The sequence below is a fragment of the Lynx rufus genome, unplaced genomic scaffold, assembly GCF_022079265.1.
Source record: "Lynx rufus isolate CCGP_SWC_20201006 ecotype Redwood Valley unplaced genomic scaffold, mLynRuf1.p SCAF_6, whole genome shotgun sequence".
In the NCBI taxonomy this organism is placed as follows: domain Eukaryota; kingdom Metazoa; phylum Chordata; class Mammalia; order Carnivora; family Felidae; genus Lynx; species Lynx rufus.
In genome coordinates this window covers 52,378,535-52,450,623 of record NW_025814878.1, presented here as the reverse complement: position 1 = coordinate 52,450,623, position 72,089 = coordinate 52,378,535, and positions in this window count along the sequence as shown.

Below are 72,089 nucleotides of genomic sequence, written 5' to 3'. Positions count from 1 at the left end.
TCTTTTTGTTAATTCACAAGAAATCCTTTAGTAATTTGAATAACATTTAATAACTGAGCTAAATAACATTTAACATGATAGATTAACTTACCATTTAATATAAATAATATGACAACACTCAACTTTTTTATTAATTAAAAATAAAAAGGCAAACTCCTAGGTACTAAATGTGGTGACTCTTCTGATCAAATGGGGGCCCCCAATGTGGGGAGAGTGCAGGCCATGAAAGAATTCACCCAAGGCAGAACAAAGGAGAAGTTTATTGAATACACCATAAGGGAGTGGCTGGCAAGGACAGCAGAGGAGAGAGACTGCAAGGAGGTAGTTGGTGGGGGTTGTTTTCAAAAGAGGAAGGTGAGGTTTGGTGACATAGGGAATTTTCCCTTTTTTGGCAACTGTACCTGATGGTAAGTAGCCCACTGGTTAGCCGTGGCCCCAATATTTTGAGGTAGGTTGCCTGATGGGTCTGTCTGTATTCAGCCAAGTGGTCACTGTGAGCCCCTTTGACTTGAGCAAGTTACCATTTCTCAAGCTAGTTGTCTAAAAGTGGTCTCTACAGGTACAAAATGTAAACCATTGTCATGGAACTCAACCAAAGTCTAAATGTATGAACATTGACTTGATTTCATACAAGGAACTAGCTCAGAACATTTCTCAAGTTTTGACTCCCCCTTTTCTGCTTTCTTAGTCACTTATCCTCTACCTTACTCTATTATCAGCTACTTACTAGTCCTTAACTCTCCTGGTTTGTTTGTTTGTTTATTTGTTTTTGAATCTTTTATATATTTAATTTAGAACTTTTTTTAAGTAAAGGCCATACTTCACTGGATGTTTTTGAACATTCAGCCTCTGCGTATCTCCTAATTCTTGAGGGAAAAAAAAAGTACCTGAAAAAAACAATCACAACAAACAAAAATTGGCTTGGAAAATAACTGAATAATATCTGAAAAGTTCCAAAAACATCAATTTCACTTAAAAAAATGCTTTACTGTGCAATTTCAATACACCTGGGTTATGACTCATTTTCTTTCTAAAGCCATCCCCCTCATTGCTTTTCTGAATGGTGGAGCTAACCATGGAAAGCCTTCCCCTTCCTCCAAATGCTTATTCCAAATAAGTTCTTCTCTAGAGAAAAAAAAAAGAAAAAAGAAAAAAATATATATATATATAGGAAATGCACTTTTCCTTTGTTCCACAGTCTCTGATTTTCTCCAAAGCATTTGCTTTTCCTGTATAGATCACACCAGTGCCCAGCAAATACTTATATACAAAAACCTCATCACAGTTCTGCTTTTTCCTCTATTTTAGATTCCCCAATTCAGTGCCACCAGCATAGCTGAATTGGGCCCTGGGGACCCATGATTTAGTGACTTTGCATGCCTTCTCTTGCAAGTGCGCCTGGAATTTCTCTCTTGGTAGAATCTTTCACTCCTTAAAGGGATTGCAAAATGTTATCAAATGTTTATTTCTCTCTTCTGATTCAAGCAGAGGCAGGAATTGACCACATAAAGTCTGTCCTCAGAACTGCCTAGAAAAAATCTTAGCTCATATGGAGGCACCTTTATGGTAAAATTAAACAGCTTATTGTTAGAGATGATGGAGAAGAAGTTTAATTACTCGTACTCTCCAGAGAGAAGAGGAGGTTTAGAAATGAGTCGCAGACAGAAAATCTGTATCTATAACATTGTTTGTGCTAAATCTCACTTTAAATCTGTGTTAAACCAACACAGATACACAAATATACACACTCTCAACTCTATTACAAGTAGATATAGGAGTCAGACATATGGAGATCAAAACAACAGCTTTTTCATAAATTTGAGTTGGAGAACACTATTTGAAACTGGCCCCCAAACAGACTTAGTAACATGTTCTCTATAAATCTAGACCTTAGGACACCATATCCAAGAGTGTTCAAAAGACAGACACATCAGACACATATGTGAAAGTTATTCACTGTTTTGTACCCACTAGCCCTGATGTTCTGACCTTGCTACCAAGTGTTGCCTGTGGTTCAACAGCATGGTCATCACCTAGGAGCTTGTTGGAAACACAGAATTTCAGGCTCCTGCTGAGACCCACTGATTCAGAGCCTGGATGTTACAAAGATCTCTAGAGGATATGAACACATGGTTAAGTTTGAAAAGTGCTATTCTACACCGTAAGAGATGGGCTTCCAGTGTTTCCCATATTTCTCCGGAATTCCCCCTTAAAGATTCGGAAGCAGCAGGATAGATCTTGAGAATCTACATTTAAAAAAATTCACCCCATATAATAATTATTGTCTTGGAAGTTTGGGAAAATAAATCAGCACTTCTGAAATATTAATGATATATGAGCCATCTAAGAGTTTTGTTAAAACATAAGTTCTGATTCAATAGGTGTAGGGTAAGGCCCAAGATTCTGAAATATGAGGTCTAGGATAACAAGGCCAACTCTCCAATCCATTTCCCATTTAAATTACACCCAGTTAACTTTTAAATATCATTCACCCAAGATAATTCGTTGAGTCCATATATCATCATAAAGATACAACAATAACAATAATTGAGAAAAACAATAATAGCAAAATTTTCCAAATTTCAATGTTAATGCCTCTACACTTTGTCAGGGAGAAACTGAAATCTAAAGATTATCTCATCCTCCCCTCATAAAGATGAAAGTAAATTCAAAAGTGTATAGTTAATGTTAAAACCAAAATCACTTCCCCCAATTTTTGAACCCCGCTCTTGACCCACTAACTCAGAACCTCTTAAAACAGAACCAGAGAATTTGCATTTCAAACAAGTCTCCAGAAGATGCTTATGATCTTGGTCTGGGAAGCACACTATGAGAAACACTGCATTGCAATGTGGTTCACCTACCAAAACCTAGAGCCTTATTATTATTATTTTTTTTAATGGAAGTGTGACTTTATTGAGGCAAGTCTTTACTGGAACTAAGAGCCTTTTGGTGATCTGATTCCTTTAACCATGCTGCTTTGTTCAAAATCAGCAGCAAAGCCTTGTTCCTGGCATTCAGGCCTGTGCCAATTGAAAAATAAATCTGTCACTGGTGAACAACAGATGGCTTCCACTCTGTAACTGGAAAAAACTGAATAAATCTAATAAATTAAACTTGTTAGTTTGTTTCCAAAATGAATGTTTGGGTCCATTTCAAAGGGTTTTCTGGCTTATGCACTTTAGTTTGGGGTTTATCAAAGCTAATAAATCAGACCTCTATTCAGATATGATTTAAGATCAAGTGGAAAAATAGTTTTCATACTGATACAACTGAAACAGAAAATTCAACCTGGACCTATAAGAAAATACAGTTTTCAAAATATACACACTTCTTCCCCAAATCTACTCAAGGGAGAATCTATTTCACATCTATTGAGCTCCAAGAGCAGAAAGAAAACCACACTCCTACCCTGTTTCTTAGATGGCCCCACACCATTCTCCTAGGGCCACTGACTGGAAGGCAGAAGCAGGAGAAGGCTACTGCCACGAACACACTTAGAAACATCAGAGAGCGGTCCTCCCTCCCCATATCATTAATCAAGTTAGCAAGTTACTCCTTTGCCCTAAAAAGAATGAAAGACCAAGTGAAAGGGTCCTATTGTCTTCCCAGTAGTTCCTCTCCTATAAAGTACAGTGAAAATTTCTTTATAAAAATGAGAAGAAAAAATAAGAGTCCTAACACTTCTTAAGGGCCAAGAGGGTTGAAAGAGTGTGCATTTTTAAATCTGAGCAACATTTAGTCCCAGTGGTTTGATTCAAATTCAGGACTCATATGGTTTTTTTTATTGCTTTAACACTTAAGAATGGCATAATATTTATTTATCCAGATTAAAAAAAATACTTTATATGATTAATGATAATGAGCCAGTCTTTCATCCACATTCCCCAAAGGTTGTTTGTAGCAGCAGTGTCTTCCTTCTAGAAATTCTACATGTTAGGGTAGGAGGAGCCATCCCTGAACCAAAAGTGACCCACTCTGTACTCCTCGACGTAACTGGTCCAGGGGTCACCATCTTGTTCAAGCTGGGCCAAATTTCCTCCCCTTAAATTTTAAAATTAAAACTTAATGATGCAGTCTTAATCTAGCTATTATCTTGAATGAGATGTACTAGTCACCATATTACAACAGAGAAAACTGACCTGCAGTAAGAAAAAATAAAAGTAGACATACAAAAATGAGTACAGGTGATAGAAGCAAAAAGTGTTCCAGACCTTTTCGAATTTTTCTGAGAGCCAGGTGGATTTTAGCTTTTAGTTTCCATGAGATACCTCTAAGTTTTCACTTCAATAAGCAGGTAAATTTTACTTGAAATTGTAAGATCCCAACTGAGTTACCTCTTTCCTCATGTTTCCTCCTCTACATCCTCCTATTTCTTAAAGTTCCCAAGGCACATGTGCATCAGCTGCTCAATATCATTATGTGATTAGGACAAATCTGACAGTTAATGTCCCTTTCTTGTTCCTTGTCTGTGTTCTATTATGTTTTTAATGAGGCAAAGGTTATAATAAAATATGTATTTCTTAAAGGATTCATTTTTCCCATCATAATTCTTTTTAAGACAATGAGTAATGCAGAACAAATGTTAAGCAAAAATCCACAATGCTTTCTTTTACTTAATTCACACAGCTCTTAATGATCACATACTATATGACAAGTAGGCCCTCTGATACAAAATGGGAAGTCAAAGAACTACATATAATCCATACTCTTAACAAAATTGCAAGCTGGTTGTAGGACAGGTAGAATCAAATAAGAAAACTAACAAGCTTATTACAATAGAATGACTTAGAAACAAACTTCAAGCAAGGTGCTATCATAAAGGAGAAGATGAAATGCTAACTTTTGCTTTGGAATTTGAGGAAGACATCACAGAAAGGATTAAATGTGAACTGTTGCTTGAAGGAGAGGTAACTGCATAAATACAGTTACAAATCATGAAAAGTGCATATTTGTTAAAGAAATGCTGGCTGCATTTAAGGCTAACGAGTTGGACTGAGGCCCACTTGTTGAGATCCCTGCTAAGGTGATGGTTCAGCATCCCTGAATCAAAGAGGAGACTGCAAAGGTTTTTAAAGAGAGAATACCACCAAAGCTATGTTTTAGAAAAATAATGCTCAGAAATGTGAAATGTGATGATATAGGTGGGCTGCTCAAACCAGGAATTTATTTAAAAGGCTATTGCAGTAATCTTGGTGAGAGAGAATAAGTTTCCCCTCAGTTTAGAGGAATAAATGTATAATATGGAATCAAAAAATATTTTGGAGGTAGACTTGGAGATTTAATTACAAGACTCACTGATCAGAATGACACCAGTGTCTAGAGAAGAGGACTCAAAGGTATGGAGTGGTCTCATCAGGACAAACAAGATCACATTCCCCCATATGAAGTTATAACATTAGCTATTCTTCCATTGCTGGCAGGAGAGATGAACAGTAGACATAGACAGAGATGGACAGAGACGATATACATACAGGTGTGGATGTAAGTACACACATAAAGAAAGATAAAGATACATCTGCTATTGCATAATCCCTCTTATGAAGCACTGAACATTCCTAAAAATGGCTTAAGTACCAACATTTTTTGCCAACTACAGAATATTCTATCTAAACCAAGCAATTCACTCCTACAACTAGATTTATATGTAACTGCTTGAAAGCTTATATAAAGTAATGTAGTATGAAAAATAAGAATATATATATACATATATATATGTATATATATGCACATACATACATATACATATAGGGCAAATCTATATACAACTGACAAATCTATATATGTATATACATGTCAACAATCTAATGCAAGTACAAACTTGTAACACTTGTATCTCAAGAAATAATACTATAATTATAGGGGGAAAGAAGCCTTGACTTCCCTAGAGAACAATTTAACAGGAATGCATTGCTTCAGTCATCTGTGGCTACCGAAATGTTATTTCTGAAATTTCCATGAAAAAAAAAGTTATTTCTTCATCATATTTATGTTAAGTGGAAAAATAGACAAATGTATGGAAAATATGTGATACACTAAATACACCATTGATCAGAACAAATTTATAGACCACCGATAATCTGTGGAATTTACGCTGATTTCTCCTTCATTAAAATTAATGGAGCAATCTCTCTCTTCTGTGTGGGAAACAAAGATATATCATATTTTCTGACCTTAAAAGTAGCATGTAAGTTTGGTGAGTCTCTTAGGAACGTGAGTACAGGCCTTGTGCCCTTCGGCTGCTCAGGATTAATTGTGTCAGGTGATTACTTCAAAGTAACATTATAAAAAGGAAAAGCTGCATTTTTATCTTCCTGTCCCATACAGAGATAAGATGGCAAAAATTTCTTATATCTTCATAAATAAAATATATATCTTCTTCTTGGGGTAATTTTTTTTTAAGTGATGGAAAAATCTAGTTTGGAACTAATACAGTGGTAATATAAAGTATTATGAAACCTTACATTATACTTTGGTATACAAAAAAAAAAATAAAGATAGAACACAGTGTATTTTAGTTGGTTGTTAAAAATGTCTATGGGCATCAGCTATAACTCAGGGATAATAATGCCTTCTAAGGGCTGTTTTGAGGATTAAATAAAAGAAAGCATGTGAGAGTCCTTTTTAAACTATAAAACACTTTGTACTGTAATTCAGAGGCTATAGGTCCTATAGAAAATTAAATGGGTAAGTCTTTCAGGAAGCAGGGACCACCCAAGAATGTTAGCCCCAGTAATAACTGTCTATGGAGCCTCCAAGTTTGGAAAATACTTGACATGAAACATGAGAATACAGAGAAGTATTTTTCTCATGGGTATAAAATTAAAGATTTTTTAGGTACTTATAAATAGAAGAGTATCTAAAGGACAAAGCTAAGTGTAATTCTGGGTTCATGTGTACTGTTCAAAAATCACGAACGTGGGAAGGTTAGAGTTCTATAAATGGGAGCATATACCTAATACCCCTCTAACTCCAAAATCTAGTGACAACAAGGTGCTATAGTTTGTCCATTATGTACAAAGTCATTGAAGTTAGTCAACCTGAATTCAGATCTTGGTTTCCATAACATCATAAATGCATGACATTGAACCAATTATATAATCTTATTGACACTTTAAAAATTTATTGATATATTCAACTTTATTGAGTGCCTGCTATGGGTTAGGCTAAAGGACACAGTCAGGTATCACAAAACTTATCACAGCTGATGGAGACAGCCAATTGAAGAATCAGTTACACTGCAGCTCAATAAATACTAGTATAAGATAAATAGTGAGTGCTATAGGAAGGCACATAACCTGTGCTAAGAAAGTAAAAGTCGGGATATGTTTCCTGGAGCTGAACATATAGGGTGCAAAAGTTAGCTTCATGGAAAAGAGACAGAACAAAGCAATGATACTGGTAGAAGAAACAGATTTTACAAAATCCAGGAGGGGGCACCTGGGTGGCTCAGTCGGTAAAGCATCTGACTCTTCATATCGGTTCAGGTCATGTTCTTGTGGTTGTGAGACAGTGGTTGTGAGCTTGTGAGATGGTGAGACAGTTGTGAAATTGAGCCCCTTGGGCTCCAAACTGGGCATGGAGCCTGCTTGGGTTTCTCTCTCTGCCCCTCCCCCACTCACAGCCTCTTTTTCTCAAAGTAAATAAACTTAAAACAAAAAAGCCAGGAGGCAAGAGAGGGCAGGACACGATAGAGGAATTGAAAAGAAGGCATCATTTTGGCTGCAGCAGTGTGTGTGACAACAAAGTGATGAAAGATAAGGTGGGAGGTAGAAAGGGCACTTTTGAAACTTGTATAGGTGTTGGTACTTTATCCTTAGGCAAGAGGAAATCATGAAGTTGTGTTAAACAAGAAGTCACATCATCGGATTTGAGGTTGTTAAAGATGATTGCCAAAGGTTGTTGAAATGACAGGCTATGGCTTGGTATCTGAAAGAAGAACATGAAGACAGGAAAAGGCAAATTTTGGGAGAAAATGAAAGATTTAAAGGACTGAAGGATTTGACAGGGTGAAAGACAAGTGTGCAGAGAAACCGAGGGAAACAATGGAATGAATGTAGAGAAGGTTGTCTTCAGAGAGCAGGTCTGTGAAAACAACACTGTGGTGAAGTCATTGCAAGTGCTCAGAGGCTCTCAGTTATAGCCCAGAGGAGCAAATAGTTGAACATGCATTGAGGTAATCATGGTAAATCTGCCTGGAGTTACTAGAGCATCTTGGTATTTTTTCTCTTGGACCATTTTCCTCATGTAGGTGTTCTGTTTTTGGAATTTTTGTGGGTTTTTTTTTTTTGGTTGATTGTAGTTTTGTTCTTTACCATGGTAAGTTCCCAAATTCAGATCTATGCATAAAGGAGAGAAACCACTTAGTCACCTAGCCTAATCAACATAAGCTTTTCCTATGGCCTATCCCATTTATTGGGGTTCTACATGGTAAGGTGGGCAAAGAACCCTAGTTATCAATAAAGTGCAACTGTTCCCAGTTTATGTGGTTTCCTTGAGAAGTGTGGAAGATGTTCCTGCAGAAAGCAAAATGAGAGTATTCCTAAGTCCCCTGTACTCATGCCATCATTTTATTTTAAAAGCTTCCCATTCCAGGGGTGTGTGGATGGCTTAGTTGGTTAACCCTCTGACTCTTGACTTTGGCTCAGGTCATGATCTCACAGTTTGTGAGACTGAGCCTGCTTGGGATTCTCCCTTTCTGTCCCTCCACCGCTTGTATTCTCTCTCTCTCTCTCCCCCTCCCTCCATCTCCCATCCTCTAAATAAATAAATAAATAAACAAACAAACAAACAAACAGACAAACAACAATTTCTGTTGGCTCAACTGAAATATATCCTAGATTGCTCTATAGGGGCAGCATTATTTAAAATCTAAAACAAAAGGCCTAATTTATTATTTGTCTTTTTTCAAGGAAAAAAAAGATCTAAATGGTAAATTTAAATGACTAGATTGAATAAAATGTTATAAAGAGCATAAAAGTCAATGTTATCCAACTTTATAAAGATTAAATCCATATCCATATCCACATTTATTAAGATTAAATATAATAGAGTAAGTCCTAAGTTAATTATGGAATGTTACAAATTAAAGAAAATGTGGAATGTCTGCTGGAAAAGGGTAAAGAACATGAGTGACTATAGTCTATAAATTCTAATCAAAATGACTTTTATAGCTTTGCTCCTTGATGTGTAACTACATTCTGGTATGCAATATCTCTGAGTATATATGTCAGGAAGTCATCGTATTTCTGTAGGTGAGAAGATGACCCATGCTATGTGTTGGAGTTAAAAGGTCATATGTTTTTGTTACATAGTGTGCACCATGTAAAAAATATTTCTCCTTTATAAAGAAATTTTAATCTGATCAACAAGTATGTTGGATAATATGCACTGTGATAGATACTTTTCTAGAAACTGGCCGTGAGTGAGGGTTGTGAATGGTGGTAAACTCTGTGTGGACACAACTTTAAAGCCAATCCCAGATGAAATGGCCAAAAAATTGAGTGCTAGTCACAGAAAAAAACAAACACTGGACGTATTATCTAAAGCGTTCTTTGCCAAATAAGGAAGCTAAGCCAAGCAGATGTACAAAATTTAAAACAATTCAGACAAAATCTTAAGTGCTACACCTAGCACAAACCTGGGCATTCAGCAGTGGTTATCTACATTTTATTAAAAATTGTGCCAATCAGGATGAATCAGTCAATGGAAAACTGCCAACCTGAACTCCCTCCTAAATTTAGGACATCATGGCTGTTTATTACATTTTTAGAGAGATATCAGTTATCTTCACATCTTCTATTGCTTTTCTTCCTACCTAGAACATTCAAGAAATCAGGCAAATAGGAGTAAATGAGGATCTTCCTCAGACAAGTGTGGTCACACCAGGGAAACCAGTGCAGTACTTTTGTGCTTTCCACCCCCTAGTGGGGAATTGAAAACACTTTACTTGAGCAAGCTGCTCACACAAGGCAGTATTCAAGCCATGAAGATTAGATTATTGTAACTCCCTGTTGGCTGACTTGCTCCATAAGGCCTTACATAAACTCCAGCTGGTGAAGGACAATGCTGCCAGGTTCCCTCTGAAAAGGGCAAAATTAATCAAAATATATTTCTCCCTATCTGAAATCCCTATGTAAGCCATTGGTTAAAAAATATAAAATAGTGTCCTGATTTGTAAATTACTCTTTTAACTCAGAGGGTAAGGCTGGCCCAACTCCAATGTGCTTTTTATAATCTCTCCACAGTTTATGTTTCCTGGCCAGCTTCTGAACTCTGCTGAAACAAATCTGCTTCATGTCCCAAGACCATTTCAGGGTTTTATGAAACAAGGGTATTTCTATAATCTTTACCATGTATAATTCTGCTTTAATTACAATGCATTAGCTTTGGGATATATTAACTTAGATAAAACTTTGTAGCAAGTATCCCTCTGAATAACAGAATGATGTAATTTTATTTCTTGTTACCCAAGGGTAATTAGGCATTTCCTTCAGGCCACTTCTAAGTGGACTTAGAGCTGAAACTAAAGACTGGAATGTAATGATCAAATATTCTTTAAAAAGGTATCAGCTAACACACACGAACATATACACAGGCACACATGCACCCACAGATTATTTGTATTGCTAAGCTCAAAATCGAACATAGATATATAGGGACTTTTGCAATAGAATTTGTTCCCTTGTTAAGTAGCCAAATCAATCCTACTTTATTGACTGAAAACAAAACAAACTAAAAACACCATGAATCTTTTGGGTATTCAAACAACACAACCAAGTGTAGGAGGTTTATTAATCAAAGCTGAGGATGCAGGTTAAACAACCAGAAATATGGACAGGCCAATGAAAAGCTTCCTTTATCTGCACTGAGAGTTCTAGTAAAGTTCAAAGAATGTTATAGAATTAGAGGCCTGTTGAGACTCTTCAGTGACATAGTTTCAGCCCAAAATCCTCCCCAGGAGGCCATCACTCCGGAAGAAATTTGAATCAACTTTCCCTAACAGTCATCCCTTCATATTCCAATGTCAGTGGATCCAACAATATTATCTGTCTTGGATTTATAAAACAAAACGAGTAAGTAGTGATTTTCTTCAAATCAACTTAGGGCCAAAGATAAGGATCTATCACCAGTTGAATACCTATTTTATACCTGACATTCTGACTTTATATATATTATTTATGCTTATAACAAATTTACAAGGTACATATTATTATTATGCTGCTACTTTATTTCCTTACTTTATTAAATCAAATACTATAAAAATATTTATACATAATTAAAAAATCAGCATAATTATTTTTTCTGTGATACATAAAAGTTAATTATGTATGTGTAATATCATTGGCTGAGATACCAATTAAACAAAGCAGGCATATTTTGGAAACAAGTCAAAATGTGGAGAATGCACCCAGCAAAGGCTAAGTTTTCAACTTTATGGTTTTGCTCTGAGGACAGCAACAGTTGCAGGGTGTACAGGGTGGCTAAAACCTCAGTAGAAATTCAAATATATTTCTTGGTGAGCCAACCTAGAGGAAAAGCCTGCAGCATCTAGAGTTGCAAGAGAGTAGGGTGGGGAATGAGGGGAATCTCAGAAAGGAATGAGCTGGTCATGGACACATAAACGAACGATTCCATAAAACTTGATCCACATCTTTGACCTTTCAACCACTCATTTAAAGGTTAGACCTCTCACAGTCTGAAGTGAGAATTCAATTGTCACCCACCTTAAATTAAGAAAAAGTTGTGGCGCCTGGGTGGCGCAGTCGGTTAAGCGTCTGACTTCAGCCAGGTCACGATCTCGCGGTCCGTGAGTTCGAGCCCCGCGTCGGGCTCTGGGCTGATGGCTCAGAGCCTGGAGCCTGTTTCCGATTCTGTGTTTCCCTCTCTCTCTGCCCCTCCCCTGTTCATGCTCTGTCTCTCTCTGTCTCAAAATAAATAAACGTTGAAAAAAAAATTAAAAAAAAATTAAGAAAAAGTTAGTTGAGTCTAACTAAGATAATTGCCCACTAAACCCAAAATATTAATACTCTTCAAAGTATAACAGAATCCAGAGTTCCCAAAAAGAAATATTCACAATGTATAAGAAAAATCCAAAATTAACACATGAAACACTAGGAAAACTGGACTCATTCTCAAGAAGAAAATCAGCAGAGGCTAATCCTACAATGACAATAATATTGAAGTTTCCAGAGAAAAACTTTAGGTTGCATATTATAATATGCTAATCAGGCAAAATAAACTACACTAATAGTGAATGGAGACTGAATAAATTTCAGGGAAATAGAAAATATTGAAAAGAACCAAATGCAAATTTAGAATTGAAAAATGCATCCCTGGGTCGGGGGAAGTAAGGAAGAAAAGAAGGAGAAGAAGGAGAAGCAGAAGGAAGAGAGAAAGAGGGAGAAGAGCAACAAGAGAAGGAAGAAGGAGGGGGAGAAGAGAAAGGGGAGGGAGAGGAGAAGGGGAAGGGAGAGAAGAAGAGGGAGGAGAAAGAGGAGGAGGAGGAAAAGGAAGAGGAGGAGAAGGATAAACCAAAACAGTGGATAGGCTTAATAACAGAATAATGAAATGGCAATAAGAGAGAAAAGAGTCAATGAACTTGATGCTAAATCAGTGAAATTCATTCACCTGAATAAGATTTTTACAACTGGGGGGGGGGGGGGGAAATGGACAGAGCTTTAGGTAACTGTGGCACAAAATCAAAAGGCCTAACATTTGTGTAATTGGAAAGTCCAGAAGAAGAGGAGAAAGAATAAAGAAAAAAAAATTAAAATCTAACAAAGGATTATTACCCAAAATAGTCAAAGAACTCTTAAAAATCAACAGTAAGAAAACAAAATTAAAAAATGGGCTAAAGATCTTAACAGACACATCATTAAAGAGGATATACAGATGGCAGATAAGCATATGAAAAGATGCCCCGCATCATTTCTCACCAGGGAAATGTAAAATGAAACAAGATACCTCTACATACTTATCAGAATGGCCAAAATCCAGAACACTGACAACACCAAATGCTGATAAGGTTGTGAAGCAACATAAACTTTCATTCATTTCTGGTAGAAATACAAAATAGTGAAGCTACTTTGGAAGACAGTTGGTGGTCTTATCATATGATACAGCGATCACATTTCTCAGTATCTTCCTGAAGGAAGTGACAAGTTATTTCCACATAAAAACCTTCAATCATGTTTACTCATATTTGTCAAAACTTGGAAACAACCAAAATGTCCTTCAGTAGGTAAGTGCATAAACTGCTATATCCAGACAATGGGACATCTATTATTCAGTGCTACAAAGAAATTAGCTATGAAGTCCTCAAAAAACATGGAGGAACCTTAAATGCATATGCAATATTGTGATTTATAAGAAATATACATTTGGTCATTTAGATAACCATAATATATTTTTCATATATATTTGATCTTCATTTACAGTTCCTGGCTCATAGCTCCCAAAAGTCCTTAGAATTTCCTAGGCACTGAGAAAGATAAAAGTGCCTTTTGTTGGTGAATGGAGTAACTTTTGGAAGCACTTAAGGATGGGACCAGTTGCAAGGAGAACCAAGCATGTGATTAGAAGGTTGGAACTTTTAGTCCTGCCTCCCCACCTCTGGGAAAGGGAGAGGAGCTGGAGGTTGAATCAATCACCAGTGGGCTATCATTTTTTTTAATGTTTTTCAATCATTATTTATTTTTGAGAGAGAAAGAGAAGCAGAGTGTGTCGGGGGGAGGAACAGAGAGAGAGCGAGACACAGAATCTGAAGCAGGCTTCAGGCTCTGAGCTGTCAGCACAGAGCCCTATTCGGGGCTCAAACTCACGAACCTTGAGTTCATGACCTGAGCCAAAGTTGGACGTTTAACTGACGAGTCACCCAGACGCCCCACCAATGGGTTATGATTTAATCACTCACAGCCATGTGATGAATCCTCCATAGAAAATCCAAAAGGACGGGGATCAGAGAGCTTCTGGGCTGGTGAAATGATTGAGATGTGAAGAGAACAGGACACCTGGAAAAGGCATGGAAGCTCTGGCTCTTTTCTCATACTTTGCTTGTTGTATGCTTCTCTTCTGTCTGGCTGTTCCTGAGTTATATCTTTTTATAATCAACTGGTGATCTAGTAAGTAAAATATTTCTCTGAGTTCTGAGAGCATTCTAGCAAATTAATTGAAATCAAGGAGGGGGTCATGGGAACTTCTGATTTATAACCAGTTGGTCAGAAGTACCGGTAACAACCCAGATTTGTGATTGGTATCTAAGGTGAGGATGGTAGGTCATATCGTAGGACTGAACACTTAACCTGTGGAATCCGATGCTATATCCAGGTTGGTAGTGTCAAAATGCAGTTTGATTGTAGGACACCCAGTTGGTGTCCTGAGAATTGCTTGTTAGTGTAGGGTACTTCCTCTCAACCTCTTACATTGGAATTGGTAACAGAACCTATTTAGCATATTACTAAGTGAAAGAAGCCAATCTGAAAGGGCTACGTATCACGTGAATTCACCCATTGAACATTCTGGAAAAGTTAAAACTGTGGAGACAATAAAAAGACTGATGGTTGCCAGAGGTTGTGATGGTGGGAAGGGATGAATAGGCAAAGCACAAGGGATTTTTTAGGCTAGAGAGGATACTCTGTATGATGCTAACTTGTCTTTATACATTTGTCCAAATCCATAGAATGTACAACACCAGAGTGGACCTTAAGTAAGCTATGGACTTTGGATGATTATGATGCATTAATGAAGGGTTCATGAGTTGTAATAAATATACCCATAATGGTGGGGGCTGCTGATATTGGGGGAGGGTCTGCATATGAGGGCTCAGGAGATATATAGGAAAGCTCTGTACCTGCCTTTCAATTTTGCTATGAACATAAATCTGCTCTAAAAATGTAAATAAAGTCTTTATAAAAATTTAAAATCATATATTTGAAGAAATAACAGCTGACCATTTCTCAAAATTGGCTGTGATACACAAATATATGAATTCAAAAAGCTCATCACATTCCAAGCAGAATAAATAAGAAGACATCTAGACATATCTAAATTAAGTTACTGAAAATCAAAGATAAAGAAAAAAATCTTAAAAATAGAAAACAATGAAATATTGCATAAAGGACACATATATTTAAATGACTACATATTTCTTGGGGCGTCTGGGTGGCTCAGTGGGTTAAGCGTCCAACTTTGGCTCAGGTCATGATCTCACAGTCTGTGAGTTCGAGCCCCATGTCAGGCTCTGTGCTGACAGCTCAGAGCCTGGAGCCTGTTTCAGATTCTTGTGTCTCCCTCTCTCTCTGACACTCCCCCATTCATGCTCTCTCTCTCTGTCTCAAAAATAAATAAATGTTAAAATAAAATAAAAATAAATAAATAAATGACTACATATTTCTCAAAAACCACCAAAGACAGTATCCAGTGGAAAACAACTTAAAAGTACTGGTTGGAAAAAGAAAAACGTAAATCTGAAATTATATATCCAACTAAACATTTTATCCTTTAAGAATAAAGGGAAATAAAAACATTTCAAATATAGAAAACTAAGAGAATTTGTCCCCATTATACTATATTATAGGAAAACTAAAACAACAAAAAAAGTCTTCATCTGAAAAGAGTAAAAAAAGGGAAATTCAGGCTTTCAAACACTAATAAGGCATATTAGAAAATTTTATTATTGAGTAAATATAAGCGACAATTTTCTACAGGTAAATTATTAACTTTGAAGTTAAAATATTAATGAATTACAGTGTAAAAATCAAATTAAAATTAAATTTAAAAAATTATTCAAATATTCCAGAGGAAGGAAGGAAAATTAAATGGAAGAAATAAAAAACAGAATGTGACAGATCTTAAATCCTCCTCTCACCAGGTGATAGAACAACGAACAACAATGCCACAACAATAATTAGCAAAGATAGAGATAATCTGAATATCATAAATCATTTTAACCAAATTTAAACCCATGGAAGACTGCACCCAACAAGTAAAGAATACACGTTTTTTTTTTCAAAATGTACATTCACCATGGTAGACAATATGTTGGATCATTAAATAAGTCTTAATAAATTTTAAAGGATTGAAATCATTTTTGACCCCAAGATCATTAAATTAAAAATAATTAATAATTAAAATAAAACATGAGATGGCTAGATAAATTAATACTGGAAAATTTTCAAAACTTAAGTCTCAAATCCTCAACAGGTCCACAACAAATTCCCAAGAAAAATTATAAAATATATTGCACTAAGGGATAATTAATCTGTAACAGTTTAGAATTATGAGAAAAAATTAAGACAGTGCTTGAAGACAAAATTATGACCTAATTTTAGTCTTTAATGATCTAAGATTCCATCTCAACAACAAAGTAGAAAAGGACTAAAAAAAATAATAATAATAATAATAATAATAGCAAAAAGTTGAGGATGAGGAAGGAAAGGGAGAGTAAAAAAAGAACAAAAGAACAGAAATAAATGAAACAAAAAACAAACAGCAGAGAGAGCTGGTGTCTTGAGAACATTCACAAAACCAGTTAGTCCCTAGACTAATCAAGGTAAAAACTAACATGGCATAAATCATTGTAATAAATCCTAGAGATATTACATCTTAATAAGAGATTATTATAAATAATTTTATGCCAACAATGTTGACAGCCTCAATTAAGTGGAAAAAACTCTTAAATCATACAATTTACTAAACTTGACCCAAGATGAAACAAAAATTTAAAAACACTATCTTTATTTAAAACACTAAATCCCTCAAAAAAGCATGCCTACCAGAAAATTCCAGGCCCACATGGGTTCCCTGATGAGTTCCATTAAAGTTCAAAGAAAAAAATATGAAACCTATAAAACTTGTTCAAAAAATAAAGAAGTTGAAAATACTCCCCAACTTATCTTGTGAGGCAAGTATTACCTTTAGATCAAACCCAAAAGCATCACAAGACAATTTCAGAATAACATAGCCACAAAAATCTTACTATGTATGCTAGTAATAGTCACAAAAACCTTAATAAAATCTAGCAAATCAAATTCAACAATATATAAAAAAGGTAATAAGGCATGACTGAGTGGGGTTTTTCTAGGATATAAAGATTAGTTCGCTGTCAGAAAATCAGTGTAATTCACCATATGTATTGTATTAATTTTCTATTGCTCCATAAACAATTAACAAATTTAGCACTTTAAGACAATATTCAGCCATTAATTAACATTTCTGTTTGCCAGTAGCCCAGGAATGGGTTGGCTGAGTTTTCATCCCCCCCCCTTCTTTCCTTCCTTTCTCCCTTCCTTTCCCTTCCTTTCTTTCTTTTTACTCCTAGGTTTCTAATTTGGGCAACCAAGCAGCAGGCACTAGCACTACTTTAATTCCTAGCACATATTAAGCCCTGAGTCAATGTTATTGAATGAATGAATGAATGGTGGCACCATAACTAAGGTAAAGACTTTAGGAACTATGTTTATTAACATACATACATAATATATATCATATGTAGAATAATCTCAAGGATATTTTAATAAACATTTGGAGGTGGACTGTTTCCAATCTTCCCCCTGCCTTCTGGACTTCTTCTTATGTGAAAAAATTAAACATACATAAAAATAGAGAAACTAGTATAATGAAAATCCATGTGTTCATTAACTAGATAGATAACTAGATTTAACAGATGTTAGCAATTCTGCCACATTAACTTCATCATATGTAACATATTAATATTATGTCATATGTATATTTAGAATATATGTTCTAAAGTAAAATTTAAACATCATGAGAGGATTCACCTATAAATACTTCAAATTGCACCTCTAAAAGATATGGGCATTTCTTATATAACCCTAAAGTCATTATCTACTCAAATAGATCAACAATAATTCCTTACAGTTAGTTTCTTCCTCAATTTTATCCAATATATTTCATATCTGGTTTGTTCAAATGAGGAACTATCTCATTGTGGCTTTGAGTTACATTTCCCTAATGTAACTAATGATGTTGAGCATCTGTTCTTGTATTTATTGGCCATTTGTATATCTTCTTTGGAGACATATCCAAATCCTTTAGACCATTTTTAAATTTGATTATTTGTTTTTTTATTATTGAGTTTAGTTAGAGTTCTGTATATATTCTGGGTATAAGTCCCTTATCAGATAAATGGTTTGCAAACATTTTTCCCCATTATGTGCATTGTTTTTTCACATTTTTTTTGCCATCTTCATATTATTTGACTTTAATATGCATAGAAATATATGCTTTGGATAATGCACTATGAAGATGCAGACTGGAATTACCTTTTGTATCTTAATTTGGCCAGATATTTCAGTATCAGCTTCTGCTATAGAATACTTTTACTTCAAATATACCCCCACATTTTCATATATATTTCATTAAAGGAAAACATGAATAATACTTCAGTTTCATTTCATTTATATGAAGGCAGAGAAAGCTTTGTCATCTTATGTGAAGATATGTTATCCCAAATTCCAAATAGAGTTTATTCATCTCTTCCTTAAAGGTTAGATCAAATTCTGCTGTAAACTCATGAATGGTAAATTTCTGATTTCCCTTTAATCTCTTAGTTGGAAATTAGCCTGGTCAAATTTTCTTTTTATTTTGCTAAGGAATTGTCCATTTACTTGACTTTCAAACTTGCTGCCACAGATTTACATTATTATTTTAATCTCTTCTGGGTTTTCAGTTGTGTTCCTTTTTTATTCCAAGTCCTACATATTTTTACTCCATCTCATTTTTTTTTGGTTTGGATTTTATCTAACTTATTGATAAAAGAGCTATCTTTGGATTTATTTATCCTTTCTATTATGTTTTGACTTTTTTGTTTTTTGAGATATAATTGATACATAACATTATATTAGTTTCAGGTGTGCAACATAATGATTTGCTATACACATGTTGTGAAATAATCATCACAATAAGTCTTGCTAATATCCATCACCACACATAGTTACAATATTTTTTCTTATGATGAGAACTTTTAAGAGCTACTTTATCAGCAACTTCCTAAAATACAGTACAGAGCAGAGGATCTGAATACATATTTTTCCAAAGAGGACATACAGATAGTCAACAGGTACCTGAAAAGGTTCTCAACGTCACTAATCAGTAGGGAAATTAAGACCACAGTGAGATATCACTTCACCCCTGTTAAAAAAGGTATCCTGAAAAAAGACAAGAGCTAACCAACGCTGGCTAGGATGTGGAGACTCTTATGCACAGTTGGTGAAAATGTAAGCTGTGCAGCCACTGTGGAAAAGAGCATGGAGGTTTCTGCACTTCCACGTCCATTGAAGCATTATTTACCACAGCCAAGACATGGAAGCAAACTGTCTATGGATAGATGAATGGTGTTCAAAAGAGGAGACGGCTTCCTAATGGAGGGACTTGTGTGAAGGCACCAGGTCCCCCATCACTGTGCTGGCTGTTGGGCTGGTTCAGAAAGACAGCTATGCTCTGAGGCCGTTCTTCAGAGGAAAGACATGAGAAACACGCAGTGGTGGTCTCTTAGGACAAATTCTGGACACCTCACAGCTGTTGGCAGGAACTGGCCCCAGGGATAATGTGGGGTGTTGGGGTTGCTGCGGCCTTAGACTTTGGCAGACATAAGATCGAGGGCCCAGCATTGGGAGTCAGAAGCCTTGAGTACCTGTAGCTGTGGGGCTTTCTGCGACCAGGAAGGCTAGAGACAGGCGGCCTGGGCATACGCAATTCATTATTCATTCCCCATACCGGCCTCAGGCAGGCTCCTCCCCTCCCAGTACAGCCTTTCTGCTGCAGCCTGGCATAGGTGCCTCCTCCCTGTGTCTCTGATGAGGGGGGAGAAGGGCTTTGACAAGGTTCAGAATTTGTTCCATAGGTGTTAGAAGCCAGACTCCTAATGGAGGAGTCTAGGATGAGGGTGTTCTGGCACCCGGACACCCAGGTGTTTTTCATCTCAGGACTCCCTCAAGACTCGCCTTCCTCTGGGAGTGGGTCCAGCAGAGGCCCTTCTGGCTAGATTCTGTGATTCCCTCAGCCACTCCTGACTCTCAGTGCATCCCAGCCTCTCCCTGATGTTCTTCCATCAGGACCACTGCTCTCCCCCACACACCTGAAGCCACACAGAGAGGAAAAAAATTGTTTTAAGTTTCAAAAATATGTCAGCTGAGACTTTTTATAGATGAAACCTACTTCCGAGAAGTCAATTGGCCAAACATATGTACAGCTAGTGACAACAGACTGTGAAAATAGGCCCAGCTGCAAAATATTTCGGGTACCCAATTAGATCCCGTTATTCTGTGGATTTAAAATAACCACCATCTACTGTGGAAAAGATATGTCTCTGGTTGCTAAGAAAATCCACAGCTTGCTTGATTGATGCTGCAGTCATGTGGTGAAGCTAGTTCTTGAGAACTAGGGTCTTGGGCAAGCATTAATTAAATTCAGCACCTGATTTTAGGCCACAGTGAAGCCACTTCCTCACATGAAGCTATTGCCACCAAAGTTCCCTGCTTCCCCCATTCCTGAATTGCTGATGGGGTGTTTGGGGCCTCAAAGTCCAACATCAGGTGTTGGCCAGACTTGAGCTGTGATCTGGAGACTCTGGGGAAGAATCTCCTTCCAAGCTCATTCAGGTTGCTGACAGAATTTAGTTCTTTTCAGTTGTAGGATTCGCATCCCCTTTCCTTGCATGTTGGCAGCCATGGGCTGTTCTCAGCAGCTAGAGACTGCCCACATTACTTGCTATATGGCCCCAACCTTCTTCACATCAGACTGAGAATTTCTCTCTGGTCAGTTCCCACTCATACTTTGAATTGCTCTGAATTCCTTGGTCTCTGACCTTTAGACCCAAATTTAAAGGGTTTATTTGATTAGGTCAGGCCTGCCTAGATAATCTCCCTGTTTTATGGTCAGCTGAGTTGAGGCTTTAATTATACCTGCAGAATCCCTTCATGGCAACATCTAAATTAGTGTTTAATTGGATAATTGGTAGAAGGTGTATATACACTAGAGGCTTGGAAATGTGGGTGCCATCTTAGAATTGTACCTAACATACCACATTAATAGACTAACTAGGCCATTTCAGTAGATGCAGAAAAGCATTTCAATTTAACACCGATTCACAATTAAAATATATTGAGAATTCAATTTCAATTTCAATTCAAAATTCATTCACAATTAAAAACCTCTCATCACATGATGGAATAAAAGGAAACCTCTTTTGGGGCGCCTGGGTGGCGCAGTCGGTTAAGCGTCCGACTTCAGCCAGGTCACGATCTCGCGGTCCGGGAGTTCGAGCCCCGCGTCAGGCTCTGGGCTGATGGCTCAGAGCCTGGAGCCTGTTTCCGATTCTGTGTCTCCCTCTCTCTCTGCCCCTCCCCCGTTCATGCTCTGTCTCTCTCTGTCCCAAAAATAAATAAACGTTGAAAAAAAAAAAAAAAACTTTAAAAAAAAAAAAAAAAAAAAAAAAGGAAACCTCTTTTGATAAAGTAAATCTACAAAAACCCTATAGCTACTATCATACTTAGTTGTGAAAAACTGACCACGTTTCTCCTAAAATCAAGAACATGGGAAGGATATCTAATCTCACAATTTATATTAATGTTAAACTAGAGGCCCTAATGATTAAAATAAGGCAATAAAAAAGAAGGTAGAAAAAAGAGAAAGAAAAGAAGAAAAAGAAGGGAAGAATAAAAGTAAAACTATTTCCATTTTTTAGGAGATATGATTATGATTATTTAAAAAAGGTAAAAAAAGGATCTACCAATTACTACAACAAGTAATAATTTAGCAAGGTCACAAATTACAAATGTAATATATATAAAAATTTTATTTTTTAAATAGTAGCAAATAATTGGAAAATGTAATTTTAATAGAGTCTATATATAATTAAAGAAACATAAAATATACTAGTGTCTCATTGCACACATTAGACCCCTAAAATATAGGGAAAAGAGCATTCTTATCTTCAGGATCTCAGGAATACAAAAATCTCTGAAAATCTTTTAGTTTCACTTGGAATACTATTTATTCCATTTTTGTGTACTAATAAATGACAGTATCTTGTTAGAGATTGTTTTTCTAATCTCTTGTAAGAAGAATCCATGCATATATCCTAGTTTCTTATATCTTAGTTTCCATTTCTCTTTAAGCATTCTCAGCATGGAATGACCATGAAAAAATGTGTAAGTCAGTAACAATGTATAAACTAGTGACAAGAAAGTTAGGAAGGGACAAATTGATCCAGACAAATCATCACTTTCCATTCACAACTTTTCTGTCTATAAATTGAGTTCCAGTGACCCTACCCCCTGGGCACCAAGCCAGGGTTATAGGCCGTGAAAGAGCTTAAGAACTTCATGAAACCTTATAGCCCAGAATTTTGTAACTTGAATTACCATGTTTGGGCAAACAAAGGATAATGCTTGAGCCCACTGATAGCAGACATTTAGCCTCTGAGCTGACCATCCATGTATTCTATAAGGTAAGAATGGAAAAAGACATACAGCTTAACTCTTACTTCTGTGGTCTTGAACATCCCATAGTTATGTCAACATGAATTATCATCAACTGATATTTGTAGAAATAGTTCCTTTTCCTGATTTTGCCACAAGTATTATTAGTGTTATGACAAGGAAAGCCAGGAGGAAAAGTTAGTCTAACTCAATAAAAAATTATAAAGCCTTTCATAATGTCAGGGATGCCAAGGTTTGTGAGTGTGTGTGTGTGTGTGTGTGTGTGTGTGTGTGTGTGTACGCATGCACACGTGTGTTCATTCAATACCCTGATGACTGGGAATCTATTTACTCACTAGCATGTATATTAAAGTTGACATGACCTTCAAAGTAGGAATTTTTCCAATATACTAGTATCCTTTGAATTGCACTCCACAAGATTAAAAGAAAAAAAAAATGAAAGACCTAGTCCTAAGGATGCAATTCAAGTTGCTTTTTGTCTTGTTTTTCATTGTTTGCTATTTAACTTACACAATCAATGTTTTTTTATGCTTTAATGAATTATTGTATTACAGTTATAATTAAAATCATATAATTAAAGTTGCCATCCAATGTACAGAATTTTACCTTAAATTTTTTTCCAGGGATGCCACACTTTGAATATTGCAATGTACCAGAACATCTGTAAAGATTATGCTAATGTACATTATGAATACAAATTGATAATGTAGTATATGGCAAGATTATCCTAAATTGAGGACAGGGAGAATAAGAAGTTAATTAAAATTTGTTAAGTATCTACTGAGTTCCAAGAACTGTTCCAGGAATAAATCTTCCCACATTTTAATAAGGTGTTTACTTTTAATTGCAACCTATCTATAAATGGGATGAATTTACTTTATTAACAAATTTAAATGTGTCCAATGTGATGAATTTCTTTCTTAAACATTTAGCTGTGCCACCTACTTCCACTCCAACATCTGTAGGGAAAAAAAGGCCCTGATACGTGTTGAGGAAAGTATGTAATTATTAGAGAAAGAGCTACTATGGAACAACCTCCTGGGTGGCAGGGAGGTGTTGAGACTTTAGTGGAAGGGGAGAAGAGATAAATCTCTTTTTTATTTGGTAAATAATGCATTTCTTTAACAATTTTTTACTGACTACTTACTATGCACTTATCTCCATTTTAGTGCCACAGATAAAGCAGTGAATAAGACAATGTATAAGATTTCCAGCCAGACCTCATCAGCCAGACCTCATTCTCAAAGAAGAACATAGAAGGATCCAAAGTATAAAATCTAAGTAAACCTAGAAAGTACCCATTTAGCTAAAATATTACCTGTCACATATATCAGGAATCTGCCATTAATACCAAGGAGATTTTATTTGACAAAGGAGAATGAGAAAAGAGATGGAGATTAGCTAGTACAGAAAGAATCCTAAATACTAATTCTCATATGGACTGAGTTCTATGCCTTTGAACAAGTCATTTCATTTTGCTGAACTCCTTTTTCATGTGTATTATGGGAAAAATAATATTAACTCATTTACCTTCCTATTAAGAGCACCTTGAGACTTAGTACATAGTTCTGGATTCAGAGGAATAAAATTAGAATGATGATGGGAAAGGTTATGAGACTCAGGGGTCAGAGTTACTCACAAAATGGCTGTGTTTAGCCAAGTTTTATAATTTCATATTCCCCAAATATAAACATTTAAGATCCTATGCCTCTATGTAACAATAAATGGGAACCTGTGATATAAAGTTATTTTGAAAAGGAGAATTGCTATTATTTACTTATATCTAGGAACTGTTTTAAATGTATTTCAAAGAAAATTTGTGATGATTTTAGAGATCCATATTATGTCTATGCAATCAAAATGCAATTGTGAATAATTAAGCAATGAATGTAATCATCATGTGTTTGCTTAAAAATATGACTTTGCGGGCGCCTGGGTGGCGCAGTCGGTTAAGCGTCCGACTTCAGCCAGGTCACGATCTCGCGGTCCGTGAGTTCGGGCCCCGCGTCGGGCTCTGGGCTGATGGCTCGGAGCCTGGAGCCTGTTTCCGATTCTGTGTCTCCCTCTCTCTCTGCCCCTCCCCCATTCATGCTCTGTCTCTCTCTGTCCCAAAAATAAATAAAAAACGTTGAAAAAAATTAAAAAAAAAAATATGACTTTGCCATGCAGCCCATGTATCCCTCTGTGTGGGCGGGGGCGGGCAGGAACGACTTTCCTCAAGAGGCCAGTTAATTTATCTAGAGTTTTAAATAAGGATATATATTACAATAGTTATTAAAATTTACTAATATCATTCCATAGAGACCTTCTACTGCTTTTTTTTTTTTTTAAATTTTAGAGAGACAGAGCATGAGCAGGGAAGAGGGGCAGAGGGCTCCACACTCATTGCAGAACCCAACACGGGTCTCAGTTCTATGACCCTGGGATCATGACCTGAGCAGAAATCAAGAGTTGGATGCTCAACTGACTGAGCCATCCAGGTGCCCCATTCTTTTTTGCTTTGTATTATCTTTGCCATTAAACACAGGTATCAATATTTACATAATGTTACCTTGATATTGTACTCTAGAAATTTTTCATGTAACAAATACATCTTGAGCTCTGATCTCACAGGGTTGTTACAAGGATCAAATGAGAAAATACCTGTGAAAATGCCATAGAAACACTAACATGCTTCTGAAAGGTAGTTGTTAAATTATTATCACTTCCGATATCTCTGCTAGGTGCTGAGGCGAAAGTTTCAAGATGTTCTCTCAACCAATAAAATTATATGTGTTCTATACTTTCAGATAGATTTAAAATGCACTATCTTTTGCTGCTTCTATTATTCTTCTACCTACCTACTCATGCTTAATAAAATGTGGACAATTGTTTGCAACAAAAGTATACTAAAAGACTTGATTAATGAATATTTGTATAACTCATTATTAGATCATAATTTGCATTTGTGTTCTGTTCTACAAAGTACTCAAAATTTAAACATTATATGCCATAAATGGCGTAAAAAGAGCTATATTTAAGTACATAATTCCCACCAGGGGGTTAGTTTCACTCACCAACAAGTGAAGTGGCTTGTTATGCAGTTTTGCTTGAGGACTATTTTCTTGTAAGTCTCATGGTGATTCAAGGTACTTGAATATAGATGGAAAATGGACTACAATGGAAATCATCATTGAAAACCAGAATATGAATTATTAGAAAATTGTACAATAGTTTTATATTATAAGATAGAATGGAAAAGATTGAATTTATCCATAAATAAAGGTTAATCATCTAGTCAAATCACTATGATTTGACTGGGAAGAAATAATCTAGGGTAAATGCTTATAATAGGATTTTGAATACTTTAATTACTAATAAACTACAGAGAACCAAAGATCAATTAAATTTCTAAAGAAATTATATAAGAAAAGCTTAATAACTTTGGATATGCAAAGATATCTTGGCACATAAAAGAATTAATTTATGTTCATAGCAGCACTCTCAACAATAGCCAAATTATGGAAAGAGCCTAAATGTCCATCAACTGATGAATGGATAAAGAAATTGTGGTTTATATACACAATGGAATACTACGTGGCAATGAGAAAAAATGAAATATGGCCTTTTGTAGCAACGTGGATGGAACTGGAGAGTGTGATGCTAAGTGAAATAAGCCATACAGAGAAAGACAGATACCATATGGTTTCACTCTTAGGTGGATCCTGAGAAACTTAACAGGAACCCATGGGGGAGGGGAAGGTAAAAAAAAAAAAAAAGGACGTTAGAGTGGGAGAGAGCCAAAGCATAAGAGACTGTTAAAAACTGAGAACAAACTGAGGGTTGATGGGGGGTGGGAGGGAGGGGCGGGTGGGTGATGGGTATTGAGGAGGGCACCTTTTGGGATGAGCACTGGGTGTTGTATGGAAACCAATTTGTCAATAAACTTCATAAAAAAAAAAAAAGAATTAATTTAAAAATTGATAAATTAGACTTCATTAAAAATAAGAAAAATGGTCTTCAGAAGACATCATTGAAAAAAAGCAAGGAGATAATACTCTTAATACCACAATCTGACCGAGGATTTGTATGCAAAATATATAAAAACAATTCTAATAATTATAAGACAAATAACTCAATTTAAAAATGGACAAAATATGTGAATGGACACATAATAAAAAATACATGTATGGTCAATAAACACATAGAAAGATGCTCAACATCATTAGTCATCAATGAAATGCAAATTAAAACTACAATAAGACACCACTACAAAGTCACTAGCATGGCTAAAATTAAAGACTGGCAAATACCAAGTATTAACGAACATTCAGAACATCTAGAACTTTCATACGAAAGTGAGAATGTAGAATGATACATTCACTTTTCCAAAAGGGCAGTTTTCTTATAAAATTAACCACATACTTGCCTTTGACTTTGCAATTCCACTTCTAGCTATTTGCCAATGAGAAATGAAAACATATTTTCACAAAAGACTTGTACATCAATGCTCACAGCACATTTATTTTCATAGCTTAAAAATGAAAACCGCAAGATACTTCAATAATTAAATAGCTAAACAAAATAATGTTACTCAAAAAATGCAACATCATAGATAAATTTCAAGAAGATTTTGCTATGCAAACGAAGCCAAATACAAAAGAGGAGGATCAATAGTGCAGAGAAAAAGTTTACATCATCATCATCATCGTCGTCATCATCACTTATTTAGCAATTCCTATATGCCAGGCATTTTATGTGGATTATTTCATTTAATTCTCATAACTCTTGGGAAACATGCAATTATTAACTCAAATTTGGGGAGCTTGCCCAAAGTCACAGAGCCCTATAAGTGGTTGAGCTAAGATTCAAACTCCAGCCTTGTGACTCCAGTGACCATGCCATTAAAGTCTTAGGTTATGGTTGTAGTGCCCAACAACACTCCTCCCTCCTCCAGCCACCACTACTCCCTGCTTGCAGAATACATCTGCATTCTTATCCCTCCAATGAGCAGAGCCAGGACTAATCCTTGGGACAGTAGCTCCTTTAAGAAGCCCTAATGGACCAGGGTGCCTGAGTCAGAAGCTCAGTCAGTTAAGCATCTGACTTTGGTTCAGGTCATGATCTTATGGATCATGAGTTCAAGCCCCGCTTTGGGCTCTGTGCTGACAGCTCAGAGCCTGGACTCTGCTTCAGATTCTGTGTCTCCCTCTCTCTCTGCCCTGTGTGCTCTCTCTCTCTCTCTCTCTCTCAAAAATAAGCAAACATTATTAAAAAAAAAAAAAAGGCGGCCTAATGGACCATCAGCAGAAGTCAGATGACCACTGGCGAGCAATGGTGTTCTCCAGCAATAGAAACAGCAGAGTTGTGGCAAGATGAGATGACCTCAACTGGAGAACAGAAGATCTATGTCCTAAAACACATATGAGGCAGTATCATTAGCAAAGCTGGGAGCTTTCTAACCCTGGGGAGAGCCTCATTTCCAGTGAATAGGCTAGTGGGGAAAAGGGTTCTATTCAACCAACAGGTCTATGAGCAACTATTCTTAGACTTTGAAAGACAAGCATATTTTAGTACATATAATACAGATTTTTAACCAGGCCTTATGTTATCAAGTGTTTTAGGAAACACTATTATGTACACAAATGTAAATGTATAATCTCAATGGCATGGTCACAAATATATTTACTGAAAGTAATTTTAAATTCCCAGTTATATTCTCAATTAAATTCTCATTCATATTGTCAGTAATTCAAAATTACAAGATATATAGGAAACCAACTTCCAGAAATCTTATACAGAAAGCTGAAATTCACTTTACGGTGATTTTTAAAATTCTAGTAACTGGTACCACAATAACCATATGAAGTAGATGCTATTATTAATTTGCAGATAAGAAACCTGAGGCAGGGCAAAGGTCCAAGTTGGCACATTTAATATGAAGCCCCATCAAGACCTGAACTCTGAATGTGTGCTCTTACTATGAGCCCTACATAAGCCCTGTTTGTAACGGAACCAAGGGTATGTACCTAATATGTAAACTCTTCCATTTCTACTGTTCAATCCCAGAATCACAGTTGCAGATTGTAGCAGTTGACTAAGCTTTGCCTTACTAAGAAATTGCTATCAGCCAAACCAGAGAAAAGCTGAACTTCTACATCCTAATTCCCTAGTGCTTCTCCTCAATATCCAAGACCCTGCTCTATTTGCAACTCATTTTGAAATTCCCATAAAGTAAAACAATTTTTTTGTAACTCAAAGCAGCTAATAGATTTAAAGAGACAAGAATGAAGAATTATGCATGAAACCGGTCATATAAAGATTGAGCAGTATCATAAAGAAAAAGAGAGCTAGAGGGATTGAGAGGGAAAAAGTGAGTGTGGGAGGGATGAAGGGAGGGATGGATGGAGGGAGGGAGGGAGGGAGGAAGGAAGGAAGGAAGGAAGGAAGGAAGGAAGGAAGGAAGGGAGGAAGGAAGGGAAGCAAAGCTTGTGAAGAAAAGTGATTCACTGGTACATTAATTAGATATAGTCCTTCTTGTTCTAGGAATATCTGAATGATTATCAGATATTTTCTTGTACCTTATTTTTTTTTGGACACATTTTTCTTGAAGAATTTTTCTTGAAGTATTTCTTTCTGGACACATTTTTCTTGAAGAATTAAGCAATTAGTAAAAAGGCACTCTGAGCTCATTCCCTAGTGTGTGGTGACTTCACAAGATAGTATAGTATTTAGAAGTACCACTCTTATAACCTCCTTGAATTATTTAACACGAGACTAGTCATAGATAAGTTACTGCGAAAGTATAAAGTAGTTATCCAAATAATGTTCTCATCTTATAAATTCAGGGTTTAAAAAAATGTATTTTACACACTGTCCACAAAGAAAAAAAAAGTTTTGCCTTATCTCTGATGAAATGACTTAGGTAAATAGAACAATGTAGTCCCATTTTGAACATAAACAAATCCCCAAAGTAATTTTGCACATTAATATTTATATATGGCCATCAAATAAGATGTTGTCAATACATAATTATTAGGCTTAATCTAAAACCTTAATTTAATCTATCTGTAAACTAATCTACATTGTATAAATTATTAAAAATTATTTAAACTAAAAGAAGTTTTCATCAAATTCACTTTAATTTCTACAAATGTTATTTTATTTTTTAATGTTTTATTTGTTTTTGAGAGAGCGTAAAGGGGAAGGGGCAGAGAGGGTGACACAGGGTCCAAAGCAGGCTCTGTGCTGTCAGCAGCAAGCCTGATGTGGGGCTTGAACTCATGAGCAAGATCATGACCTGAGTTGAAGTTGAATGCTCGACAGAGCCACTCAGGTGTCCCTCTACAAATGTTATTTTAATGACTAATGGTCAAATGCCTACATATAAAATTTATTATTAATATTAAAAGTTGTATAAATCCTAAATATATGTGCATATATATAATTTATTATATTATTAAAAAAACATGAATACTAGTCCCAAATGTTTCAATAGTCTGGCCTCTTACATTTTCATTTAAAATAGAAATATGAAGGATTTTGTTTGCAATATAAAATAATTTAGTTGTTTGTGCTTGGTATGTGTGTCAAATAATGTATGTATACCTTAAGTCGGATATCTACCTCATCCACTAAAATAGATACATCATTCATAATTGTGCATATTCTAGTTATAAATTGGTGAAACACATTAACTCTAGTATTTATGTTCTCTCTATATAGCAAACCTCCTCTGTATCTTATCTCTTACTAGTTAATTCCTTAGTGGAGAAAATTTTGTAACTTTTTGTCAACCAAATTGTTCAAGTATGACTAGTATGACGAACTACTACTACTCCTTAATGGTTTCTACCATCAGGTATTTACTTTGAAAATTAGCAGTCATACTAGGATGGCCATTCGAATGACAATTAAGAGCAAAGTATTAATGTTTCTTGGGATTTTATATGGGACAAAGGAAAAGAGTTTTTATGAAGGTTGGAAATGAAACTTTAATCTGGGGGAATATATACTTGGTAAGTGAAAAAGCATATAGGTGATTACATATATATTTTTTTTAAATAACTGTTAAGTTACAAATAATGAATTGTGTATTATTTTCATGGGTTATGACAAGAGAAATGAGCAAATGATAACTGAGAAAGGTTTATACACTTTCTCTTATATAGTACTAAGCAAATTTTATTTCAAAGAAATGCTTCCATGGGTTAATCTTAATCGTTACGATTCTCAGGACTAGAATTCTTAAAACCTACTTGTTTTTAGAGCAAACTTTCTTTTTTTAACTATTTTTTCTTTTTGATTAGAAAACCTGACTCTCAATTTCTGAAGAATGCTACGTTTCTTGTGATACATCCTATATTTCATTTACCATTAAACTTTATAGTGTTGCTCTCAGAAGCAGTTTCTGTAACTGAAGAAAAAAGTAAAAGACTTACACAATGTTCAGGCTATAAAATTGATAAAGAAGGGCAATGGAACCATATTCTAACTTACAGTAGATATAACTTATAAATATTAGAAATTAAATACATTCCAGTACTATAACTTCAAAACCACTTTAATTTCTATTATACCTGGGAAGGATAAATTATGGATCAAGGACAAAGTGTGGCCCATTTCCCATTTTTTTTAAATAAAATATTTTTGTAACATTACCATTCTTGTTGTTTCTTTATTGTCTATGGTAGCTTTTGCACTGTAACAGCAGAGTTGAGTAGTTGTAACGAGACCGTATGGCCCACAAAGTCTAAAATATTTACTGTTGAGCACTCTACAGAAAAACAACTTACTGACTCCTATTTTAGATACATACATTGAATTGTATGTTGTTGAAATCAGACAGGTAATACGGAAAATACAAGCAAATATCAGAGAAGCATTTTTTAAAGAACTTTAGATTTATATTTGGCTAGGTGTTTTGAAATTTACTCTAGTTTTCCTAGTATTTTCAAATAAATTCAAAATATTAATCTATTAATTCAAATTATTTTAAATAAATAAAAAATAAACATAAAAAAGGATTGCCTGGGTGGCTCAGTCTATTATCTGTCTGACTCTTGATTTTGTCTCAGAGCATGGTCTCATGGTCGTGAGATTGAGCCCTGCATCACGCTCTGCATGCTGAGCATGAAGCCTGCTTGAGATTCTTTCTCTCCCTCTTTATCTGCCCCTTCCTCACTTGCACACATGTGCTCTCTCTCTCAAAATAAATTTAAAAATAAACATTTAAAATTATTTTGGTCCTGTATGTATGTATATATGTATGTATGTGTATGCGTGTATGTATATATGTATGTGTGTTTATGTTGTACGTTTATATAATTCACCCCATCTCTGTGCCATAAACTTTTAATATTAATCAAAAGGCAGTTTGCCTCCAGGATTAAGTCTGAGTATGAATGGAGTGTGTGTGTGTGTGTGTGTGTGTGTGTGTGTTTGTAAAAACAGAGCTGCATTTTAAAGAATATTTATATAATATCTATTAATATAAAGGTATATCATATCCATATCTATATTAATGCATAAATGTAAAAGAAATGCAAGTTAAAATAGAAGGAATTGTTTTGTCTTTAAAGTTCACTTTTGGGGAAGGCTTAAGTTTCTTAGGCCATGGGTAGGATTAAAAATTTTCCTGTGAATTTAAGGAAAGCAAATGGATAAAAAGGAAAGTCCATGAATATGTCAGAGTACTTCTTTGACGATATAGTTGGGGAAAATCTTTAGAGTCACCCCCTTAAACACTTATTATAATTTTTAGGTAGATAATAAAAGATACCTGGGAGAACATAGGGAAAAAATGTTTAGGACTCAAAATAACATACTAAGTACCACCTTAATGCATGCAGATATTCACCTAACTTTCAGGATGATAATAAATGAAACTAGAGTAGTAACATATCAGAAAAATATCCATGACTTTCAGAGCTAACAGTCTCTCAATGACTCAAGTCCACCATCAGCACAACATTCCCCAAGGGAAAATGTAGTAAGGAGTACACTCACTGGGTTTGCCTCCTAATTAATGAGATAAAGCTAAATGAGTATAGGCACAAAACGTTGCAAATAAATTTTTTAAAATAGCTTTTTAAAAAAACTATACCGTTAAAATGGTTTTCTTACTAGAAGTTTCTTATTATAATTTACAGTAGAAAATATATTTTATTTCACAACCAAGTATGCATATACAGATACACAAGTCACTCCAATAAAACAGAAACAATATGTCAAGAAACTATATCTACCTTTACCTCTAGTGATATATTCTGATCTAGTCTGTTCCATTTTATGTTATTTTTGATGTGGATGTCAAACTTTAAGTTGATAACACAAGTCATTAATGGGTTATGACGTTTGAAGTCTACAGTTTGAAGAACACTGTGCTAAGATATTATTAAGGACCTAAACATTTTCAGTTAAAGTATTGGACAATGAGATATATAAGAAAAATAACTGAATTAGAAATCAAAACATCTTGATTAACATTTGAGTTCTGCTGTGTACTGACTTCAGAGCCTTAGTTTTTCATCTCTAAAAACAGAAAATAAAATGTGTCTATCCCATAAAATATGTCATTTATGAAAGAAAAATCAGTAGTAATGGATGTGGAAGCATTTTGTAAATTGTAATGTAATCGAAATTACACTTTATTTGAATGTTTAACTAGTTAGACATAGACCAGACCACTATACTGTTTCTAGACACTTATGGGTTTTTTAAGTAACTTTAATTTTTCAATTTTATCTTTACAGTAAAGAAAATATCCTGCAGTAAAGATGGAGAAATGGTAGTTCTTTAAATCAGTGCCCGTGGGAGTGCAGATATCTGGAAGAGAAGCCAGAGATTTGCTGTTTTTAAGAGCTGCAATACATTTTTCTCATCTCTATTAGTTTCTGCGGGCTACCCTAACAATGTACCACAGACTGGGTAGCTTCAACAGATTTTTTTTTCCATTCTGGGCCTAGACATCCAAAATCAAGGTGTCTACAAGGTTGGGTTCTTTTGACACTTCTCTCTTTGGCTGATAGATGACCATCTTCTTCCTTTGTCCTTACATGGTCTTCTTTCTGTGACATCTATGTCCTAATCTCCTCTTCTTATAAGGAAACCAGTAATACTGGATTAGAACCTACCCTAATGACCGTATCTAAACTTAATTACCTCTAAAGACCTTATTTCCAAATATAATCAAATTCTGAAGTACTGGGGACTAGGACTTCACCATATGAATTTTGGGAGAACACAACTCAATCCATAACATCATCTAATTTCTTTTTGTTGTCGTTAGTTATACTTTGTCAATACTAAGGAAAACATGTATTTATTTCTACATAATGTTTCACGAATAACCAAAAATAACCCATTAATTTTTTCAATGATTCAAAATTGAATCATTTCTATATTACCAAAATGGCCATATCTCATTGATAATTTATCAAATTATATTAATGTTTAATAAGATCAATTATTATTTAACAAAACCATTCTTTTAATGCTTCTTCTTAACTAAAAGGAAACATTGTGGAAGAAAAAAAAAAGCATAGCAGCTTGATTAATTCCTAACTTGTATATGGAGGCAGTATTTGCTTCTTTGGAGATAGATTTTTAAACAGAAAATAACAGATTCGAAAAGTAAAATGAATATGCTGAGATAAAATGTTAATATACTCCCATATTTAAAAGTAAATAAAAACGCTTGATTACTACTAAATTTTGTTTCAAGTTGCTTAGGTGCCCACCAAAGTAAGTAGAAACTTTGTTTTTTTGTTTTTTGTTTGTTTGGTGTTTTTTTTTTTTTTTACAGCACTCTAGGACTAATAAAAATTCATTTTAATTAGCAAGAATACATTACTTTGTTTTCAGTTATAGACACAAATGCATTTCCACAGTTTGAAGTTATATGAAAATTTTATATTCTTAAGATTCTGCAGTTATGCAAAACTCCTTTCTTTACTCACAGTGGGCTTTACTGCATTCCTTTAATAAGATTGAGCAGATGGGATTTCCATCAACCTTTCCGGAAACAGTAAAAAATCATATCTGTTTACATTAAGAAAAAATTTTATCATTGCAGAAGTAGTAAAACGCCATGAAAAAGGTGGTACAGATATCAGGAATTTTTAAAAGATTCTTAGCAAAATAACAAGTCCCTTTTTCTTGGAGAAAGGGAGAATAGCAGAGATTAAACTAGGCTCCTGTAAAGAACACTGCCATCTTCTGACTATCTACGTAGGTCTTAGTGTAGAGATGTCTAGACCACCGTGCCTAGAAATCCAGGAGGGAGGAGGTGGTGGAGCCATTAAGCAAAAAAATCTAGACCCCATTCTTGTCCGACCAATGAGCTCAGGAACCTGCATCTACCTGTCTGTTGAAGATAAAAGAAAATCTCTAAGAGTGAGCAATAAATGTAAGGAAAAAGTCTTTCATCATGGCAATATATAATAATGAGAATTTTACCATGCCCAGATGTGAAATCATCTAGCAAATACTTATGTACTCATTTATTCAACTTTTTTGAGTATCCTGTATATTTTACATGTAATATAATTAGAATAAAGATGCAACCTGAACTGGACTTGTCTCTTCCCCCCGCAGTTCACATTCTACCAGGGAGAAGCATATAGTACATAATACGGATGCATAAAAGCAAATTCTAGTAAGCGTTTCTCATATAAATAATGGATGCTCTGATATTGTCCTAATTTACAGAGAACGGTCAAAGAAGTCTTTTTTCAATAGGGTGACCAGTAATTAGTCATCCCAACATTATTACATTTAAAAGTGACAGGGGACACAACATGATTACATCTATGGAGATGTAAATCAAGTTGTTCCAAGTAAACCAGAATGTCACCCTATTATATGGGCTGAGATCAAAAGGAATAAAAGAAGTCAAGAATGCAGAAAACCAGGGACAAGAACATTCTAAGTAGTGGAACGGCACGTGAAGTGGGGAAGAGCTGTTTGAGGAACTGAAAGTTGAAAAATGGCCAATATGGCTGGTACATAATGACTTAGAGCAAAGGTTGGCAAACTATAGCCATCAGGTCCAATCCCTTCTATGTTTTTATGGATAGTTTTATTAGAACACAGCCATACTCATTTGTTTACTATTTCCTATGGTTCTTTGATGCTTCAAAGCAAAGTAAAAAGACTGGTGGAAAAGACCAGCAGGCCTGCATCTGTCTACAGGTGTGGGCTGTCACTGCATCATCAGCCACCACATCCCACCAGGATACCGCCATGTTTAATTATCTGCACTTACCCAGAAGTACCTGAACTGGCCACAGCCTCTATACAATGATTCAGACAGCTCACCAACCTGTTACCTTCCATGGATCCCATTCTCTCCTCATTCCCAGAAAACTTTTCTAGTCCTGCCAAATGGCTCCTGGAGCCCTGGGGTGCTTAGCAGCCAAACAACTCATTTCACCTTTGAATCAATTAGTTATGCCTGCATTCCAGATCTCTTCTGAGTTTGTAACATTTTCTTAGTTATGTGCCTATTGGGCAACAAAAAAACTCCTGCACTCTACTCAACTCCTCAATACTACCTATACAAAAGTCTATTTCTTTTCAATAAATGTCAGACACTGTTTAAAAAGGCCAGTCAACTAGTTGCAACAGACCATATGACCTGCAAAACCTAAAATACTTGCTATTGAGCCATTTACTGAAAAACTTTGCTAATCTCTGATCTAGGGAAAGATTAGCATGAAATGTAGTTGGAGAGGTAGGTACCCTGCTATTAAGACAGAAATATCTCACGGTGTTCAAAGCAATCATTATTGCAGTGTTCCAATTTAAATATCCATAATTATAGAATGATAGAAGCAGAAGGTACCTCAAGAGACAAATCTGCCATCATTATATAAATGGATTATGTAGGTTGATAGGACATTTTCCACATCATTCACCATTTGCTTTTTCCATTAGTAATTTCCTTGGATGAAATAGGACCTCTCTTTTAAAATAGACCCATAGTTATTTCAGCTAAATAATAAGGTACATTTTGATAGCATACAATGCCCTCAGCTGTGGAATACATCTATTAAAAAAAATATATGAATGACTTCTACCCATTTATAATCTGTACAGTGGGAATAAGAAAGAGTGGCACATGAAAAGAAATAAGAAGGAATACAAAGATCCCACATAATCATGTGCCAGTATAACCCATATCCTATGAAAAATGACACATAATTTCTAAATAAGGACTGTGAGCTACCTAAGTCATGAGCTACCTAAGTCATGAGTCTGTTTAATGGTGTCACACAGTAAATGACACAATGCAAGCAATCAGCTCTCAGTTTTTTTTTTCTTTAATATTTCTTTCTTGATCACAGAAAAGGGGGAGTCATACAACACAAAGGAAGAAAATACACATAGTCACTATTAAAAAGGCAGATTGCTTTATCTAAAAGACATTTTTTTTTGGAGGGCATGATGAAGGAAAATAAAACCAAATGCTCAATTCTAGGAGTAAACTTTGAAAACTTTCAGCTACAAAAACCAAGCACTTTCCACAACTACTAGTTAGGGAACTAATCACTAAAAGAGACCACAGTTGTGGTAGTGCAGTGGGAAATAAGATCCACAAGGAATCCACATTGAGAATGCGTGCAACACACATACATACAAAAATTCAGGCCAGAACTGGGCAATTTACATCTGAGCCCTACTAAGCAAAAGTGCTGATGAAGTTAAGTTTTAACCCTGTGATGTATCTTCAGTGAAAAAGAATGGAGATTTCTATCTGTGCCAAGGGTATACCATCAAGTCAATGTATCACAAACATAACATAGTTCTTATTTCAAAGCTAGATATCACTTAACAGGAACCCATGGGGGAGGGGAAGGGAAAAAAAAAAAAAAAAAAAGGACGTTAGAGTGGGAGAGAGCCAAAGCATAAGAGACTGTTAAAAACTGAGAACAAACTGAGGGTTGATGGGGGGTGGGAGGGAGGGGCGGGTGGGTGATGGGTATTGAGGAGGGCACCTTTTGGGATGAGCACTGGGTGTTGTATGGAAACCAATTTGTCAATAAACTTCATATATAAAAAAATAAATAAAATAAAATAAAATAAAAAAAAAAGCTAGATATCAGTGAGTTTCAACTAATAGTTTCCTTGTTTCATAAAGTCCTGAGTTCTGGAGAGATATTTTAAGAGGGTGGACCAGGTTCAGGCAGCACCATATCACAAAGGTGTTAAATAAAACTCATTTATATCTGTGTTTATATGAACCAAATTTCCTAGCACACCCCCCTACTCTCTAATTCTCTAGAGAATCTGTTTTGTGTGACAGTATCTCCTCCTTGGTACACATTTAGACCAATTTTGTACTTAAAAATTTTTGTGTTACTATAATATTCTTCTCCAGGATTAAATGCCAAGACAATCATCTGGTTTTTAATGTCTAACCTAAAATTGATTTCAAGAGACAAGTCTATCTCATCTTCTAGGATGGTGGTCTTTACCAGTCTAGGCAGACCCTATCAATGATCAGACTTTCCTTAGGTAATTGCAGTGTATTGCTAGCTATATTAAATGACTGTGGAGAGGTAGTTCCAGGTCTGGATAATATCGCTGCTGCCTCCTCCATTTTGTGTGGCTCTGTAGAGGACTATGAACTGACGCTAGCTCCTCCCATGAGCACAGCCTGCAGAGTCACAAGTAATTGTAAGTTCCTAATGTAACTTTCCCAACAACCCATGTGATAAACATTTCTCCCTTGCCTCCCAGGTCCTTTCCCTTGTGCGTCACTCAGATCAGACCCCTGTGAATCTTACCAAAACCACTTTTTAAAAATTGAATTGCCCAATCCAACCCTAGCAGGGGAACCCTAAAGCACCTTCACCCTTGCTTGGACCCTAATAAAGGCAATGTCCCAGGTCCTACATTACCCTCTCTGCATAATCCTGCCTTGACCTCTCTGTGTGACCCCCCCCACACATGCAGTAAACCTCTTTCAGGATTTGTGAGTCATAAACTTCCCTATTTCTCTTGTCCTTAACCAAGCAGGCTTTGTTGGATCCTGACTAACCAGTACCCCAGGGTTCTACTTAATAAATGTAAATTTAACAAAAAAATTACAACAATGACTATTTCCAGAAACCTAGTACTGGTCTGCTATTTATAAAAATCACCATCAATAGATATTTTATGTTAAAAATATTCATTTTTAGTATTTTTTATTTGTCTTAAGGGAGACAAATAATTTCGTGTTGCTTTGATTATTTGTATATATTTTATATGCTGGGGAGAGAGGAAAATAAAGTCAAAATAATTTAAGTTATATCTAGATAGATTTGTCTTTGTTTCTTTCCTAAAGACTATGTGTACTTCTGCTATTCTTTTGCTTAACAATTTTCTTCCTATATTAAATTGCATAGGATCTAAGATAAATCTATAAGAATGGGGGCAACTCTGGATATTTTTTAGAAGATTTAGGCATAGGTAAAAGTGAAATAAAGTCCATATCCTGAAGTGGCAAAAGAAATTTCATTGAAACCCCATGTATTTCAGTTTCATTGCACTAAAACAGGCTACAGAGAGAGAAAATGCACCCTCCATCACTAGGAGTCCTGAAGAAAAACTATTAGACCATGTAGTCGCAGTTTTGCTGGAGTCATTATAATGAACTAGAATCCTTCTCACCCTTTCTAAATGCTTCATAATGCTAACCTTTATCCCAGAAAAAATGCCGAGATTTTTTTAAGGTATACAATCTGTCTGAATGTTACAGTAGAGTTTGATATGTTTTCAGTGCCTTATTAATTTTATTAAGAAAAATAATGAACAAAAAAACAAAAAAGAAAAAGAATGAACAATACAACATAGATACATGGTGGACTTCGTATCCATTTATTGGTGGACTTTGCATCAATAATCTAAAATATATAAGAATGAGTGAAATGTCTTCCTGAAGAAGAAATAAAGATTTGATTTTAAATGTTAGGTTTGTAAAATATATCAACTTTTTTCTAATATTAGTACGTTTGTATATTCAACCAATCTATGAACAGCCCACTAAGGAGTAAGACCTATGAGGAAAAAAAAAAACAAAACATTATCTTTACCCTCAAAAGGCTTATAATTTTTAGAAGGAAATAAACAAGAAAAAAACAACAACTAATACATGGCAATAAATCATAAGTTTCAGGTGTGTTGGAATAAGTCCATGAAAATGTTGGAACCTAATTATAAGTACTTCCATAAGGGATAGTATCATTTAATTATTTACTTAACTAAATAAAAATTATTTGAGAGAAAGAAAGCATGTGTGAGCAGCGGGGAGGAACAGGGCAGGGGGAGAGAGAAAGAGATTGAGAGAGAGAATCCCAAGCTTGACACAGGGCCTGATCCCATGACCCTGGGATCATGACCCGAGCCAAAATCAAGAGTCAGATGCTCAACAGAATGAGCCACCCAGGCATCCCTAAATATTTATTATAAAGCCCATTTAGACTTTTGTTTTTTAGTGATTACTCTGGTTAGGCTATTTATCTATATAAAAAGAAACATTTTATACAATTTCCAGGAAAACATGTGAATTCTATTTCACTGGGAGTTGAACATAAGAGACTGGGTGTAAGCAAGGCCCACTGAGTATCACTGTTACTTTACCAGGTCTGACTTTGTTTAATCCCCGGGAAGCTGTGGGGTAGTTTGTTAATGGATACATTTTGTAAATAGAATTTTCAAAAGAATGTTCACAGTTGGGCCTCCTGTTGTTTTCTATTGGTTTGAAAGGGGGCATTCACAGCTGCAGAAAACAGTTCACAATTATCAAATTGGCTTTTTCTACAATGTAAGATAATACTAGCACATGCAATTTCTGGCACTGTCACAAGAACAACAAGCCAATGATCTGCATTTGCACATTAGGTGTGAATATTTCCTCTCTGGGTCTAATTGACCTTATCCAAGTTACAGAGAAGGAAAGTTGAAAGAGTTAGAGAAAACCCCATTTTCAAAATCAAACCACTGAACCTGAACCAGATTAAGGGTATCTCAATTAAGCTGCATGATGGGTAGGTTTACTCCTCCCTGCACGCTGATTTCCACTTTTCAAATATCCCTCTAAAAGAAGTATCAAAGGACGTGGAATACTGCCAAGTGCAGATATACTAAGGCAGATACACTTGACTAAATCCAGACAAGAAATAGAGGACTTTGTAGCATCTTAAAATGAAATTACATCCAAATAACACCACATAAGACCCTCATGATTAACATTATGACAGTGAATATGAAATGACTAGAGGAGCTGAGCATTTATTTCCAAATATAGCTCAGTATTTTAGTGTCATTACATTGACACATTTTTTAAATTGGCGTAAGGAAAAACAGTGCAAATGACTGATCTCATAGTTTATGTTGTCACAAGTAATGACACACAATACTGGGGCTCAAATTGAGTCTTAATCACAATATGCAAACCATCACTCTGGGAGCAAATATGAAAGCTGATCAGAATCTATTAAATGGTAGCACAGCAAAGTAGAGGTTCATGTTTTAATTACAATTAATAGAGTGTGTCAAATGGGTACTTCCTATAGTTCATGAAGATTGGTTCCTTGTAGAGAAGAGATGGCTCTCACCATTTGGTAAGAAGACTATTTCTACTAATCATGCATCATTAACCTGACTTTATCCCTTCTGTAAGATATTGATTAAGCAAAGACAAAATATATGTATTAAGCTACAAGTAAAGTATGCATTTTAGTAATTTTCAAAATGGAAAGTGGAAAAGGAAAAATTGGCATTTATCTTGTAAGGTGTCAATAATTTAAGCTGAGGGCCCATTTTTAAAACTGATTAATTCTAGCCTAAAATCCAATAATGATGGTGTATTACCATTGCTTATGGTACAGCAGGTCTTTGTTCTTTACAGATTTAATATTTACTATTTCGGTGATAATGCTATTGATGGTGATTATCCATGACACAGATGAATCTGTCATTTTTTTAAGTGCCAATTTGAATCACAAGTAGTACAAAGCTAACTGCTAGTGGAAGTAACTTAACTATAACATGCAGTCACTCTGCACATTTACATCTAGCATTCTATGCACAATAGTTCTACTGCAGTGATAACGAGAACTTTGTTAGGTTAAATACACACTGAGCTAATGTGTATTTATACAAAACACAAGATTATCATCACAAATACTATTAAAAGGAAATTATGTGCCTATACTGTGTCTATTGTCTTTATTTCAAAGATAGGGCAGAATATCCAGAAGATATCCAGACATGTATTAAGTACATATTCTAAGTAGAGCAGACCTTTGTATTTGCTAATAATATTACCCATGATCTTTGCAAACAGCTAAATATGCATGTTATGAAAGCATATGATTTCCAGCACTACAAGAGACCCACTGTACTCCTGCAAAGTGCAGTAAATTACACATGTGAACAACAGTTCATATGTGAGAACAGTAAAGACTGGTTGAGCTGCAAATATTGAGGGATTCAGCTAGATTCACACCCTCGCTAAGACTGGGTTAGGTTCGCTCCACAAGTCAGACAATTTTAACACGAAGATTCCAACACTAAATTTGTTTTGCAATAGATCTCATACAGTTGGTACCATAAATTCTAAATCTGTGAATACCAGAAAAACTATTTTAGTAAAAGGTAATACTGAACATGAGCTATTTAAACCCTGCGACATGATATGATTTCAACTTAGAATTTATAAACCCACAAGAGAACTTCTACCCTCACAACAAAAAGCCAAAAAAAAAAAAAAACCTATGAAATCGTTACATTTCAAGCCCATCTGAGAAGTGAGGTGAAGGGCAAAGTAAATCCCAAAGCATGAACAGCCTTTTAAGGAAAGAAGGGACGCAGGAATTATTTTACCTTCACAGAGTATAAGAGTAAGTAAGTAAGAAATGATCGGCATAAGAATAAAATAAACAAAAACAACAGAAACATCAATGAGTTATTAAAGATGAAAAGATGACCATGGTGAAAATTTAGAATACGTGAGACAAGATGACTATTAATCACCCTATATAATTCCTTACTATAAGCCTCCATTATGTAATCTTGAGAAAGACTGTGGGCAAAGTAGGAGACCAAATAGAGTTCCCTCTTCATGGGGTATAGCACAAATCCATACTCACTTCTCGAACTTTTCTTACATGAATCAAAAGCTATAAACCACTGGGTAAGCGCCAGGAAAACCTAGCCTCTAATCCCAACAAAAGTAAATGGTAGAAGACAAAACTGTCTGACTCTGGGAAGGGGTCAGGAAACCACCCCTTCTACCACAAGCCTTGTCTCAAAGAACTGGCCCAGAAATCTGATGGAACAAGGGGAGAATCCCTCTGTCACCAGTTCCAGGCAAAGGCAGCACACTGCTATTGATAGAGATAGAGAAGCAGATTTGTCTGCTTTGTAACTGAGGCCAGCTTTTGTTGCTGGAGACGCAAAAGACTCTCCTAATCAAGAATCTCACAGATAGAAGCCAGAGTGTGCCTGTCATGAAGGAGAACAGGAATGCTGAGAAAGACCCATCATTATGACCGAGGTAGGGAGGACCTGCAGAAGACTGAGTCTGGATCATAAAATCTTAGAGACATCTCTCTTTCCCACCACAGGCCCCTTACCTTATAACAAGCAACATCGATATACCATTGGAGGAGGGGAAATTGCATGGAAAATGTCCTTCTGTAGTGCAGTTTTACAAGAACTGCTGAAAGCTGACTATGGAATAGGAATGCAAAGAAAATCTCACCAAGACCCTGGGGTCCAGAATGAACAAAAAGGTAGCAGCAGCCCATGGTTGAGAAATTTGAAAACCTAGACTTAAGAAGTATGATATCAGAGATGAAGAATTCTTTATCAGTAGATAGGACTCAGCACAAGACAGAATCAGTGAACTTAAAAATAGAGCAAGAGAAATGATCCAGATTGAAATACAGAAGAAAAAAAATAATTGAAAACAAAAACAAAATGGAAGCATGAATCCAAGAGTTGTGGGAGAGAATCAAAGGATCTAACCCCAGGGCAGAGATTGCTACTTTTCCTTGAGTATCTCCTCTTCCCTTCTGAAATTTATGTGAGACACATGAATACTTGGATAGAGACAGAATTACCAGCCTACTTTGTATCTAGGAGTAAAAATGAAGCTGAATTAGAGTCAATAGGATTTGAGAGGATGTTGTATGAGCGATTTTTAAATATTTAAAATTTTTAAATATTTACTTTGAGAGAGAGGGAGACAGCATGTGTACGTGCACACTAGTGCATGAGGGGCAGAGAGAGACAGGGAGGAAGAGAATCCCAAGTAGGCTCCGTACTGTTAGCACTGAGCTCCCATGCAGGGCTCAATCTCACAAACTGTGAGAACATGACCTGAGCTGAAATCAAGAGTCGGACGTTTAACCCACTGAGCCAGCAAAGTACTCCATGAGTGATTTTGTTTTTTTTAGATTATGTTCCTAAATAAAGGAGAAAGCCCCTTTTCCCTTTCCCCTAATTACTGGTTGAATGGGGATATCACACTGAGGGTGGTAAACTAACAATTTCATAAAAGCCAGAGTGTGACTATGCCAGGGGGAGTCCTTGGCACTGTGGACTTGTTATTTCAGCCTTGGACTAATGACATTTGGCCTATTATCTCTGAGATAAACAAATATATATTTTTCAAGATACTGTTGTTTGTGGTGCTATTATTATAGTCAAACACATATATATTCTACTAAATACAATCTCCCAGCTAGTGAAAGCTTAGAGTGAAATTTGGAGTTACTTTATGACTTCTGGATCTAAAACTAACACAATTAGTGTCACCTCTCACAGTAATCATCAGAAAATACCAAAAGAATGGCAGGACATATTATTAATCATGAGACAATCTCTTCAACTTTAGATAAATGTAGGCTATTTTACACATTCTGAAACTAAAATTTGAGTACTATGATAAATACCGTGATTAGATACAGAAAAAAATGATGCATCTATAATACACTAGATACAAACAGCCAGAGAAATGAATAACATATCCAAATATGCAGTTTGGCAGCATATAAATTTCATCAAAAAGTTGGCTCTCTGAAGTAATGAATAACTCTAAAATAATTTCAGTCTGTGCAAATATACACTGTCTAAAATTATATATAGCCGCTGTGAAACTTTTACAAAAACTATTAAATGATCCAAATACCATCCCTTGTAATATTCTTAAGTTAATTATCAATACAGATTTAACATTATATCATACTGCAAGTAAAAATAATAATCTAATTTATAATTATAATCCTATTTTATTCATTCAACCATCCACTCACTCAAAAAAATAATTTTGACTCTTTATGACATACAAACCTCTATACTATGCAACACACAACATATTGTATTTCAAAATGTTCTCACAGAGCTGAATGAGTTGATTTAAATATGAATACAGTACTTATTAAAGTGGTTATAAACAGAAATAAAAATAAAAATTGTTGTGCACTGGTGAATCAGTAATATTTCTTCCCTGACCAGATACCATGAACAAAGGTATCATGTATGGGCAAAACTACATTTTTTTACACTCCAATACTTGAAAAGGATATTGCAATGGAAAGGTCAAAGTGTGAAGACTTGGAATATAATAGTACTTTTGTAGGAGAAACAAATATAAAACATAGAAAGAACACTTATTTGGGTACTGGGAAACCTAAGTACGATTTCTTCTTTTTTCACTACTACTTTTTGATATTAGAAAAATTATCATGCCTTAGATTTCTCACTTATGAGAGGAAGGTAAATTCTAATGATCTGAGTTTTCTTCTACTACTTTTATAAACAAAGTTGTGTCATGTGTACATATGTACCACATGCATGTGCTTAAAGTTCTGCTCTAGACCATTTATTATGAGGGTCCTCATTCTCTGCATATTTTCACAACGTGAACTGATTATCAGCTAACTGCTCTTTGGGTTTTTATGCCACTAAGCATGTTGAAAATGTACTTTTATGGGACATAAATAAGAAGAATCCAAGAAGCAATTGGCCAAGGTTAAGAACAATCTAAAAACACTGCACAGAGTAAACCTAGTGGGACTATAGTCTTCACTATTGCCATGTCCAAATAAACTGGCCTAACCAGACCCTGAGAGCACACAAGTTGTCCCTCACATGGATGCTCTTTAAAGAGCTATGGTTATAGAACGTCACAAAAACAACATGCCTTGATTGAAATAGGAACATCTTAACTTCTTCTTGGTGCATTTTCAGAATGCTTATGAATGCCATCTGGGGACACTCAACTTAGTGAAGTGAGGAGGCAAACAATACGAACGGCCCATGCTATTACTTTATATACAAATGATTTTGTTTCAAGATGCTTAAATCTTTTTTTTTTAATTTTTTTCAACGTTTATTTATTTTTGAGACAGAGAGAGATAGAGCATGAACGGGGGAGGGGCAGAGAGAGAGGGAGACACAGAATTGGAAACAGGCTCCAGGCTCTGAGCCATCAGCCCAGAGCCCGACGCGGGGTTCGAACTCATGGACCGCGAGATCGTGACCTGGCTGAAGTCGGTCGCTTAACCGACTGCGCCACCCAGGCGCCCCGATGCTTAAATCTTTTATGTATAAAGTCACACTCCTCAAGAGGAAGGGAATTAGCATATTTTATTTAAATTTTTTTTTAATGTTTATGTGTTTTTGAGAGAGAGGCAGAGACAGAGTGTGAGCTGGGGTGGGGCAGAGAGAGAGAGAGAGAGAGAGAGAGAGAGAGAGAGAGAGAGATTGAGAATCTGAAGCAGGCTCCAGACTTTGAGCTGTCAGCTCAGAGCTGGGCGCGGGGCTCAAACCCATGAACAGCGAGATCATGACCTGAGCCAAAATTGGATGCATAACCAACTGAGCCACCCAGGTGCCCCGAGTTAGCATATTTTATTATTCCACTTTCAGATACAGTAAAACACAGATACAGAGGGATTTGGGAACCTGTCAAAAACAGGCCAGCATCAGAGTTGGGGGTAAAAAAAAAAAATCCAGATTCTGTTATCACAGAGTTGTTGCATTATTCTAAAATAATGTTACACAAACAAATGTGTCAGTATGATGGCAAAATCCCAGTGTGGAAACACTTATTTTGGAGAAAGTTAAAACTTGGAAAGGTTGACAAAGCCCTTTGTGAAATCCACATTCCTTGGAAATTACAAAAACAATGTTGATGACTTAACTATTTTAAAAAAGACATTTAACTTTTTATTACTTTTTCCATATGAATTTACATCCCACTTCATTCCACAAAGGATTTTAGGTATCATACAGAGCCAAAATCATGTAATAAAAAGGGTAGGAAGGAGAGGAGAGCACAAATTCACTAAAAGGAAAATGGTAGCCAAATAGTAAAATAAAATAGAAGAAAGTTAGTACATGGTAATGGATGTTACCAGGCCCCTATAAAAGTTGTTGAAAAGGCACAAAGGAAATTATGAACAATTATAAAATTACTTCTCCCACAACATAAACACATTATTTGCTTAAGAGAAGCACAAATTTACCTAACAGTGAAGTCAAAAATGTTTCCCCTGGTTTCACATAAAGGCATTTTTGGAAAAAATACTATATCCAGTTTCTTGTGACAGTTTTCTACAGGGCATAACAGCAGAACTCACTTTAGAAATTATTACAAGCCCTGCAATAGGACAGTGTAAGGGCTCTGATGGGAAGTGATGGATGTAAATGATGTACTCTAAATACATAGCTCCCAAGCTCTGTGATGTTTTAGTTTCATGCAAAAATATCTATTTTTTAAATTTATCTAGAAAAGTGGTTCATATTTCAAGGCCCCAAAATGGCCCCTTTGGGGTAGGGAAGGGGTACATGAATTCTAAAATTGAATGCATATTTAGTAAGTTTGCACATTTTTGGAGAGATAATTAATAACTTCTGTTATATTCTCAAGGATCCTCAACCCCAAAAGGTCAGTGGCCACTGATGTAGAAAGAGAAGTTGGTGAACTATTCATCTTGAATTTAATATTTCATTTGGATCATTTTTAAGCTTATTTGTAAAACTTAGGTTATGACATATTGGGGGCAGTAAACTAGTGGCTGATGTTGTACATATTGGCAGGAGTCTAAAGTACATATATTGCTAATTATATGCATAATAGAGACTTTTTAAAAAATTTTTAAATCTTTTTATTTGTTTTTGAGACAGAGAGAGGGGAGGGACAGAGAGAGGGGGAGACACAGAATCTGAAGCGGGCTCCAGGCTCTGAGCTGTCAGCACAGAGCCCAATGCGGGGCTCAAACTCATGGAGTGTGAGATCATGACCTGAGCTAAATTCGGATGCTCAACTGACTGAGCTACCCAGGAGCCCCGCGTAATAGAGACTTTTAACACCTTCTGAAGAAAGAAAGAAAATTCCTATGTAGGGTGTTGAAAGACATGAAGAAGGTTAGGAAAACTAAGGGGACTAGATGTTTTAAACTGTTGAGATGGACCCAAGTTCTTAAATTATTTGTGCCTGCGAATATAGTTAAATAAGGAAAATGATATACCTATCTCATGGGTTGTTTGACAGTTAAAAAACTAATACATATAAAGTGCTATATGTTTATTATTACTATTATTATTATTATTATTAATTCTGCATCTATTTGTAAAAACTGAGTGATCATAGAGAAGTCTGAGATATTTCCTTTTAAACAGCTTTACCTTTCAACAAATGAACAAAATAATTCTACATCATATAGCACATCTGCTATATATTTGGTTTAACATATGATTTATACTGGGAGATTTTTCTGCATGCTAAATCACTCCAATGTTAGTGGTTTAAACCACAGCCATTTATTAATTGCCGCCATGTCTGTAAGTCACCCAGATTGGTCATTACAATCTGAACCAGGCCTGGCTCGACTTGCTCACATGTCTGAGATCAGCAGTAAATTAGCTAAGGCTGGTTTATCTAAGCCTCACTTACATGTCTGCTGATTGCTTAGTTGTTGACTGGGCTAGTGTTAACCGAGCCATATACTTCACCATTCAAATAATTAGCTTTTTCATATGATGGCTCAGGAAGTTCCTAGAAGGGAGAACAGAAACAAGCAAGACTTCTTCAGGTCTAGGCTTAAAATGGGCACAATGCTATCACACTAAGTCTGATGTGGAAAACCAAGTCACAAGCTTGAAACAAATTCAAAACCTATGGAAATAACCACACCTCTCAATGGGAGAAACTTTAAAGCTGCTTTGCAAACATGACGGGAATACAGAGAGGAATGGAAATGTCTTGCCTTTTTTGTAATGCACAGCATTATTAAGTTAAAAAAATCCATGGGAAAATGTGAATAAACCATCCAAGAAAAATCTAAATTAAAGTGATGTGATGACACATTTAATATAAATTAGATATAAAGTGTTTGCCTATGTAAATAAATAAATAAAATCAATCTGCTATTTAGGGCTAGCAAAAATTTTTTTGGTTTTAGTGTAAGGATTATGTACGGACTTATGGAGTTCCATTAAATTTGTTTTCATTTCAGGGGTGCCTGGGTGGCTCAGTTGGTTAAATGTCAGACTCTTAGTTTTGGCTCAGGTCATGATCTCATGCTTCATGAGTTTGAGCCCCTCATTGGGCTTCGTGCTGACAGTGCTGAACCTGCTTGGGATTCTTTCTCTGCCTCTCTGTCTGCCCTTCTCCCGCTCATCTCTGTCTCTCTGTCAAAATAAATAAACTTAAAAATATATTAAAAATTTTCTTTTGATTCACTATGAAATGTATTTATTATGAAATACAGAGCCATTAGGATAGGAATGACCTAAGCATTCTAATTTGACAAGAAAGGAAGGAACGAAAGAAGAAGAGAGGAAGGTAGGGGAAGAAAGAGAGAGAGGAAAGAAAGTGGGGGAAGAGAGAGAGAGAAAGAGAGAGGAAGGGAAGAGGAAGGGAAAAGGAAGGAAGGAAGGAAGGAAGGAAGGAAGGAAGGAAGGAAGGAAGGAGAAAGGAAAAGAGAAAAGAAAAGAGAAAAGAAAAGAAAAGAAAAGAAAAGAAAAGAAAAGAAAAGAAAAGGAAAAAACAATTACTCCTGATTCTATATGAAGAATACATGACCGGGGCCAAGAACAGATGTAAAAAGACCATTTACAAAAATAAAGAAATTTGACTCACTTGACCCCTAAAGGTAGATAAATGTGGTGAAACTTGGGGTATATTTTCAAAATAGAGCCCATAGGATTAGCAACTAAAAAGACTGAATTGCCATTAAGATGCAGCACACTGTGAGTTCATACAAGGTGTACAATTACCCAGGAGAAAGGAATACAGTACTGATACAACATGGATGAACCTTGAAAACATTATGCTAAGTGAAAGAAGCCACACACAAAAGGCCACACACTATGTAATCACACTTATGTGAAAAAATGTTTAGCATAAGAAAATCAAGAGGGACAACAGGTATATTAGTAGTTGCCAGGGGCAAGGAAAGGGGGAACATGGGGAATAATTGCTAAGAGTACAGGGTTTCTTTCTGGGGTGATAAAAATATTCTACAATTAGATGGTGGTGACATAGTTCATAATGTCAAAAGTTTAGTTTTGGATGTAAGATTGATGGCTTGAAAGATACAAATTTTGGAGTGATCAGTGTGTATGCGGTATTTAAAATCCTGACACGGGAAGTAAGCAAATGGAAATGGAAAGGAGAGGTGGTCCAAAGACCGAGCCCTTAGTCATGTTAAAAGATCAGGAAGAGGAAGTCAAACTAGCAAAAGAAAATAAGAAAAATCCTAGCAATCAAGTGGGAATAAAATGACCAACCATGTCAAATAATGCAGAAATTTCAAGATGAGATTTGATAATTCATAATTACTATAGAAACTCTGTTAAAGGTACTGGTAAACTTGATCAGAATAGTTTTAGTGAAGATAGAAGAAAAAATTCTGATTGGAGTTGTTCAAGAAACAATGCTAGAAGAGGAATTAGAGAAGATTTCTAGAAGACTCTTCAAAGGAATCAGTATTTTAGAGGAAAAAGTTAAGTGGGGGGAAGAGAACATTCAAGAGAAATTTGTATTTTATTTTGTTGATGCGATTGCTGTAGCTGGTAGAACAAAACAGCACTTGGATAACAATGAGAGAAATCCAACAGAAAGTGGTAAAATGAAGTTACAGGAAAGAAAAGACAAAATTCTAGAGCAACATCTTTATGTAGATTGCAAGGGATGGCATATTATACACAAATGCAGAGCCAACCTGAGGGAGGAACATGAAGAGGTCATCCATCACAAAGAGGGAAGACAGAATCAGTGCACATAGGTGGGTAATGGTGGTGAGAGTAATCTTCTGTCTCTATTTCTTCTTAACATGGAGATCAAGCCCATCAGCTGAAAGTGAGGATGGTGGAATGATTTTAGAGGGCTGTGCAAGTGAAAAATCTTCTTGTTTAAGGGCAGGAGATTAATTGGACTAGGGAAACACAGCACAATATGGTATGAGGTAGGCCTCATACCAATCATGAACCTAAAATCATGCATGTAAACCAATGAGCACATATGTGTGTACATAATGGTGGCAGTGTTTCCAGTCACATTCAACTGCATGAGTGCATGCAGGGTACGAAGTTTTATTTAACAAAGGTTGGTGGTTTACTGAAAAGAAGAGCACAAAGCAAGATTGTCAAGCAAGGAGAGATGGAAGCAAGGAGGGAATTGCAATAACTGTAAGCTGTGTAGTTTATGCTGGATAAATAAGAAACAAAGGAGGACCTACATTTGGGCTACTAGAGGTAATGAACTGGAAAACAGAACAGTGTTGTCAGAGAATGGGGTGTTTGACAATGGAATTATAGAGGGCAAACAGTTATTGTTAATGACAATGTCTACAACATGGCATGAAAATGAGTGTCTGAGGAAGAGGGGATGACCATTTCACAGAAACAGAAAATCTCAGATGGGAGGCTAGGGTCCTCGAAGGACATCTATATTGGTTTTGAAATCTTCACAATGATGACCTGGGTAGCGTGAGAGTAACATGGAGTCATTAGTCAAAATCTTTAAGAAATGAAGAGGAGTGACTAAAACTGAGGAGGAAGACAGGTGAGGGTAAATAGATGTAACGAGGCATGATGATAGCAATAAAGTTTGATGATGTGTTTCATGCAAATGACTTTTAGGGACAAAGGAGGAAGAATCATCAGAAGTTGCAAAGAGAAGCAAAGAAAAAACCTTCCCACCTTTGAGTGTAGAGGTACGAGCGAGGCAGAGAGAAACATCCACCACTTACGAGTGATATAAGGAAGCAGGCTCTCAGAAGAAACATAGGTTTCAAGAGAGCAAAGCAAGAAAGTGAGGGAATTACACAGAAGAGGAAAAGATAGGAAATGACTTCCAAAAGCACAGTGAGAGTGTTTCAAGCCGTTGCACAGAGCTCTCCAGGGATTAGAGTCTGTTGGACAAGGGATAACATGGGGGCCCCACACAAGTAGGAAAAATGGGCATGGTAAGACTGGTCGTGAAATATATAAGGCTGAGAGTAGGCCTGAGCTGTGAGGGTACATGCCCTCGAGAGGGCGGGGTTGATGTCTCACATGTGTGCAGAGTATTAGAGGTCTCTGTGTTTTGTTTTTTAATTTTTATTTTGTTTTTATAATCGACCTTTTTAATCATCCATAACATATAAAGGACATTATTGGAGTCTGAGCTATACAGAATTGCACTAAAATTGTTCCAGGAATACAAATCTGGAAAATTAAGCCTCTCTTAATGAGGATCTGTGCTTCTCTGATCTCATTCAGCAGAGTCCTATCACAGCTCGTAACATTCCAGAATCTGCTTTAAAAAAAAATGTATTTTTGGTGCTATCATCTCTGAGTTAAAGAGGTTGAGATAAAAAAGAGGAAAAATATTTATTTTCAGATCAGATACCTGCTGCTTCAATTTAGATTTTGGGTAAACTATCAGAAGTGAAAACAGCAGACTGAAATGCACTGTGTTCTAACGTCCCTAATTAACAGCAGTCAGCTCAGAGCAACCTTACTCAGGGTCTCCTTTTCCACATTGAGCTGACCAGGGGACACCTTGAAGGCAAAATGTGTGAGCCCTGTTAAAGAAAACCTCAAACAACAGATAAGCACTGAAGTCTTTGAAGAAACTGTGAACACCCTCTGGGGAGAAAATTAGACTTGTGAACTTAAAAAAATGGCACACAAACATTTTAACACAGAACTGAAGACAGAGGTCAACAGGGATATTCCAACCGAAGATTGCCTGTTGAGGAAGAAATTAGTTTTGAACATCAAAAATAAATGAACAAAGCAAGCAGAAAACAACATTAGAGTTCTTTCCTCATGGAAAAAAAAAAAAATCCCCTCAACCCTCCCCCCACACAAACACACTAATTGAGCTTTACTACTGAAACAGAAACCATCTTTCAGAATAAGAAAATCTAATTCTAGGAAACTACTTGTAAAAAAAGAGTTGTTTTTATAAGCGCCTCTGTATTCTTGCCAATTTAATAAAGCAGCTGATTTTGACTAACCTCTTGTTCTTAAATTAGCTTCATTCTCATATTTATCTGTAATTTATTACCATATACTAATTTATCATTTTTGTTCATTCTATTTTTAGCTTTAAACAGAAATGTAGAAGCTTTCAGGCTAAGTACAATTTATGCCATTTTTTTTTCCCTCACAATAATGGCCTTTAGGTTTAGAGTCAGCTGCAGTCACAGACCTCCAAGGGATGTACATAGAGGGGACATTCAAACCAAGCACTCTCTTTTTATTACTATTAGGCTTTCTCCAACCTCTCTTTTGTGTTGTTGCCCTATAAATCAGGAAAATCATCTCTGCCTAGACTGTGGTGATGGTCTCCAAATGCTCTTGCTTGAGGACCCTGTTAAAGAAGTTTGAAAAACACATGCTCTCTCTCCTGCTCACACCCTGGCCTTACCTGGCTTGCTTAGGGCAAGCTTAGGACAGTGGGTACTTGGATGCGCTGCCTAACTGGGAGAGGGGCAAAATTAGCACCATGAAATAACTCCTAGGAGACAAGGTGTGGATAAAGCCATAGAGAGGGTAGAGAATAAGAGTTTTACAATTTGCTTGCTCCTGCCACCCCCAATTCCCGATGTTGGCCTCTGTGTCCTTGCCACTTCTCCCTGGGAGAATGAGGGACAAACAAGTGAAGGCAGACTTAAGTTGCCCCTAAAGTCTGTAGCATAACTGCTTCACCAAATCAGCCTTGAGTTTGTTGCTACCAGCAACAAACTCTGTCCCCTAGATCAAGTCACTGACCCTCAGTATCAGAAAAGTGTGGATGAAAATAGTACTTAACTCAATATTGTTTGGTGAGTCTTAAATAAAATGTGCATGTGCTCTGCACAATGCTTGGCACACTCCAAGTGCTCTGTCAATCCCAGCAGTCCATGCAGTGCTCACATTCTCCTACTGAAATCTTACTTAGGCTTCAAGCCCCATCAAAGGATAGCTTCTCTTTAGGGCAGCTCTCCTCCTCACCCTTTTCCTCTAGATGTGAGATGATCAACTTAACCTGGGTAAATCAGTAGCACTTTATAACTTTGTTGTAGCAGTGATTCCCAAACCTGGCTAATCCTCATAATGGCCAGGGAAGTATGTTATAAAATACAGGTTTTAATTCTTATACATGCACATTGTTACTCAGTAGATCTGAGCTGGGATCTAAGAACACACATGTTGGAAACTCTCAGTAGCTATTCTGATAATCAGTCACATTTGTAAGACACTGACAAGATAATCTTCAATATCCTCTTCAGTTCTAAATCATATAAAATGTCCTGGTATTTTAATTGCCTCCTTTTCTTCCCAGTATACTGTTGTGCATTGGGGTTGATGGGTGGGTATGCAGATTGGGGAGACTGAATAGTTGGGGCCTACAGGAAATGAGTTCCAGTTTGAGGGAATTTTCCAAGGGGAAGGAGGAGGTCTTTTAAGAACTTCATGTAATGAGCAAATGGGAAAAATGAGCTCAAGTTATTTAATGATAAATTTTCCCTGGAGCGTGTACTAGAAATTATGGTGCTAGGACATTTCTCTCCTCCTTGAAAATTATCTTAATATTAAACATGGGTTTAAACACAAATATGATTTCACAAATTTCCTCCTAGAGAAAGCCAACTGATAATTTTCGATTTTGATCCTCTTCCTTACTCATTTTTATTTCAATGGCCAATGCCCTGAGCTTATTTTTGATTATATGTTGCTTTCTATATCATATTTCAAAAAGTTTCTTTTTATGACCTCCTGAAATATTGCAGGGCAGATTGAAACATGTCCCAAGCAGGCACTGAAATTTTAATGCATTTTTATGGGAACCAGTCACAGCCCCTTCAATACAACATTTATTTGTCCAGAAGGATGTTAGTGGAATATCCTTCTATTTATAACTCAGTAAGCAAATTGTTCCCATACTCCAAGTATGTAGAATAATTTGCATTTTTCAATTTATTTCATTAGTTAATCAATGTCATATAAGTATTATAAAATGCATGTTGTGCATCTCAGTAAATTCATCATATTAGCTAATCTAACAACTACAATGATGTCCAAGTGAACTCTCTTATTTAATGTCTTTTCTGAAGTTCAAAATAATTTTATTGTGGTCACTTTCATTAATGTCTGTCTTGACACAAATCAAATAAAAATTCTTGCCACCAGTGTTATCATTTTTTTAATGTTTATTTATTTCGAGAGAGAGAAAGAGAAAGCATGATCAGGGAAGGGACAGAGAGAGAGAGAGAGGGAGACACAGAATCTGAAGCAGGCTCCAGGCTCTGAGTTGTCAGCACAGAGTCCTATGTAGGGCTTGAACCCATGAACTGTGAGATCATAACCTGAGCCAAAGTCAGATGCCTAACCTACTGAACCCCCCAGGTGCTCCACCAGTGTTATCATTCTAATCCTACTGCTGAGTACAACACACAGCACAAAGTAGACTAAATCTTTGTTGAATCAATATATTGCAACTATTTTTTTCTCTTTTATGAAAGATAGTTACAATGAAGTTCTAGCACTACCTTGTTTTTTAAGTATAGAAACAAATGAAGTCATTAATTTTCAATATGTGCAAAGTGAAATGGGGAAGGGTAAAAACTCCATAGCCCCAATTCCCCAGATCAATGCAATAAAGTGAGATTTACTTGAGTAAACCAGATAATTAACTTATTTAACCACATGCCTTTATACAGATAGATAATCTTAGATTTAGGGACATGTGTATTGATTCCTGCTTCACTTGATAAAGGATATAATTGTTCTTGTCATTTCTTAATTATAGCAAATCACTCATATGATTCAGTGTTTCCCTTCTATTTTGCTTCCTTTCAATGCAATTTCCACTTACTTCAGATGCTTGATGCTTAAAATTCAAAATTTAAATACCTGAGATTGCTCCCCGGTAGACTGAAAGTGGCTCAATGGTTCTACCTTGCAGAATTCCACTCCGTTTACCTGAAACTCTCCTCTAATTTTATTGTGTAGACCCAGGGTCAGCAAACTAGTACTCACAGGCCAAATCTGGTTGCAGCTGTTTTTTATACGGCCTCCAAGCTAAGACTTCTTTTTAAATGGTTAAAAAAAAAAAATCAAAAGATGTGACAAGTGAAAATCTCTGGAAATTCAAATTTTTGCATCCATTAACTCAAGTTTTATGGGAACACAACTTCAGTCATTCATTTGGTATTGTCTCTGACTACTTTCACACTACAGTGACAGAATAGGGTTGTTGTGATAGAGACCACATGACCCAAAAATCCAAAAATATTTACTGTTTAGTCCTTTACAGAAACGGTTTACCCACTCCTGGTGAAGAGCATTTATCTCTACTTTCTCTCTGACAACATTATTTATTATATGTCCTCTTTAGCAGCTTTTTTTTCCAAATTGATGTCTTTGGGGCCTGTTCAGTAAATTGAGAAAAAGACAGGTGGCACTGGTACAAATACAATGACTCTCTTGTGTTTGTACCTTAACATTAAAAAAAGAAATTCTAAATAATTCTTCTCAGAAAACATAACTTGTTTCTCTGTGGCCCCACCAACTACGGGACCTATTTCTAGCCCAATGATCTTGACGGCAGTCTGCCAAATGCTTGAAGAATTACATCATAGTTGATTTAAAAATTTTTTTGACAACTAAAATGATCTGTAAATTATAAAACCACCATTGAAATATCATCAACAAATGTAGTTACTATCCTCATAAGCCAATATATTACTAAAGAAATTTTGGTGGACTTGCTAGGTGAACTACATTGCTCTAACTTGTAAAAATGCACATAAGTCCAGTTCTGTAATGTTCATGGTTGAAAGGAAGAAAATTCTGGATCAGTATTAAATCTTCATTTTCCTGACTGAACACTGGTGCTTTTCACTTCCTCCCTTGAATGTAAATAAAATATAAAATGACTCACGGACTAGTTGAAGTATCTTTGTACAACTTCATTCCACCTCTACAGTTCTCATAAAACTATTTTTAAAAATATTTTAACTTTTATTCCTGTAAAAAATTACTCATATCAGTTTTCTATTTAAAAAAAATAAGGTGGCAGCTTACCCAGTGTTACATGACATAAAATGGTAAAGAAATGAGTCAGACTCTGGAAAACACTAAAATTTAAACAGAAAGAAGCAGAAAGAAAGAACAGTTTTCAGTTGTTTCTTGAAACTGCTAGTTGTATTATTTTGCCTTTTCCTTGTTTTTCAAATTCCTCAGGGGCATGAAGAGTAGTACTTCCTGGGTGAAAATTAACCAATTCAAACAGAGTATTAACTGGCCCATGTGTCTTATTCCAACCAAATGACTTTCTATTCTCAGCAAAAACTTGAAATTAACATTGAGAGGTCTCAACCTTCTTCCAGAATCTTTCAAGCTCTATATTCAGAAGAGAAACCATAATATAGTTAACAATTTTACATAAAGTACACATGGCATTTAAATTTAGTGGGAAAAGAATTAGTATATAAATCTTACTGTAGTAACTATACAAAATAAAAAATAATAATAATAAGGTACCACACACCATACCTCAAAATGCATTATAAAAAATCTAAAGAATTATATTTGTGATTATGAATCAGACACTAATTTTTAAAAGGGACAAATATTCATGTGATTTGGTGTGGGAATGAACTTTCCAAAGAACTTTTACAAATAAACAGGTATAAAAGACCTAGACAAAAATGGGCAAAGTATATTACTCAGTGTTATTTTGTGCACAATGATACACGTTAGATGGAACCATGTTTTTATGCAATTTTTAATGGTTAAATATATTTGACCATTTCACATGGTTGATTCTAATACACTGATGTGAGACTGGTCAAAATTTCTCTAGGACTGTATGAAAATAAGACCTTCAGATATAATGTACACTTGGTTTCATTTATATATTGGTTTTATATATTTTTATATATTTTAAGGAAAATTAAGGAAAAGTTTAGCAGTGATTCTATCCATGCCATATTAAAAAATTAGATTTTAGAAAAGTCTAAAAGCCCAGCAACAAATATTATGGTTACATAAATAACAGAAGAAGTCTATGCAGCCAATAAATCAGCAGGAGAAAATTTAATCACATTACACGACCAGAAGGTGCTGGGAGAGAGTACAAAATGTCTCCTTTTTCTTCTTCTCAATAACCCATCCTCCACATTTTTCCCTTTCTAGTTTCTCCTGTTTTAACACCATCTTACTGCACTGTGTGGGATACTATCTTACTAATATTGCTTACATTTGTCCAGAGATAACGAAAGAATAGAAGTTGGTAAAGCAGGGTAACCAACTTTGAGTGGTTCACATGGGTCAGGTGGCAGGACAGTTTCATAACTGAAGAACCTAAGAAGAAGGCAGTCTGTGATGTGAAAAGTATCTGGTGATGGTGAGATCAGCAATCCTGCATCAAGAAAAAGTGGTCAGAGGCTCTACGTGGAGTAATAAAGATAAATCTTTGGAACTAGAGGCCAGGGCAGAAAGCACATAAAGACACTGGACATTTATCTAAATGATCCTTGCCACGAGGATATAGTTTCCTATATTGTGAAATTATCTTACTTTATAATGTTATCTAGAAATAGTTTACATTATTTAATATTTTTCTTTCCGTGCCTAATGTGCTAGACCATAGAAAGTAGCTTTATAAGTTTTATTTTCCCTCTAAGTCAAGTAATTTTTAAGCATTTGAATCTGTATTTTAAAAAATAGACATGGAATGTTGGTCAGTAATAAAATGTAATAATAATAATCATGGTAAAAAAAAATAGTGATAAAACAAAACTTGTAATCAGTTAAGGAGAGAAGGTTATATGACATAATGATAATTTTGGCAATTAACTATTATCGTTTTGTATTTAGGGTATGAGATTTTTGAAGACTGAGAAAATAATCCTAACATCGTTTTGTATTGTTCCTCACTTGAATCACAATAAAGGATATAGTAAGATTTAACTCAAGTAAGGACACATTTTTTTTCCTAATAATATCATGGAATGCCATTTATTTATTTATTTATTTATTTATTTATAAATTTTTAATGTTTATTTTTGAGAGAGAGAGAGAGCGTGAGCAGGGTAAGGGGCAGAGAGAGGGGGAGACACAGAATCCGAAGCAGGCTCCAGGGTCTGAGCTGTCAGCACAGAGCCCGATGTGGGACTTGAACTCACAAGCCATGAGATCATGACCTGAGCCCAAGTCAGACGCTTAACCGACTGAGCTACCCAGGTGCCCATGGAATGTCTTTTAAAAACAAATGCCACAGAATAATATAGCTCTAGTCTCACACCCACCATCAGTATAATGTGTTCTGAAGGGATGTATCCTTTTAAGACACAATTAAATGTGAAAAATTTTCAAAATGTTTGTAAAATGTCTTAAAGCCCAACTTCATTTGTAACATTTCCTGTGGGTAAACAAACAAACAAACAAACAAAAAACAGTTTTCTTCAATTCTTAGTTTTTCAGGAAGCACTCACTGAAATACCCTGTGGTGGCCCAGCCCCCACAAGGTGGACATAGAAGACCTTTCTCTGTCTGAGCTACAACTCCTACGAAGTCTTTCCTCCTGGAAAATGAAGAAAACAACCTCCACAACTTCAAATGGAACTGAGCAATGTCAAAAAATAGTTGTACCAGATGGAGTTAAATGGACAGAGAAGAGTTTCCTCAGGACTGTTACAATAAGGAAGAGAGATTGAACTCAAATCTGCAACAAAAGGCAGGAGAGTTTCTGTTTTTATTTATTTATTTTTATTTTAGAGAGAGAGAGAGAGTGTGTGTGTGTATGAGCAGGGGAGAGGGGCAGAGCGGGAGAGAGAGAGTGCATGAGCAGGGGAGAGGGGCAGAGCGGGGTGAGGGAAGGAGAGAGAGAGAGTGGGAGGGAGGGAGGGAAGGGAAGAAGGGAGGGGGAGATACTGAGAGAGAATATCTCAAGCAGGCTCCACACTCATCTTAGAGCCTGTGGTGGGGCTAGATCCTACAACCCTGGGATAATGACCTGAGCTGAAATTAAGAGTCAGATGCTCAACCTACTGAGCCACCTAGGATCCCAAGGCAGGAGAGTTTTTAAGTTGCTGGGGTGAGCTAGTGGAAAAGTTCTGAAGGACACTGGGGGCAAGAACGGTCAATGTGATTAGGTCACCCATGTTTGTTAACTGGTGCTTATTGGAATTATGCTCCTACTCTCCCACAGAGACTGGGAGACAGGGACATTTTTCCTGATGATTGCATTTCTTAGAGATGGCCCCAGGTCCTTGAGACATTCCTGGGTTGTAGAAGATTGACATATCAAAGCAGCAGGGAAAGAATTTACAAATTACAAGTTTTCTAAAGTAAATGCTCTAAGAAAAGGGAGGTCAAGGGTCTATAGTCAGGAAGAAATCAGTCTACAGTTCCATCAGGCTGAGAGGAATGTCAAGGTGTTCTTGATTAGCTGCTTTATGTGACCTCCCCACACACGGATGCTCAGCCTGCCAATTCACTGAGGTGGGAAAATTATTGGATACAGACAAGCAAGCCTAGAGTCAGAGGTGATGTATTCTGGAACAGTAAAGTGATTCCTAACTCCTTCTGCAGGCTAGTCTATACTTGCTGCGAAGCAAGATTAGGAGTCAAATTTAACCTGAGTCCATACCAAATATCAACAATGAATGATGACTCTGTTAAGGGTTCAGAGTCAGGAAACCAAGATTGCATCATGGCTTCTAGTCTCACAAACGCCATTAACATATGTTTTTTTGTTTTTCAAACTCAGTGGCTCAAAGCAGAGGTATTAGAAGCCAAGTTCTTATCCCTTTTACTTTTTTCTGATTAACCATAGAGAGCACTTGAAACAATTTTCTTTCCTTCTTTGGATTTTGACTTCAGATTCTCCTAATGACTTTAATGAACAGTCATGAAATATTCTTTCTGCACTAAACTGTTACTGAGAATTTGGCCTGCTTGTTTATCCAAGGTCCCACTTGATATATGGATAAGCACTTAGTGCCACAAAAAAACTGTATCCTGAGGAATTGGTTTTCTACTTTCTGATAAGGAGAGTTTTTCAGTACAGAGACAACATGCCTAAATAGTTAAACCTGTGGTCTCTGAAGCCTCATTCATGGATCAGAATCCCGGTTTGTGTTGAAAAAGTGTTGACACTTTTGGCTATGTATCCCTGAGCAAGTTACTTGACCATTCTGTGTCTGGTTCCTCCCATACTTAAAACAAGGTCTTCAATAAAACTTACCCAAAAGGGCTGTTATGACAATAACATGAATTAACACAAGTAAATCTCTGAATATGATTAATTGGTACATGATAAGATTTAAATTATGACACATACCAACATTTCATTCTCTTTCTTTCTCTCTCCCTTCTTTTATTCCTCCCTCTCCCTCCCTTTCTCTTTCTCTCTCTCTTCTTTTTTAATATGGCTAGAAGGAAATTTAGTACTTAATACAGCAACTATGCAGTCTCTTTTATAAACTGCTTAAAACAGTGCTTAACTCATAGTAGATGCTAAGTGAGTGTTGTTATTATATTTTTTTTAAGTTTTTATTTATTTATTTTGATAGAGAGAGAGTGGGGAGGAGCAGAGAGAGAAGGAGAGAGAGAGAGGATCCCAAGCAAGCTCCGCACTGTCAGCACAGAGCCCAACTCCGGGCTCGAATTTATGAAACCGTGAGATCATGACCTGAGCCGAAGTCAGATGCTTAACTGACTGAACCACCCAGGGATACTGATATTATTTTTTTAATCCTTCAAACTCATATTTCCCACTTGGAATTAGGGTTTATTACTCATATTTCATGCAATGGTTCCTCAATGATTGATTGTTGAAGCATTTTATGAGTTTAAAATAAAATAAATATAAAATAGACTATAGTGGAAAATAATCTTCCATGGATTAGAAGTCATAAATATATGTACAATGTACTAGAAGAGGAAATAAAGCACAGGCCCTGCTCTTTTGAAGTTCATACACTGGAAGACAGCTTGATAAAAATGAACATAGTGCCATAGTATCATACATAAATGCTGAAGTTCTGGAATATTTAAGAAAATAAGTTTTGGTGGTAAAGTTATTTATAAAATGTTTATTATGAATGTTTGATAATGGAATATGTGTCTACATTCTTAATTTTCTATAAATTCTTTTGAATAAAATAAATGGTTGAAACTATTAATATAGCGTGAAAAAATTTATGACAGAATGGTATGTTAAAGATACGGAATAAAACAGAGAACATGTAAAATCTAATTAGAGCCCTCCCAATAAGTAATTTGCTATGAATTTTCAGGCAAGACACTTTCCCTTTTTGTACCTTATTTTTGTGTCAAACAATGATAACAACACCTGTTCTGCTTACCCAAAGGGATCTTATGAAGATCAAGTGAGACAATCAATTTGAAAACTTTGCTAAAACAACATACAAACATATGCAGTATACTAATGTAACTAGTAGCATAATTAGAAGATTTCATTTTCAAAATGTTAGAAATTAGTTGCAGTATCTTAAACATCTACCACTTGAAAGCAAACAGATGGATAAGAATAGCTCTTCGATGCCAAATTTAGCATGCTGTGTTTTCTTGTAGGTATGCCTGAGAGCTGTATCTCAAAAGAAACTGCAGAAATAAAATATCAAGTGCCCAAATAGCAAATGGATACAAATAAATAAGCAAAGGAATAGGAAGATAAACTAAGGAGAGCATGAATGTATTCATCAGATTCATGAATGTGTTCCTGCAACTACAAACTACAAAGTTCAAAGATAGCAGTACTACAGGGTTAAAAAGCTTTGGGCTTGTTGCTTGGTATTATCAAAGTAATTAACCTTAACCATTTCTGTCTTCTACATACTGATCCTTAATCACTTCTAAAAGTGTGTTTCTTTCTCATTGCTATAATGGCCTTTCCACTTTTAGTTGATGAGAAAGTTTATAAATGCTTTAGCTTCTACTCTCAGATGGAAAGATCTCTTACCTAATTGGCTATCTTTAAAGTAGCTCTTAATTACAACTGGTTCCTGCATACAATTTCCATTCCATCAGTTTCTCTCTTCCCAATAGTTCCCTATTTATGTTCTACAGACTTTATTAACTTATAATCATTTTTATGACACCAAGTTGTTATTACACCTTTGTGATGTTTTTGGAATCAGCAGTGTTCGATTTTCTAGGTAATGAACTGTTAGAATTATGAAAATCATTGAAATTTTAATTATGAAATTATTACAAGAAATTATTACAGCAACAATAAAATACAGTCAGTTGTAAGGCAAATGTCATGTGGCTTAATTCTAAAGTCAAGGGGAAGAGGAAGAGGGCATTTGCTTACTATATATATTTGGGCACGTGGAAAAATAAAACACGGCTATCAAAAAAACAGATGCTGTCATCTTCCATAAATTATAAAACCAGAGTTTTTATAAATATTTTAAGTGGAAATTATGGTAGAAGGGAAAAGGAAACATACAAGAATATAGGGAACATTTCTAAAATATAATGAGGGGCTGGGAGGGCCAGGTTAGAGAAGATGGCTAGATTTTTATATGTTCTACCACAGGATTAAGCAAATGTTGTAACTCAGGTCCTAAAGGAGAGGTCCTGCAAAAGCCTGATGGCTTAAGTGGAACCTTTTATTCTATGGTTAAAAAGAAATAAAGATGTTGATAAAGGTTACGAATTACTTTTTTGCATCAGCACCAATCATGTTGCCTCACATATCTGAGCCACGAGTTCACTATGACACACACAAATTAACACACATAAGTGTGCTGTGGATCTGGACAATGGATTTCTTTATTCCCACATGACAATGGGAAATAAACCAAAATCAGAATATTTTTTTCTGGCAAATGATGTGCAATACACATGCATGTAGGGCTATTAAGGATGCTAGAAATGGGAGCAGTAAGCATTGAAAGAATACCAGTGGCTCCACGTCCTTTCAAAGTAACCCTGCCCTGAGACCCCTTTCATAGAAAAAGTACAAATAAAGGTGAAAATTATTTCATAAAATTTAAGTAAGATTTTACTCACATATTTTCCCCATTAGAAAAACTTCAAAAAAAAAGATGGGGTGAGGGTCAGGGAAATGTATGGTTAGTCAAAGTAAAGAATCTAGGTAGGTTGACTTTGTGACCTCCATGTATGATATGGATGATGATGATGAAGGAAATGGTAAAGTAGCTGGCTGTACTTGCTGAGTAGAAACTGAGTGCTTACTCTATGCCAGACCCTGTGTGACATGTGCTGTTCTGCCAACCTCGTAACTACTGGTATACCATGCAGCCTAGCTTTTGTTAGGCCACTCTAACACTAACCTTCAAATTTGGTGAAAACCCAGTTACACATTTTTTGTTATTGTTGCAATGATAGACGGACAGAATTCTCTTTTTAGTCACATGGATATTATTCTCCAGTTTTTAAAAAAGAGCTAAAATTAAAAAAAAATAGTAAATACATACTTATTGCTTCTTTATCATTTTAACTTTCAGTAAGCCAAGAATCTGGCTATAATTCTATAGTGAGGTATATTATCTGTCTTAGGTCACATGGGGCCTTTTTTCTTTTCTTCTCTTTTTGCGTTCTATGCTTAGTGGCCTCCCTAAGCATCTAACTATAGACAAAGTGAATTAGGCAACAGGGAAAACCCGGCTCATTAGGATCCAATGTGCTGTATTCAGAATTAAATTAAAGAGTCTCACCTCATCAAACTCAAGAATCTGCCATAACAGACACTGATGAACAAAGGCCATTGTTTCACAATAGAAGATGGCTCTATCTTTTGGATTTGGAATGTACACAATATAAGCTCCTATTCTGATGTTTCTGGTCAATTCACCAGGTCATCAGAGTTTTTCAAAGGTTACATTCCAGAGTTTCATATGGGTGTCCTGGGATTGGGACGCTCAATGTATTTCAATTTATTTCTTACCATGTTTCATCCAAATGCTTCTCTAAGTGTACCTCTGTGCTCAGACTGTAAAACAACACAAGCAATGCAGGGGCTAAGAAAACAGTAGAAGTGAATTAGGGCATAGACAGAGATGTTAAATTAGAGCTTGCCCAGTGCTCCATTTATTTCTGAAATAAACTGATAACATTAAAATCTAGAAAATGCTTCTTAGTTTTTATTTTGTAGTCATTGGCACAAAAGTGATAATTAAAGACACTGAATATAATCGACATACTTAAGAGGAAAAAATGACTAACTGCAGTTTTCAGATTGTTCGTTAAAAGAAAAAGCACTCAAACCACAGCAAGAGAGAATTCAAGAAAGCAAAACTGTTTTCATAAGAAAAAAAAAATTGACCTGTTAGAAAGCAATGGCCCTATCATGGAGTGACTCTTTGAATGAGGGATTAAATTAAATTTTTTTAGACTTCACAAGCAAAACTAGAATAACTTGCAAACAATTCCAGCATCATTTCCAAAAATCTGGCCATTGAATTTTTTTAGCAGATAATCTATCCTAATGGGACAATGTTCTAAAGAAAATGCTTTAAGAAACATTGTTTATGAAAGATACCCATGGTTTTGTTCATTTAAGCACAAAAATAGTCTTTTATTTTAACCTCTTTGTTTATAAGGGCTACAAAATGCTCTGTTTGAAATTAATGTTTTGGTTGTGTTTGCTGACCTACATCAACCCTTTGCTCGTGTCTCAGGTTCAGTAGAATACAGATCAATAAAAACTACATGTTATATGCAATGATACTTCTAAAACACATTCTATGTCAACATGCTTGCCCCTGCCTACACACAAAGTCCACAAACTGCATGTTTTGGTTTCTTTGTTTTGGGTTTTTTAATTAATTTGGGTGTCTGCTTTTAATTTTTTTCTGTATTTCACTTTATGACTTGTTCTATATCATCTATAGTGACCATGTAAACCAAATATAAAACTTGATAGAACATAAAAAATGAGAGTTACACAAGGAACTCTTCTATCAGTAAGATAAACATGAAAGCTTAAGAATACCTTGAACTCACACGTTATAGTTAATATAGGCATAGATATATTTAGCAGACTACACAATTTATCTAGAATAATTCTGATATATAACTTTCCAAATCAGAATTTAAGATTGGTGAAAGCCCTGGACCACATATATTGTCTGTGATCCTAATTCATATTCTTTATGTTTTGTCCTAATTATCTTTTCCTATGTCTTATATGCTACTTTTTTTCTCTGATGAATATTGATTACTTAGGGATCTTTACTACTGAGGAAATAATAAATCTTGGCTCATGAGTTTGAATGAAATCTACCTTAAGTACATTTTTTAAAGAGAAGAAGCCTTTTTTATAATCTGTTATATGCTCAAAGTCACTAGTTACCTATCACCAAAAAACTGATTCTCTCAATTTTTACAAGGAATAAAAGATTCATTGAAATTGCATTAATTCTGAAAATAATATTATATAGAAAAAATAGATACTACACTACTTCCTTTGTGAGATACCAAACTTCACAATAGCTCAGATATTTTACTCCTTAAGTATTTCACATACAATATTTTCATGGGTTGCAACTGGACTTGGGGAAGCAATTGTAGTAACTGAAGGACTTTAAAAATTCCGCATATTCAGGTTCATCTCAATAGGGCACATTGTAAAATATCTGAGCTTATACCAGGGAGAAATTATAGTTACATGCAGGTAAAGTACTTCCTATAATTTATAAGAAAATGAAAGATAATGATGGACCGTTAAAAGATTGGAACTGAAAGAAAATCAAATTCTATAAACAGATTCTATTTTTTTTAGATTTTACATTTAAGTAAATAAAAAAAGTCTACATCCAACGTGTGTCTCAAACTCACAAACCCAAGCTCAAGAGTTGCATGCTCTACCAACTGAGCCAGCCAGGTGTTCCTATAAACAGATTCTTAGTATAGCTTGCTAACTAGGAGAGACATAGCCACCCAGGAGGTATGGTGAAATGCTTGGCAGTTTTCAATTCAGTCATATTTATTGAGCATCTAATATGTGCCAGCAACTACACTTAGGTATAATACATAAGATACAAAAATGGGTAAAACATAATTCCTGTTCTTAGGGATTACAGAGGAGAGAGATGGATAGAACAAATAATAATTCATTAATTACAACAAATAGAGGCATAGGAAATCAGTTCTGGACAGAGAAAGGAAGGTGACATTGAGGATGACATCAGAACTGTGTGTTCAAGGATTAACAGGAGTTCTCCAAGTTTATAAAGCTAAAGATTTACAATTTAGGGAGAGAGACAGGCCATGTAGAAAAGTGTTAGAGGTGTCAGAAAATAGGGTCTGTTCAGGCTATTCTGAACACTTGCTATGGCTTGACTTTAGGTATCCTAGGATAAAAGGGGAGGTTAAAAAAAAGAGAGAGAGAGAGAGAGAAAGAGAGAGGACAGAGACCAAACATAAAGGGCCATGAGACACTAAGGGCCATGTGGCAGAAAGGATAATCACTTGGATTTTATCTAAAGAAAGATAGGAGTCTACTGAAGGATTTACAAACTGAATGTCAATTTGGGAAAGTGGCAGATGAGGGGAGAAAATAGAATTGAAAAGCTAGAAGAGCTATAACAAAAAGGATAATAAAACATATTTATGGTGAGGATATATTCTTACCTTCTCTGCCTGTGGCTGGATGTTTAACTGAGTTGTGTACCAAAGTCCCAGAGAAAACGATGAACTAAACTTTGATTAGCCAGCATCTTCTCTCTTTGTGGTACAATGACTGTCAGATCATTCTGATATTCCGCATTGATTGTTGTTTTCCATAACTGGAAAATGAATTCAAGGACAGTAGTTGTGAATCCTGATGCTTACTTAGCTGGACTGTGATCTTGTTAAAAACTTCCAACAGAAAGTAGCATACACTGCTGGAAGAAAATCTCCTTGAAGTTTTAACAAAGAACAAATAGGCATACATGCACTGCTGTTCCTCCCAGAGCTGGCAAAGCAAGAACTCTTTAGGTCATCCATCTTTCTGTGAACAGACCAAGCATCTCATTCCAATCAAAGACTGTTCCCAATGAACATACTTTATATTGGCCATGGGAATGAAAGCTTAGATAGAACTCCAAGAAAATGACAATTTTATTTCTTCGTTTCTCTTTTATTGAACACCACAAAGAAATTGTAAGTAGTCACTAAGATCTAGGCTGTCACAGTACCTCCCCTACAAAAACAAAGTATTTTTCAATACTCTCCTCTTCAGAGTAAATAGAAACATCTTATTTTGCTTGCTGAGGTTTGACCCATAGCTTGTCAGTTCTGTATTGAAAGAAAAATACTCCTTTTATTGCATGAAATAATCAAGGCAGCTACACAGACGCCATATTTTCCATTGTGTAAAATAATCCAGAGAGATTTACACAGTAAATTAAATGTTTTACTATTGTGTTGCACTCAATGACCTATGAATTTTTCTTTTCTCTGTTTTTTAGTTCAGCAGTATAGCCCATCTGAAATGTATTCTTTTCTAACATCACTTCAAAATCATATACTTAGGTGTCATTTACATAATAGCAAAATCTGAGTAAATGGCAAGTTTTCAGTAGTAGGCAAAAGAACGATGTTAAAATGCAGTTAATTTGGGGTAGTTCAGTCAGTAGAGCATGCAACTCTTGATCTTGGGGTCATGAGACCAAGTCCCATATAAAGTACAGAGCTTACTTAAAAAGAAGAAAGAGAATGAACAATAGATCCTAAAAACTTTTTTTTAAAAAATAAAAATAAATGAAACACAGCTAAATTTAACTGTCTTTTTAAAAACAAAGATACAAATCATGGAATACTGTAAAATTAATGAAGTAAATTTGCTGTTTTACTATAAACTATTTCAGGAAAATGTTCAATCTTTATAAAAACAAGTTTTCCATGTACAGGTAGAAATGTAAATAGACTATGTTTACTTATCAAAGGCTAGGTGATAGCTTTTTTCCCTATATTGCTATTTTTAATTCTGAAAATCTACAGCTAAAGAAAGGGAAAAATTATTTCTGTAAGTCAGGATTCTTTACTCTGGAGAACTAATTGATAGATACCTTTTCATCAGTTTTATGAAGCAATGCATGTTAAATCTGTTTAGAATCTTGAGATTATGTTTATATGTGTGTGTATTTCTCAGCACTGCTCACTTTTCTCAGCTACTATTAATTAAGTTATCTATTCAACATATTTTTCCAAACATTTCCTTTATGTTATACCCTTCTGGGTGCTCAAATAAACTTAGTGCTACCTACAGAATTCCTAGTAAAGAATGCTGTGTTAGAAAACACCACCACCAAAACTCACATGTGGAACAGTTTCACTTTCACGTGTCTAGGCCCCACTACCCTGGTAAAGAACTATGCAATGTTTCTTTAGAGCTCAGTAGCAATAATGATTTTATAGAAAACAAATTACTACCATTATCGAACAAATTCCAGCCACATTGAAGTGGCTCAATGGGGTTATTTCCTTTCTTTCTAAACAGTGTTAGATGCTATGGAGGATGCAAAGGTGAACTCACATAAACTCTGCTCTAATAACATGCATTGTTATTGTCATGCAAGCCAGTAAGAAAAATAAATTGCAAAATGTGGTTTCTTTTTTCGTTTATAAGCAATAGATTACAGAAATAGAGAGAGGCAAGTCTCCTCTTACTGAAAAAGGGTAGTTGACAAGAAAGTTCTATACAAATGGGTCTTTAAAGAGAGATAAGAGATCACCAACAGAACTAGAGGGGAAAACCATTTTAGACAGAATGAATGAAGTTAATAAAGCAATGGAGATAAGACAACAAAGACTGGATAGGGACATATAACCACAGTAATGTTAAATGTTCTGCCTAAGTGGAGAAAGTTATAAGAGATATTGAGAATTCCATTAATACAATTTAAAATATGTAATAGTTGTACAGTGCCAGCAGGAGGAAAGTATAAGAAAAAGAAAATGTGATTCTTTAAATTCAAAGGTCTTCAGACCTTGGTGGGAATGAATTGACCTACCTTTAGAGCCAAAGAAATACAAATGTGACTACATTAATCTTTTTGGTCCACCTCCAATTATAGGGTTGCTGATAAGGCAACTGTATTTAGAGCTCAGTACATCCCATCGGAATTGAGTACAAAAATTCAATCACAAACCAGCTGAAACTTCTGGTCATTTAGTAAGTCACAGGAACTGAGATGGCAAATTCAGGGCATTTGTATGAAACATACATCAATCAGGTATTGAATATGTTTCTTTTAAAAGGGCCTAAAGTGATATATTATGGTATTTTTTTTCTAATTCAAGCCATATATATATATATATATATATATATATATATATATATATATACTTATATATGTTTGTGATAGTACTAATGAGCACACCTAGCACTCACATTCATTCTCCACTAAAGTAAACCAGAACTTTTTAAAGAAACAACTGACTTCAGGGCTGGAGCAGGTATGAGTCTGGAAAATTCCTGACAGACCAAAAAGTTGGGAAGTACTCAGAGAATATTGAGGACATATCAAAACAACACAGGATTAAAGAGGCTACTACTGGCCATATCAAGGAATATTTGGTAGTAATGTATTATAATTTATTGTATAAAATAGGAAGATCTGAGTCTATACAATATGAATGACAGAGAGAAATGACAGAGAGAATGAAATCCACTAAAACTACTTCAACCAAACTGGCTGAAGACACTCACTGGTGTCTTTTCTATATACTGGACTTTTATTTTACTAGAGTCCCCATGCTAGAATTCAATGTTTGGAAACCAGAGGCCTAATGCTATCATTCTGTGGGTATTAGTTTTGTTTAAAACCCTTCCTTCATTCATTCAATCTTCTACCCAGTGCCTAACAATGAGGTTTAGCTTTGGAAAAAGCATGGATTATCCTGGCACTGTTACTTAAATTAGAATACCTACTCCACAGCATAATTGTGAGGACTTAAATTAGATGATGTATGTTGTATGCAGCACAAGGAAGTTTAGAGTAGGCAATCAATAAATGTAATTACTTCCTTCTTTTTCTAGCACACCAGTGAGCATATAGTTGATTCTTAACAGATGAATTACATCTCACCATTTTACCACTTAATACTAACCTGTCTTGATTTCAGATAGCTTTTGTTGAAGGTTTACAAACAATTCATTTTGACCAATATTTCCAAACAAGCTAGTTGGCTTTCAATTTGCTCCTTGTAGGTGGTTCTTTGTGGTAGGTAAGAGTTGGGAAGGAGACAAAGGGATCCCAAAATTTGAAGTTAAGATTATCCATTGAAAATGTGTTTAATTGGGGAAAATTAACATGCAATAAATGAGATTCATCATCTATAAAATAATTCACTTTAAATGATATTAGCAGCTAAGATGTACTGAGCAATTTCTCTGGGCCAGATGTATTGCAAAGTTCTTATATAAACAATCCTATGAAGTAGATTCAGTTATTAGTCTTATTATATAGAGGAGAAAACAAGAAAACTAAAGTTAGTGAAGTAATTTGCCCAAGGTTAAACAACTAGAAGTACCTGGATTCAAACCCTAGTAATCTGATTTTAATCTGTACAGTTAACTAATTAAACTACAATACCATAATCTGTGAATAGAAGTTTGAATGCTTTTTTCTAAAAAAGATTAATTTTTAAAAGTATTCTTTAGTAAGCTAATATGGTGTGTCAGGTACTGTGGTAAATGCTAGAGATAGAGCAATGGGTTATAAATGTTTCCTCTTCTCTTGTAGGATGAGACTGGGCACAAAAACACAAATAAAATTTTTATCACGATGAACATGAGTATACTGACATTTAATTGACAGGCTTATTTGTTACATTATATTCAGTGTGAATAAAGTGCTTAATAAAATTGGGGAAAATTAACATGCAATAAATGAGATTCATAAATTAAGATTATTACTATTAAGATTCAGCTTAATAAAAGCTGGGTTATATAAAAAAAAAAAAACTAGAAAAGAGGACACTCAAGAATAACACTTTCTCATTTGGTCATAAGCCTGCCTGGGGGCCGGGGCATGACATAAAAGAATCAGGATCCCTGGGCAGGTATCTCTGAAATGGAGATAGATGTATGTAAACCATCAGAGCTCAAAATTACTAACCATCAAGAATACATATAGTGTCCTTGCTGTGATTTCATGCTGTTCCTCTTAAGTT